The sequence below is a fragment of the Anomalospiza imberbis genome, chromosome 2 (genome assembly GCF_031753505.1).
Source record: "Anomalospiza imberbis isolate Cuckoo-Finch-1a 21T00152 chromosome 2, ASM3175350v1, whole genome shotgun sequence".
Taxonomy (NCBI): domain Eukaryota; kingdom Metazoa; phylum Chordata; class Aves; order Passeriformes; family Viduidae; genus Anomalospiza; species Anomalospiza imberbis.
The window spans coordinates 60,628,109-60,688,777 of NC_089682.1; the positions used below are offsets into that span (position 1 = coordinate 60,628,109).

A 60,669-nucleotide genomic window follows, 5' to 3' on the forward strand; every position below is an offset into this window, starting at 1 on the left:
TGTACTGTCTACCTTGATAGCTCTGTCTTTTCCTGAAAACAATATTTTTAACATATAATGCGCTCAACTAGTTTTTTATCTTCTCTGCCTTGTGCAAACTTAACTTGACACTGTGCTCCCTCACACAAACACTGAGGACATTTCCTCATTTTTGTGTAGATGGACAACAGAAATGAATTTTTCCGGCACCACTGAAGCAACAAAGGAAAAAAAATCTCAACTGTACTTAAATCATAAGAAATTATGTAAAGGAACAAGAAAGGGCAGATCTTCAAGGTATTAAACTTTATTTTCATGCAAAGCCTCAATTATTTTGACTGCCTTTGTGTAGAAGAAACTCCATATAGAAGATGATGAGCAATCAGCAGGGCAACCAGAGTAACTCTCCTCTTGATCTGTTAAGTGGGTACAAGGAACATATTTCAATTTAAAAGAAACAAGAAGTGAGCAAACCAGACATCTTTGCAAGAGGAATGCTCCATCACATCTAATTAAACTCAAAAGATGAACAGCTGGGCTACAGAGATGCATGCACCAGACAGATGTTCAACCTATTCCCAGAATTCAAGTTCGGGATGTAACAAAATTTTGAATTTTCAGGTGGAAAAGTTTGTACCCAAACAATGTAGGCTGCAAGCAGCATTTAATACCCAATATCAGATTTAATAATGTGTTATCTACAGTCTAATCTGAGCATTAGTTCAGGATATAGGAAAGAAAACTGTTCATTGTTTAACAAGGTAAATAGCTGGGATTGGTATTTCTTCAGCCTTCACAGGAGATCTCAGTTTTATAACTTTATTTTCAGCCCAGCTTTTGTCATCAAAGTAGGCTTCTCTACAATTTTACTTGATAACATTAAAACCTGCTAGCCAAATACAACCAAATGCAACAAAGGTAGGAGCCCTGGAAAAAATGAATATCCTAGAAATTTTATGTAAATATCCATCAGGAAAGAAGAAAAAGACAACTGAGGTGTTGCCAGCTGGGAAGGATTGACTGAGCAATCTAGTAACTTCTTGGCCCAGAGGGAATGCCACTTAAGAGGCAGAGTTCTCAAATTTGCCTCCACCACAGGACAGAATCACAGCTACTCCAAGTCAGTCAGTCACAGGGCTCTGTTTCCAAGCACGTACAACCTAAGTCAATGTAGTTTCATGCAGAAACTTCGCTATTTTGTAATTTCAACTTCAGCAGCATCTGCAGTATCAACTCTGCCCTTATGTACCATATTTCTGTTCACCAGGTAACAAACACCATTAGCAGAATTTAAATTCTTAAGGGGACTAATTTCCTGTTTCTGTTTATTCAGATGTCATGGTTTGGTACTTGTTATATTGTAGCCCACCTGGTTCTTCAACTGCCTTTGAGATATCCTTAAGGGTAGTCAAAGACTGCATCTTTTCGTATTTATTTTAGACCTTCTTCATAAGCAGTGAAATGAAAAAGAAGCAGCCTTTAAAAATATATTGGGAGACACAGCACACTGAAGATCTTAGCACCCTAGCATTATCTTAACTTTCTCCTTTTCCTGCCTTGTTTCTCTTTGATGAACTTCAGTGAAGGGTGATTTCATCTGATAAGTTTCAATTGCAACACAGCAGCTGCAAAAGCATGTGCCCTCTTAAGGCTAAATTACCTTCATGCCTCCAAATTACATCTTTGTAGGTGTGCTGATGATAAAGCTTTGTGGTATTCTGGTTCAGCAAACGAAGTGCCTTGATACATTCCTTACTTTTTATGCTTGTGGGGTGGAAAAAAATAATCTGTGGGGATATCTGCTTCAGCAATAGAGCTCTAGCTGGTTTTAATGACACATGCTTTTGCTAATATCAGCTCAGCCTTCTTGTTCCTAGATTCCCTCAGAAGTTTAGAATGTCTGTGGAATTAAAACCTTGTACTCAGTACTGGCAGATTAACTCTGAAATAAGCCAGCGATTTCAGTGGAGTCATGGAACATTTAAAATAAGAGAGGAATTGTATTCAGTCTCTTGTTACCTCTTTACATAATGTTAATGCTGAGACGTTTTTGGATTTTTTGCTATTTTTTAAAGCAGTTTCATGATTAAGGTGTAGCTGAAAACAACTTGGGAAAAATGCGTTGAGGAGACTGTTGTGGAACATCCCCATTAAAGTGGCAATGGGTTGTTTGCTCCAGGCATTTTTTCATCTTTTGTGATGCTACTGGAATGCCATCAAAAATGTCCCATATCTGGAAAACACAAACCTATTTCGATTTTCACTCTTCCCCCTCCCTCCCCCCTCAATATATATAAGTATTCAAAAAAATTTCCCATACTTAAAAGAGGCTGGATTTGTGAAAAAAATATATACTTCTATTTTGAGGTTTTGACATCTATATTTTTGTAAAGGTGGGAGATGACAAAATGTCGAGAATATATTTTGCCTGAAAAGTTGTAACACTCCTTCTATGGTTTTGCTTATTTCTACTTGTTAATAAAGTAAATGCAGTAAAATTAGAAGGGACTAGGACCTAAACATAGTCCAGTGATGGATTCCTAGTAAAAAGCTCTACTTTTTATTATGATTTTATTTATTCACAAAGTTTATGGCTGTCTCTCAGAACAGTGTACATCCATCTTAGAAGAAATAAACAAAAAACCCCACAAAATACAAACCCAACAATAACACAACCCTCAAAAGCATTTGCTTTGGCTCTAACAGGTGCATACATTTTTCAACTTTTCAAATACTTGCATCAAATTCCCTGGTAATCATATTATTTTTTTGTGGTTTTTTGCCTGCAGAAACAGATTCTTCAAAAAAATTGTCTGGATTGGTGCCTTTAACTGCTTAGTACCTTACATACTATTTTATTTTGTTATAACAATATTTTGCTGAAGTGAATATGGTTATCAATGACTTTGATTTCCAGTGCTGGACATGACACAGCTACTGCCACAATCTAACTAAATAAACACCACCACTAAAAAAACAGTGCTGCCACTGCAGAACAACTTGTACTTGTCATAAAAATTATAACTGTGAATGAGATAAAAATATTAAGTGGATGCAACCAGGAGCTGCAGCTAAGTGTCAGCTGTTAGATGACAACCTTATGTATCTACGACACAAGAGCAGTGACATACAAGAAATCAGACAGCTTGCCCCAACCTTAACTGCAAGCAGCTTTATTTGTTAACCTGCCTCTTGTGCAATTACAAAGTTGCAAAAACAAAAACAAAAAAAAAAACAAAAAAAAAAAACCAAAAAACATTATAAAGGTGATTGAAACAACAGATGGAATGTAAGTGCTGCATAACACACACTTTGTGTACAAAAGTTAAATGAGCAAATTATTACCAAGTGATATGAATACTGATTCACTTAGAATGAATTGCTGAGATCCCTATTTGGCACTTAAATAAACAGTCCTCTACAAGTGATTCTGCTACTCCCTGTCTTGAGTAGAAAATGTATTAAGATTTAACTCTGCGATAGGCAGACATCACTATGGTATCTTTGCTATAGTACCAGAGACTAAATACCAGGGAAAAGCCAAAAATCTGTCACTGGAAGAAGTCACCACATGTGACAGACCATCAGTGATAAAGCCTTCAGGCTTCTTACTCACCCTGGTCTTAGGCCTCTGGTGCACACAGTCAGCAAGAGAAACAACATTTTTAAATCTTACACTGGCGGGAATTGATTGGGCTGCAGGAAAAGCTTTTCAAACAACCCTTTGGATTTTCAATGAGAAAGGTGTGCTCTGGCCAGCCAGGCTTCACAGCCAATATTAGAGGCTAAGTCTCCTCAGCCGGGTGATCAAATCAATGGGTGAAAGAACAGCCTGACACGAAGCCAGTTGACAGCACGGCAACTCAGTGGCAATTACCCTGCCTGCTGTTGGCTTTCAGGTGCTGATTTATCCTTTCTTTTCACTGTGTGTCTCTGAAGAGGGAGGATCCCCCTTACACATAGCTTTTTGCACACTAGGTCTGTCCTCCCTCATTACAAGACTCGTGCATGGGATTATCCTGGACATGGACTCCTGGACTTCTTCACTGGAGCCGAGGATTCTGGAGGCGCTGCCCAAGAACAGGATCTTGGAGGACACCTAAATAAGCTTCACACACCCATGGTATTTCAGAGAGGGAAAACCCAAATTCCCCAGGATCATACCATATTTTGCCTTTTGAACTTGATCAAAGCTAAGACTGTACATATGCATGCAACAAAGGCGACTTGGAATTCTCAGTGTTGCTTCTGGAACCCTTTCATTTTACTGAAATCTGGTATATTAATACCATGCGTGAAAAATATTTTTTGGAATTAGATAAATTTAGTTTTAAATGACAGACAAATTTAACAAGAGATATAAAAACTATTACTTTAGACATTTATTGTAATTTCACTAAATATTTGAAGTATCTGTGAATTGCATTCATCTGATGATCACAGAATACTTTAAATTCCATTTGTTCCTAGCAAAGACTTTAAATAACTATCTAACATACTTTTTGGAAAAATAATTACCGTTAATGTCCATTAAGGCAATGTATCCTTTTATTGTTATTCAAAAACTAACAAAAGAAAAAGCAATTTGGTTTTAGACCATGCAATTAGTAAGAGTAAAATTACCCTGCAATAATTTTAGACAATGTCAGGTCTGCTTCTGTAAACATATTAATAGCTGAGTATGTGTGTTGAGTCATATGTATAATTATTCCCAGAATGGCTGCCTTCCAGGCGTGTAGGCTGAGTCCACGTATAACTCTTCACGTTAGGGGCATGATATGGGCAACACTACACTTCTATCCAGGCTGGTGGCATAAATCATAATTGAATTAGGTAAGGTCAAGGTGTTTTGCATACCATTTGAAAATAAAAAAAGAAAATCAGAAATTTCTCATGGGGTTTTTTTTTTCTTAGTTCTCCTTTCCAAAATGCCTCGTCTAGTAAATGCCCCTTGAACTGTACATTTGGCTTTAATAAAAGCAGATTCTAACACACAACTGGGTATTCACTGACTGATGCCTTGTGCTTTTGCAGGTGCACTGAAGAAGAGAAACCTTGGCCCAACAATCATCACGTTCTAAAAGGTTTCTAGGACAGATTTCTCAGATCAGGCAATAGAAGTTTAAAGTCTGTTTTTTAATGAAGACCTGGGTTTTGGCATTACTGCTGAAAGACAAACTTTTATGTCTTGCACTTATGGCATTCTTATCATTAGCTTTATCTTTATAACCTACCTCTTAAAGAACTGTGTAATTTAAGTTGATAGGGGTATCTGAAAGCTCTCTTTTATTGCCTGTAGTTCTTTCTGTAGTTTCAGTTTCATGGCTACAAAGAATATGATCTCTAACTACACTTCTGGTTTTACTGCCCTGTTTTATCAGACAAACTGCAATTTTACACCTTGTTAAGGAAGCAAGGTGAGAAGAAAACCACATTATACTGTTGACAAGGAAGATAAGACTATTATTTACCTTGACATTTCTGAGCAGTAATATTCTTCATGTAACAGGATAAGAGATAAAGCATATCCTGTAGTGATAATGCACAAACTGAAAGGAACTGGCTTCCACATGCTATCAACACCAGTAATGAAACCGAGCCCTACTGCAATAATCCTATATTTGAGCCGGTTCAGAATGGACTATTTGAAAAGAAAGCAAGCCTTTAATTCGGTCAACTAAAGTAAACACATTTTATCTGTGCACTGCAGTGAATCATAGCCAATTTATTTAAGTGGCTGAATGAAACAGGTTTTGTTTTTCTGCATTTTGTTTCATTTCCCTTGCTCTGACCAGCAGGCAAAGGCCAACTGAACAGGAAACAGTACAATCACAGTAACGGTGGCTGGTCTGTGAATCTGTGTATCTGCAGACACTGCAAGATGCCTTAGAAGTTTAACCTACTGCAAAATACTCTTTCACATGAGAGTGTTCTTCACAATGAAGAGACAAGAAGGAATTAGCCACCATCACTTCTTCCTTGGAGCAAAACGGCACAAACAAAGCTGGAAATTAAATTTTTGCCCATGTGAGGAAATTGAATATACCTTTAATAGACTGAGATGTTCAGATTCTGTGATGATTACTTAAGATAAATGCTGGTTTGAAATATACAACAAAATGTATAAAAATATCACAAATTAAACTAAACGTCTCCCCAAAAAGTCATTACATTCAAGCTTATATCAATAATTACATTTAATTTTATAATAGTTTGTATTATGTGGTTATTCACCTTATCAGAATGTTCTTTAAATTTTGTCAAAAAAATTTAAAAATATTTAGTCAGTGAGGCTCCTACAAATTCTCTGGGAGATTATTCCCTGTTTGTCAGGCTGCTTTCCTCCTCTTCCCCTTCTCTCCATCTCAAATTCATCATAGAATGTTCTTTTTTTTTTTTTTTTTGAAGCAGCTTTTAATTGAAAATTCCTCATAGTCCTTCCTCCAACCTCTCTTTATCAGACAGCCTGAGGGCGAGGTGTATTAATAGCAGCTGCATGACTCAGAGTTGGTAGCTGAGTGGATCCCTTTGCACTGAGCTTTGCTGTTTGGCCTCCCTGCTTGGGTTGCCACCGAGCTCAGGGAGCACCATCACTTCCTTGCAACCAAAAATAAACTGAGAAAGCATAGTGGGGGCTGGGACTGCCTCAAAATCTCTGTCCTTCAGAAGGATTCTCCTCACTGCTATTTTATTCTACGTTCCCACTGTGACTGTATTAAAAAAAAAAATTTAAAAATTCCATGATCCCATCCATCAGCGTGACTGTTTCACACGACTGAGTGATGAAAAAGGAGAGAAGGCCCATGATATGGGCGATGATATGGAGGAGAGGAAGAGGGCCAGTGTTATCCACTCAAACTGCATTCCATGCCCTTTCCCTGAAGGCATCGCTGTTCTCATGAGCCATCACAGCTCGACCCTTCCCAGCCCCGGCTCACCACTCACCCCGCTCCTGCCCGCCGCACGCCGGGGCTGGTGGCATCGCCAGCTCCAAGCCACCCTATCTGGCGAAACACCCGGCCTCCCACCGCGCCCCGGAGCACACGCCTGCCAAAAAGGCGGCAGTATGCCTGCCGGGGCTTTGGACGGAAGAAAAACCAAACCACGCCGCCAGCTCCCCCTCCCCGGCTCAAGCCTTTTTTGGCGTCTTCCTTTCCCGCCCGGCGCGCTAACGGGAGAGCTGCTTCTCGTCCTCTCCTCCTCACTCAAGCGAGCAGGGGGCTCCCGGAGGGCAGCTCTGCCGCTGGAGCAGCTGCCACAGGCTCCCATGACACGGGCAGGGCTGCGCTCGGCTGGGCTGCGCGGGGTCCCCGAGCACCGGTTCCGCACCAGAACGCGCGGAGGGGCGAGGAACTCCGTACGGAGGGCCGGCCGTCTCAGAAGGCGAGAGCTCGCCACCGTCCCCTCACGGGACCTCCATCTCCCTCCGCGCCAGGAGCCGCGCTCCAGGACGCGCGCGCCCCGAGCCGTCCCCGTCGCTCACGGGAGCGCCTCGCGGCCGCCGCCCCCGCGCCCCTCCGGGCAGAGGCTTCGCGCCGCGCGCTGCGCATGCCCGCCCGCCCGCGCCGCGCGTGCGCAGTACGTGCGCAGGAGCCACATCTGATAGGGGGGAAAATCCGAACGGCGGCGGCGGCCGCCATATTGCGGAGCTGTCACAGCGCCCGCCGCGCTCCGCGCCGCATCCCCGGCGAGCAGCGCGGGGCGGCCCCGCTGCGCCTCTTGCCCCGCTGCGAGGGGGCGGCGGGGGGAGGACACACCGCCCCGCCAGGAGCGGAGAGCGCCGCGCCCCGAGCACCCTGCCCCGGCGGCTCGTCGCCCCCCTCCGCTCGGCGCCGCGGAGGGAGCGGAGTCCCAGGTGAGGCGGGGGCGCTGAGGCGAGGGGTGCGCGGGCGGCTGCCGGTGGGGCCGCGGGGGGGCAGCGCGGGGGCAGCAGCCCGAGGCGTGAGCCCGCCCGCAGACCTTGGTGGGCGGGGGGCAGCCCGCGACTTGTTGCGGCGGCGGGAGCGCGGCACCGCGCCGCTCGTGTGCGGGACACCGCGTCCGCCCGGGACCGGGACCCGGCTCGCCCACCCCCGGCTCGCCCCGCTCTGTCGGGGCGCCCCGGGAGCGCGCAACCCGGCGTGCCCGCGCAGCCTCCGCTGCATTATTCATGTCCCCGAGCGGCGCGGCTCGGGAGGTTACACCGTAGTAGACATGTGGCAGTCGGGTCGGGCCAGCTGAGCGCGGCGGTGTGGGAGAATAATAAGGAATTACTTCATAAACAAGTGCTGTGGAGCATCTGTTGCTGTCTATTGTTTTCGACAAATGCGCGTTTTTAAGAGTCCTTAAGTACTGACCGACGTAATGGGCGCAGCGGCCCTGAATGAGCCTTTGTGCATTGTTTTTTTGAATGGATTAATGTTTTGTACAAGTCGTGGGCATTTGTAATTAACCTTGTCGCTTAAAGTTTAGCGCAGATAAAAGGTTTTAATTTGAACTTTGTGGAATTCACTTGTCTTTTGTCAGTTTCTTAATCTGAACGCGAAAAAACAAAACCTCTTTGGACTCCATGCCAACACAACGAATCACTTTGGTTGTAGGGTGCTGTTAAGCTGTCTTTTCCAGTCTGTGTAACACCCAGGACAAGTATTTCGTGTTCCTCTTTCTAGTACAGGCTTTTAAAAAGATTCCATTTTTCAAACTGAGTTCAGAGTTACGGGAGTGGCATTTTCTGAGTTTTAAGTAGTTCTGTCTCTGTGGCTGGTTCGTGTCAGCCTTCAGATGTATCGCTGTATGTCGCTCTGGTTTGTTTCCATCGGAGATGCCTGTCGCCCTGTCTGCTCCACGGGCGCATTTTTGGGGATGCATGTGCCTGCGCAGCACCTCGCACATGGAGAAGATTGTGGAGATGCGGTTGTTGCTGTCAGCTCTCGGTGCGTTGGCACAGCGCTGCTGGGCAACGTGTGCTCCCAGGGAAGATGTGGAGTTGTACAGTAACATTATGGCTACTGCGATGAAGTTGTTTTTTAATCGCTAAAAATTGGGACAAGTAGTAACTGTTTGTTGGATTATAAGACTTACCTCTATTGATCTATTGATTTAGCATAAGAGGGCCTGTGAGAAAAATAAACTGGGAGTCAGTGCAATGTTCCCAGATAAGCAGCCTCCCAGCAAATGCCAATTGCAAGGCAGTGGCGTATTTCCAAGCTTTGTACTGAAGTGACACAGTTGTTCTAGTAGGTTGGAGAGCAAAAGCGAAACATCTTGAGAAAATACATGAAAAAATGACATGGTGTGACATGTCTGGAGCTGTCCACAGAGTTTTTGTTGAGTGCTGATTCAGAGAAAAGGGGTGAAAGTGTGTGTAGAGGTGACAAAAAGAGTTCTGCTCTGACTGTTTCTGCCATTCCAGGGCTATGAAAAAGGTTGATTCACAGAATCAACCAGAAAAAGGTTGTTTCACAGAAAATTGGGTAAAGCCATAAAGAAAGTGAAGATTTAGATCCACTTATAAGCTGCAAAACCAGGAGGGTAAGACGTGTAGATGTTTTGATGTGCGAAGGCAGTTCCTGGCAGAGTTCCTTTAGCTTTTGCCAGGATAGGTGAACGGCCTTTCTTCTTCAGCAGCCTTGATCTGCTTTTTGAGAAGGGCTGCCTCTGTTGCTGGAGGTGAAGAGGAAAGTTGTTGTAGGCACTAAGTCTTTCTGTTGGATGTGTTAAATACATCAGAGCCATCCTATCGCTTTATATTGCATTTAGAAGTCTCTGGGAGTAGAGGAAAGGGAGGATTTTCAAGTTTGTAAATGTAAACAAAGATGTATACAAATTTCTAGAGAAAGAACTGATTGTGGAAAGATACTGATCCATTAAAGCAGCGCCCAGTGTATCCTGCATGCTCAGCAAGTTTATTCCAGAGCTGAAGGAGCCTAGGTAAACTCTTTCCTTTCAATACTGAATAACTGCATTTGTTGGCTAACTGTACCAATAGGCTAATACTTAGCTGTACTTTGGATATAAAAACCGGGTTTTTTTCCTTTCTGCTTTAGATATTTATTAATCACTCTGAAGTGAAACCTTCGAGTCATGTAGTAGAAAGAAAAAGAAATATGACATTGGCCCAAAAAGGCAGTTAATCTTTACACTGGAACATTGCAGTTTAAGAACTATAGCTAGTTTATATGAAGAATGATGAGTGGCCAGTTCATAGGTTTCCTTTATTTTATGGAGCTAGTTCATAGGTTTCCTTTATTTTATGGAGCTAGTTGTAAGAGACTTAATAGCATCATTCAGAAAATATAATACTTGACTTGGAGATGAGATATACTCAAAATTCTGGGTACATGGCCTATTTCTTTGCTAACTATATATTTAGAGAAAGGATTATTGCACTAGGAAGCAACAGTACTTCTATCAATTTATATTAATGATTTCCATTTTTGATGGTGCATCCAGTGTGCATGGTAAAATTCTATAATTGTAGGACTCTTCAGAATCTTTGAATTATTTCCCATAGTGGATTTATGGGTACTTGAAGTTAAGGTTACTAAACTCAATAAATATTAAGTGTATGTAAATAGTGTAGCACATCTAAAACATACCAGTTTATTAACTGGCAAAACTGCAAGTAGTGCACAAAATATTCTTTGACTGGTATGAAGTTGCTTTTAATTGAATACTGTGTTGGCAACTGCCAGGTTTTCATTTTACTTCTGAAGTTCACAGGTAGTCTAGTTTAGAAGAAATACTTAATTCTTCAAAATGTGTTTTCCTATAGATTTGTTCAATACACAAGTTGTACTAGTTCTATTGCAGTTATTTTTCATATATAGCAAGCCTGTTTTGGGTGTTTCAGAGAATGGAGGGTTGGGGGGAAATGGTGGTTTTAAGAAGGGAAAGATACAGTGTATATATAAAAAGTGGCAAGTAAAACTCTGCATGTGATGTCTGGCACTGGTCAAATCTCAATTTTTATGTATTAGGTGTACAATTCAGGGTTGGTTTTTTTTTCTGTTTTTTTTAGTTCCCACCCTGGTTTGCTTATATTGCAGACAACTGTGTAGGCGGTCGCTCTGTCCGTCTGAAAAAGATGTATGCAGAAGTAAAGTCTGTAGCAAGTGAACTTTATTGGATTGCAGCAAATGTGTCATTAGGGAGCTGTTAGTGTGAAAGCTGATTGCCCTGCAGACATTCACAGACTGCTTTGGAGTCGAGAGACATTTCTGTAGAAATCTGAGACCAGTTAGTCAGGTCCAATGGCCTGTGAGTTGCCTATTGCTTCCCCCGCAAAGATCTAAAACTTTTAGGTACCACAAAAAATGGAATGGGATAAGACTTTGAAAAGAAAAAGTATATTAATTTTAAATAAGTTTCTGTTAATAAATGAGTAAGTTATATTGCTGTGGGTAAAGCTCTGTGGTCTCTGACATCTATCTGTATTTAGGCAAACAGATGATAAACCTCTTGCTCAAGCTTAGGAGGGATGCTTCTGGGGAGACTGCTTCTGAGAGAAGGCCCTAAGCTATCAGATAGGGATCCTTCTTTTGAGTGTTACTTCTTTACCAGCCAGCATCCTGCTTGAGCTTTCTGCTTGCTATCCCATCCTCACCTGACCTCAGACCCATGGCTGTGTGTATGAATGTTTCTTTTGAAAACAGCTGCTGCATAAACTATTTGCCAGAATTTTGGCATCAGGCATTTAATGCACCATCATCTTCTGAAGAAAGCTTTCATTGTCATCTTTCAACAATTACTTTATTTGTTGCTTTCTGTGGCATAACTAGAAACTTGGATGATACTGATTTAAAAATCCCAACTGCCTTGTAGTGAAACTAATTGAAATCACAGCTTTTCATTTCAAGAGAGTTCTTGATGTTCTGGATGGCTTTTTTATCTGTTTGTGATGTGGAGCCTGCTGATACTTTTGTTGTTTTGGTCCAGAGTCCAGATTACTGCATGTGCTTCTGAAGGTCCTGACTGTTGTAGCCGTAGGAAATCGGTAAAGTCACAACCCTGTTAATCCTGACTTGGAAGAGGGACCTTTAGGATTTTAAATGCTGAAGTGATGAGCCTTTATACCTTGTAGGTCAGAAGCTGGTTTCAGAATGCAGGAATCAAAAGGAATATCATTCCCAATCCCAGCTGACTGGGGTCTTTTCTGATGTTGGTTTTTTTTTTTTTTTTTGCAATGCCATTTCCCATGAGTGTTAAGACTGTTAAGTGTAAGTAATTAGTTGCTTCAAAGTTAAAAATTTTACATCTGCTAAATATAAATTTATCTGCACTGGCATTAGTAGCAGAAGTGAACTGCCACTCCAGTAATAACAGTGGAGATACATGATATTTTGCCTGGCTGCAATTTTTGGTTTATTTTGGCCCAATGTTTCCCTCATGTTTGTTTTGTTTTTAATGTTAGCTGGTGCCAATAATTGGGAAAGATAAGGTGATTTTTGGCTTTTATTCAGTGCTTATTTGATGTCAATGTTTGCAGTTTTAAGATCTGTGAACTTCTTGATTTGTATATACATATAATAGTTACAATGCATTTGTGTGAATGTACTGTTTCAAAATTGCACAAGGTTTTGAATATGAAAGCATATTCAGGCTGACTCAGGCTGTTTTTTGTATTATATATAATAAGACTGACTCAGGCTGTTTTTTGTATTATATATAAAAATGAAAACAATGGAAATAAGTTCAGCATAATTGGCTATAAATTTATATTTGGCTAATTTTTTAAAAGAAATTATAGATTTTATTTTTCCATTCATTAAAGATACTGCAAGCAAACACTTCAACAAAAAAAAATATTGGATGCTGTTTGTTTTGCATAGATTTTTTTTTTTTCTATTGCTCATATACTGTGATAATTTCTCAGGCCCATGAGATCTGTGGAACTAACTGTGAGATTTCATTTTTATTGAGTTTTACTTAAGAGAATTCTTGCTTTTTCTGATAACTTTGTTCTCTTGCATGCAAAAACATGTCTCCCAGTTGTGGTTTGATGACACAGGATTAACCTGTAAAACTCTGTAGTCACACTTCTGATTTTAAAAGCTACCTTAAGGTTTTAAAGTAAGTTTTCAAATAAATAACTTATGGTTTGTTGGTAGTATTATAGCAAAATGTTTGAGTAAATACCAAAGCAAAAGTCTGGGACATGTTTATGAATGAATTTGTGGTGATAAAATGTATGAGGGCATGACAGTCATTGTAGAAATTGCTGGATGCGTTGTCTCTTAGAAAGACCTCAGAAAGGAATAATTTGATAACACAGTTCTTGGTCCTGTGCCATGTGTTGTCGTTGCTCTCCTGGAGACTGGACTCCCTTATCAGTCATCTTACCATACCCCTTCTTTTCAGTGCTGTGTAACTAAAGGCACAGGAAGGTGGCTGTGCTACTTTCTGTTCCTTTTGGTACTGTTGAGTTGGCACGCTTACAAAATGGTGGATGAGAATCTAATTTAGCTTTTGCATCCTAAATTAACTGAGTGTAACTCTAGGGCTTCAATCTTCCTTCAGTTTTTCAAGTATTGAGCCTCTGCTGTCAGAGGTGAGCACAGGGATTACTACAGCTTGGAATCCTGCTAACTGTTAGCAGATATTAGAGCCAAGCTTGTTTTGGTTTCTGCTATTCTCTTGAATTTTTCCAAGGCATACATTACGGAAAGAATGGAGAAGAGGAGGCAGTCTCTTCTCTGAAAGGGGAACATGTTGTCGATTTTTTTATCAAAAGCCACAGTTTATCAAAAGCCATTTTTTTTTTCTCCTCCCCAGGAAGCTTTTATGGTTAAAAGGCAGGGAGAGGAATAGAGGAAAAGTGTATTCATAAAGTTCAAGAATATATTTAACAGTATCTTAGAACTGTAGTCTTACTGCTGATATCCAGATGTTAGAAAGATAAATGACTTGTCAGTAGAATTGTTAGAAAGATAAATGACTTGTCAGTAGAATTGCTTTGTTAAGGTTTGGGGCTTGACACTCTTCAACCATCTCAGACCCAGGGAAAAGTTAGCAAAGTTTGGAAGAAGGATGTTTCATTGATAGTGGGCACAGGGAATGCAGAATTCATGAGGCACAAGGGCGTTTGGCAGAACTTCCAAGATAAGGGAGAAACCAACAAAGCCAACTCAGCAACTGTGCTGAATCAGCTCCAAGTGGAGAAAAGGTAATTCTGGCAGGGGGTGACTGTCACCACAACTCAGGGCCCACTGACTCCCTAAGTCTATGACTCCAGAAGGGAATGGCTGAGCATGTGGTGTGATTGGCAGGAGAAGTGAGAGAATCATTGAACCAGTAGAAGGTAGAATGTTGATCAAGAAGAGAGCTGTGTGACCTGTAGCCAATAAAACGTGATTTCTAAATGTAAGAATGGTATGTATGAAATGCTAAATGCTAAAATGTATGAAAGGTGTAAAGTTGGGGTGATTGGGGTGCCAGTGGGTTCTCGCCCAGCTCCCTGCTCTGAGCAGATCAGAATAAAGCTTGGCTTATTGCGTAAATTGGCACTGCACATCAGGCAGTGAGCCTGCATTTGGGATATGACTGATACTGTCCAGTTTTCTAGAGTATCTTCTGTAATTAAAAAAATCTACGGGAATGTAATTGTTTTTATACTAGGCAAACAGAGTATTATTATACTTTTAGGGTTGGGCTGGATTAGTTATATCGTAATGAATGTCACTTCAAGATAGTGTTTTAATGTTTTCAGGCTGATTTTTTTATTAAACACAGTTTTGTTCCATATCTGAATGATGCCATTAGATCTCTGTTTCTGTAATCTTCAGTCTTAACATTTGTTTTCTTTACCAGCCAACAACATTTATGCTTCTTAAATTCTGTTTTCATCCTTTATCTGTTCTTTTTAGTCTGTTTTCAAACATATCTCTAGAGATTAGAAGAAGAAATAAAAAATAAAGTGCTACTGCACCTTAAATTGTTGTGCAAATGTTTCTAATATTTACTGTATTTTTATTGCCAAGAAGCAAGGAAAATTTTCTTCTGTAATTTTTTTAGTAAAAATACTTTATTTTTTCATCTTTCTTTATGAATGAAAGATCAGTTATACAAAAGCTTTTTTTTGATAAATGGATTGCTCTCAAATATTTTATTTTTTTCTCTCTTTCTTTTAAGCATTTCTGAAGATTTTATTCATCTGTTGCAGCTATGGAGTTATAATACTGAAATCTCAGAATATTCTGACTAGCATGTCACAGTCGTTTTTTTTAGAATAAGTATAATTCCAATTAATATTATTTTTGAAGGCAGTGCAGTCTTTGATGCTCTTTGCAACCCAGCAGCAGTCTGATTTGGGGAAGTCATTTCTATAAATGTGTGCAGGAAGATGACTAGCTGCTTGCTCTGAGATAGGAGGAGTTGAAAAGGAGGTAGGATGATATCTACCAATAACTTTGCAAGCATATTTTTTCAAAGCATAAAAACTTTTTTTGGAACAGAAAACAGTAGTGAGTACTTTAATCACCACATAGGCATAACTTATAGCCTTCTGCTTAAAAAGAAAAAAATATGTTATTTTAAGCACAGCAGAATTTCTTTTTTTACTGTTGGTGTACTTGCATTTCTTTTCATTTGGGAAAAATTACTGTCATTCCTTTGCCGAGTGAAGCAAATTTTATAGCCAGGAAATAAAAGTTTTGGTGCTTTAAAGGTATTAAAGTGGGTTTTTTGTCTTCATGCTGTTTCTTGTAAATAGTGTTAGAGGTTTTTAATAGTAGATGATGTATGATAACAGAACCTTTAAAAGAATTTGTAACACTTGGGGAACTGTTGTCTCTTTATTGTAACATTACTGCATTAATGTTCTACAGAAACTAGGAAGGATGTTACTGCTTAGAGACCTGTAGATTCTGGCTCTGGCTAAATTAGTTGCTCTTTCTATATGTCACCTACAGAGAAGTGTATTTTGTACATATAGAGCACTTGTGTACTTGTACAGGAATTTGTACTATTTACTGTGATTAAGTCTTGATTAATTTAAAAACAACCCTTTTAATTTTTTTTTTTTTTTTTTTTTGGCAGAAGGGGGCAAAGAGTTTTTGGAAGATTTAAGTGGACAGGAGAATACAGAAAACAAGAAAAATGCCGAAACCAGTAAGTAGCAGATGTATATTAATCTAAAATCTAGGAAGGTTTTTTACATTTTAGAGAGATAATCTTTAACTGTTCTAGTTGTTTTGACTGTGTCCTTTTTAGATTTTGTAAGATTTGATCTTGTACAATTGGAGTTGAGACCATTTGGTACCAGTATGTGGGGAAAAATGATCAAGAAAGCTTGGTACTGCAAATTGCGTGGAGGACAGTTGGAAATGGGAGCAGTACTTGGAGCCCATTTGGCTGGCAGGAGAAATGACTTTTCAGGAATTGTTGACTTTTGAGATGAGCTGACTTAGAGTAGTTATTTGAGGCATAATTTGAGCCTGGCTCAGTATCTGTGAGAATCGGTGGAAGGGTTTGCTGCAGGATTTGGCAGGGGAAGACAGAGCATGTGTAAAGCGTCTGCACTAAGTTAATAGTTCTACCATGGTAGAGGGTATCATGGTAGAAAGTAAGTTTGAATGGAGGAAATAAGCAGTGTTTGTGCTCTCTTGTTCCACTCATTTCAGCTAAGATAGGGGTTCATCCACTTTCTACCCAGGGGGCAAAAAAGATCCCCATCTTCTGTTTTGATAATAATTCTAGAAGTGTTTAAGGAGATAATTATTCAGTAGGTTGATTCTTTTTCTGTTAATGTTATATTGCTAGCTTAGGATTTCATCTGCCGTGTGTTAAATGACTTTTGCTTGTCTCTTCCAGTTGTGTCCAGTGAGAAAAGCATTCAGGAAGGGAACTGAATTGTCAGGTTATTTCTACTCAACTTGGTTGGTTTACTTAATAGCCATAGGGCTTCTTTGTTTACTGATGTTTCATTTTGGTAGCAGACTGGGAGCAGGGCAGGTCCGTTGCTAAGAAAAAATGTGTCTGTATATGTGTACACACATACATTCTGATATGTAGATACATAAAAGGTTTTTGCTACTAATAAGACATTACCCCTATAAATAATCAGTGTTGTGTGCCAATATTTGGAACTGGTACAGCTTGATGAATAATGTAAGTGTGGACTAAGGGCTTTGATGTTCTGTTCTGAGCTTTGCAGTTGGTCTGATGACCACCTGGCCATACCTTGTTTCTGTAATTTCTTCTTTTCCTGACAGTAGATTAGGGGCAGTATCTTGGCACTTTCTCCAGCTGGAAGTAGCTGTATCCTGCTCATTGGTAAGAGAAAGCTGCACTATCAAGGGCAGGAAAATTAATTAGAAGCAAACTGTCTGACCTGTTTGAGTGCTGGCTATGAGAATTGAGTACTGCCTTTCACGGAGCTTCTCAACTGGAAAACTGTGTTTTAAGAAGGAGGCAGAAAGTCATTGTGAGCTCATGTGGTTTCTGAGGCTTTTGGCTCCATGCATCTGGAGACCAATGGAGCCACAGAGGTGGTGACTAGAAAAAAAAAACAAAAAAACCAAAACCTGGGTGAGGTAACTTCTTTTTAAATTCTGGGATTGGAACCATGAAATTTAGGTAGGCAGGGTTCTCTCTATGCTACTCTATTTTAAGGACCAGAGAAAATTGAAGGAAATAAGAATTTTAGGGTTGTTCATGAGGAAAGCAATATCCTTAGAACTGAGATTGCAGAGGTGTTGAAAGAGTGCACAATCCACCCTAATAATGGATATTAGCTACCAGATCTTGGCAAAGAAGCTGGTCTTCTGCCAAAGATTTTTTTTTTTTCTTTTATAAGGGACTTTTTATGAAGAGTTCACGTGTCTCTTGATGATGTAGGTGCATGTGAAATCCTAGAAGGAAGTCAAGTGAAAGGAGCCATTAAAAATGAAATAAAATTTATTACATTTCTCAATGTTTTCCTGTAAACTGCAAGTTGCTGCAATTATAGTTGGTAATCAGTAAATGAAGAAGTAGCACACTTGCCTAAGGTTAAGTAGTAATAACTATAAAAATCAAACCTCAGATTTTGTTCTGGTTGCTTCTTAAATGATAGATGGCTTTGGAGCTCTCTTCCTCCCCCCTTCTCTTTTTTTTCTCCTTCTTTCTTCTTTGGAGACTGTAAGAGCGTAGCCACGGTTATGTTTAATGAATCCGACGCTGTTCTTTGGAGCGTCTTGCTGTTCTGTTCAGACTTGATAGTACTGGACAGTAGGAGGTCTCTTGCTATGGATATTTACTGAAGCTCTTGGGAGCTGTCTTTATGGACAGTCCACAATAACCAAATGTACTTCTAGTCCAGAAACTATGCTTTAACTCCTTGTTGCTTATTTTTGACAGCTGTCGCAATAAGACAGTGTTGTGTAGGTTTATTGCTGGAAATCATTTAACCTGAAAACTAATGAAATAATCATGGGCAAGAGCTAAGAAAACCCGGTTAACATAAGATATTTACTGAAGCTCTTGGGAGCTGTCTTTATGGACAATCCACAATAACCAAATGTACTTCTAGTCCAGAAATTATGCTTTAACTCCTTGTTGCTTATTTTTGACAGCCGTCGCAATAAGACAGTGTTGTGTAGGTTTATTGCTGGAAATCATTTAACCTGAAAACTAATGAAATAATCATGGGCAAGAGCTAAGAAAACCCGGTTAACATAAGTGGTGAGATTTTTGACAGTGTTATTTTATCTCTCTTCTGTGCTACTGCGACCTATTTAGGTTTTCTTTTTTCAGATTCTGCTGTGATGATCCAATTGATAGTTTTCAGAAAAGTCTGGTAGTCTTGTAAATATGTAAACCTATGCAGTACAACTATAAATTCTTCATGGGTTTCTGGGATTAATTTTTTTTTTGTTGAGAAAATAACAAATAAATAAACCATAGATCAATCTAAATGAAATCAGTACCCACTGAACCACAGAAAAGGCAATTAAATAGATTTTGGTTTCACTTTTTTTGGTTTCACTTTGAAAAGTTATGTAGTATTCCAGACAAAATTAAATAAGTGAAGACCAGTAGAAAGTCTTGGTGTATTTTATAGCAAACATCTTTCATTTTTCCTGGAAGTCTCAGTCTGAAATAAGTTTCATGCCACTCTGAATGATTCTTATGCAAGGTAGTAAAAGGTCATGTGTTTCAGATTTTCTTTCTTAGAAGCTAGTAGGTTAAATAGTTTGGGTGAAAAGGCTGTTTTGAAAGTGTAAAAGCAGCTTTAGTATATTGTCCTGGGATACTAAGGTAATATGTGACTGAAAAGTATATATAATTGAAACATTTTCATTTTTGATTGCTTCAGTAGAAGGTCTGTTCCTTCACTTTGCCTGGGTTTATGACAAAGTGGTTTTCCTGTTTTTCAAGCTGTTACTCAGCATCTACTCTAATTTTACAACCAAATAGTTTGGTTGTAAAATTTTAAGAGAGACTTACTGTACTCCGTTCTACCTAGCAGTGTGGAATTTTAGTTTTATGTAGCATGTTGGGATCCATCTGAATAACACTGGTGACTTCTTTGTTTAATTACATCTTTGCTACTGTAATCAAAATTTGAGCTGTTGCAAGTGCTGTTCTCAGTATGCTTAGTTCTCAGCTTGCTGAAGAACAGAATATTTGTTGGCTCTTATTTTCAGTGCTTTCTCCCTGAAAGAAGAGATAAAAAATGTTTCTCAGCTGCATGGCATTCTCACAGATCTGCACCAAAAATAGAAACATAGAAGCTAAAATTAGACATCATGGGTTACATAACTGTTAATCATTTCATACACTAAGAAGATTAGATTTAATTGACTGAAATATTGTATTTATAGGGTGTAGAAGGAGTTAAATTATCATCTGGTTTTGGTGGTAATTTGCAGCACTTTTGTACAAGACTGCAAGGCATGAAACAAAGCAAGCATTACACTGAGGAATAACAGAGATAGATGTCAAAGTTACTAATACTAAAAAAGATTTTTTTTTTTAGGTTTATTCAATGTTTAATGATACTGTGTATTTAGAAAGAGTTAATAACAAACTCTGGAATAATATTGTGGTTTAAAGTTCTAATATTTGCAAGATCATACTAATTTCTATAAGGTAGTTGAACTGAAATAGTGTATAGATTTTTTTTACTACAGTGCTGCTGTTACACAGGAAAATCTTTGAGTCTCTGTAATGCAGTATTTGAATTATGGTTTGAATTTATGATTTATTTCTGTAATATAAATAACTGATGTCATCTTGGAGGACTGCTTTATTGATTCATGTATTAGTAAAATATCTTTGGCATTATTCTGTAGCCTTCTGTTCCTAATACTGTTTAATTCTTACCTTTTTGCCTTATCTTCTTCATAAAGTTTTTTCTTTCTTCCCTTCCATTATCTACTTTGACATTGGTATGGAGAGAGTGCTGTGCAGTCTGTAAAGCAGTGGGACTAATACACTGCTACTCTTAACGCAATTTAATATGCAAACTTGAGATTGTAAATGGCTGGACCAGTGTGAGGAAGCTCTTTGAACAAACTTTTTTGCCATATGCAATTTTCTTGTGAGTCAGACTGGGTTTTGTGGCTTTTACAAATGACTGATTTGTATTGCATTTATTAAACCAAAGCAAAACTTTTGGAAACCATTTCCATGTTATTTTAAATGCCTTTTTTTTCTCAGTATTGGTACCTACTCAGTTTTGGAGTTCATGATGAAAGCTGAAGTGCCATAACTAATATTTGCAAAGGATGGCTGAAGTACAGTAATAGAAAGTTTTAGATTATTAAGCTTACAGCCAGGTTTTGTGCATCTTTCATGGACTGTATCTGTTTGAGGAGAGGTTCAAAGGTTAAAGTGGTGACACTGTAATATTCCCCTAAATTGTGAAGGGTTGAAGTTAGGTACTACAAGAAAATGTAGACATACTTTTTCAAGTCCTTAAAGGTGAAAGAATGCAATAAAAATATAATTGCCTTATGAAGTACATGCTTTTATTAAATGCACATTGATGTTTGTTGTTCCATACCTTTTCAATGACTGTACTCTTTACTGGCTTTGATAAATTATTTAATAAATAAATTGCTGTAGAATATTTTTCTATAAATAGTATTTTGTGAGCTGTGGAAAATATCCTCATAACCCATTAGCAACATTTGTTATCAAAACATCAGTTGCTCCCTTGGCAAAGAATAATCAATGTGTAATTCTTTAGTGTGTGTTCCTCCTTTTCCTTTGGCCATGTTCAATCATTCTGAAGCAAGTCTGGTAAAATACAGATAAACTCAACCTGCTGCTGATGCCAAGGACCTGGATAAGCTCAAGAAGTGGGACAACGTGAACCTCCTAAGGTTCAACAATGCCAAGTATAAGGTGCTGCACCTGGCTTGGGCATCCCCCAGTGTCGACACAGGCTGGGGATGAACAGATGGAGAGAAGCCCTGCTGAGAAGGACTTGGGGGTGCTGGTGGGTGAGAGGCTGGACATGAGCTGTCAATGAGCTCTCACTCCCACAGAGAGCCAAACGTGTCCTGGGCTGCATCCACTGGTGGGCAGCAGGGCCAGGGAGGGGATTCTGCCCCTCTGCTCTGCTCAGCCCCCACCTGCAGGGCTGCATCAGCTCTGGGGTCCCAGCACAGGGAGGACATGGTGTTGTTGAAACAGGTCTAGAGGAGGATCACAAAAATGATTTGCACAATGGAGCATCCCTCCTTATAAGGAAAGGCTGAGAGTTGGGGTTGTTCTGCCTGGGGCAGAGAAAGGTGCAGGGAGATGTTATTGTGACCTTTGAGTACTTAAAGGGAGCTTATAAGAAAGGTAGGGACAAACATTTTATCAGGACCTGTTGTAATAGGACAAGGCTAATGGTCAGACTAAAAGGATATAGATTAGAACTACATATAAGTAAGGAAATTTTTATGATACAGGAGGTGGAACTCTTAACAATTGCCAAGAGAGATGGTAGATGTCCCATCTTTGGAAATGTTCAGGGTCAGGTTGGATGGGTTTCTGGGCAACCTGATGTAGGGGAAGGTGTCTGTGCTCATTGTGGGGGGGTTGAACTAGATGACCTTTAAAGGTCCCTTCCAAGCCAAACTATTCTGTGATTCTATTTAATATGCAGACTTGAGATAGTAATTGGCTGAACTATGTGAAGAAGTGAGCTGTCAGATTCTGTTACAAAGATGTGGGATCCTAGTGAGAGCAAGTTTGAAAAGCAGGCACTGAATGGATCTTGTGGTATGTGTAGTGGTAGCCTTGCAATACTTGCTACAGGAAGCCTTTATGTGTTTCTCTTGTCACCATTGCAAGAGCTCCTTCCTGTTTCTGTATTTCTGTGGTAAAGTTGGTTGAGATTAGTGCCTGTCCTCCTAATTTGTGGTTCAGATAATTTCCCCACCTAAAGAGCATTGCTTCAAAGTAGCCGGATACCCAGCAGAGGTTACATGAATGACAGACCATTGCTGAAGTTCCTGGACCTTCTTTCTCTGAACTTGCTGTGCTTTGTATAGATATGTGAGGCTTCTTGTTTTGGCAATGGTGCTGTTATATAACAGAGCACTTTGGCAATTAACAAAATTATTTTTTGGCCTTATTATTTGCTTACTTATGACTGCCCTAAAGAAGGCTTCATTTTTTAAGTAGAAAAACTGTTTTTAAAAGTTAATTTTTTGTAATTAAGGGGCAATCTTGCATGCTTAAACTAGTGCAACTGCCAGTGAGTTAGAACTGCCATTTAAAATTAGTTATTTTGTTAGATAAATTATGTTCTATGAGGGTTTTTTTTCTTCTCTTGAAATGGGCAGACTGAGAGAATCTACAGAAAACATTTTTCCCTCTTCCTGACACACACCGTCTATTGAAAAACAAATTTTTTGGAATAAAACTAAACTATCTTTTACTCCAAAGTCTTTAACTTTTGTTCTTTATCAGTGTTTGCACACTCAGTAAAGTTGGCTTAGCTCCTTCTATCATTCTTGTTTGCAAGTCTATAACCTAGAGGTCCTCAGGCTCCTGCTATTCTTGTCTTGTATATCCCCCTCATTTACCCTAATGCTGAAGGGAGCAGTGATCAAGCTTCATCTGTTGCATGAAGACAAAACTGCTCTGCAGTTTTCTTTTCCTCACCTTAGATCTCCCTTCCATGTTTTGTCTTTCCTTCTTTTCCAGACAATCACTTCTCAAAGTATTCCACCTGGTGGCAAAGTAGTTAATGCAAATGGTTTGCACATGCATAGATCAAGTAGTGTAAGAGCCTGTAATACAAGTCCTAATTTATTCCTGTGCCTTTTCTTACAGAAGAGAGAAATCAGAATAGACCTTTGTGAGTTTGGTTTTTCTGCATTTATAGGAAGGTATATTTGACCTTCAATACTTTATATTCCTATGCACAAAAAGTAATAAATTGTGATACTCTGGCAGTAGGCGTGGAAGACCGTTCTAACACTGAGAAGACAGTGCTGTGCGTTTAATACTTTGTTCTGCTTCATGGAAATTCTCACTTCTATATGTACCAGCTGAAGAGAAATTGGAAAAGACTGTTGTACTGCCAAGTAAGGCTTCCAGTTATCTCCTGCAGTATTTGACTTGTTTAATATCAAATAAACCCAGTCATTGTCAGGAGTCAACTGGAAAAAGGTCCTTGTTTTCAGGAGATGGAGGTTCATTGAATGATGGTGATTTTTTAGTCTTGTAGTAAGGGAGTTGAAGGAGGTTGGCACTAAGGACAGCTAACTTCCATAGTTTTTCTTTCCATTGGTGAAAACCTGCTTCTAGTCTGTCCTGAGATGTACAAGCTCTACTCCTAAACACTTTGACCATCAAACTGCCTGATTTTAGAAATGGCAACTAGGAGGCTGCTTGTCTTTTTATATTGCTAGACATAAGTACTTTAAAATGACATATATGTGGCCAAGAACTTTTTCTTTTGTATGCATTTGGGAAGCCCTCTGAAAGATAGTGCCCAGTAGCTGAATATCCCAATGTTCTTCAGGTGTTCAGTGGTGATGTCAACTTTCCCATTAAATTAATTTTGAGCTTTGTTTTCTAATTTACCCTTCCAACCTACTGCTAAGTACTGTGCTTATTATGCTTTTAGACTAAATAAAGATGAGAATTTTTTCAAATTTTCTGTTTTTCTTACTGCTATATTCTGTGTGTACATAAAACCATTAAAATTGTTAAACGTATTGTTTCTTACAGGCTAATCATAGGATATAGAAGTATTACACTGTTACAGTATGATTTAAATATTTCCTTATGTTCTGTAGATCAATGTCAGAGTAACCACAATGGATGCAGAGTTGGAATTTGCCATCCAGCCCAATACAACAGGCAAGCAGCTCTTTGATCAGGTAACTTACATGTCTCTATGTATATGAGTATTGTGGTTATTAAGGCATAGTCTGAAAAAGTGGTAGTGTTCGCATGTACTGATTGTTTTTCCTTATGTTATCTAAACTATGCTCTGAGTTAGTCTGAATTTCCACATTACTTCTCATGGAACATATTGAATTCAAAGACAACTCTCTAAATATGTTACCAGTGAGGCTTTAGATAAATTGTGTATGGAACTGCTTTGAAATGAATTGTGGGTTTTTTGTCTAATAATATTATAGTTGCTACTGCAATATAGTAGTTAGAATTGCAAGTTTTAGAAATATGTATGTAACAGTAAGTTCATTAATGAAAGCTAACACAATTGCTTTCCAACAATAGATGCTGTAAGATGGTTTTTACTTCCCAAATGTTAGAACTAAATACTGTTGTCCTATGAACCAGTTTGGAATTCATGTAAAAAGAAAAAAAAAAAAAAAAAAAGGAAAAAAGAATAGTTTAAAATTATGACCTTAATGTGCTTATGGATTGCAGACCAATTAGAGCTGCACACTGTCACTTGATGGTGTGTGTAGTGCATCAGTCAAATGGACCAAGTGAACGATTTCTTAAACAGAGGTGTTCTTGCACTCATGTGATGTTAGTCATCAGAATCTTGAAACAAGTTTTTGACCTGCGTTGTGGGTGTTAGAGCAAACCTTAAGAATAGTCACAACCTGTCATTGTGTTGTGTTGTTTTCTAGAAAGATACCAATAAATGTTTTATTTTCTAGATCCAAGATGTATGCCTTTATTTAGGAAATGTGGAAATGTCTGAAATTACTCTTCAAAAATAATTTAAGTAGATCAATAGTTATGTCTAGTAGTTGTTTCCGTCCATTTCACTATAGATGCTTGAAGTATGTAATGATGAGTACTAAGAGAAAGTAACACATCAAAAAAGTTCTTTAAACTTTTAGTTGACCTTTTAGAGTCAATTAAATGTCTTACTATATAAATTGAAAATAAGAGAATGTTTATTGTTTTAATACTGAACCTTTAGATGAATGAAATCACCTTTGCAGTTTTCGTTTGAAATGACTGACTCTTAACACTTACTGCCTGCCCTTTTCTCTAACATCAGTAGCAGTATATGGGTATACCTATGAAGTAAGTCTTCAGCCCCTACATAGGAATAAACTTCATGACTCTTAAAAAGGCTTCTTCAAAAAAGAGGCTGTCTTGCTCTTTGTCTAACCAGCATCATCATCAAATAGAAGTATGGTATTCTGTGGCATAGGAGGCTCAAGCTGTTATTTGTCTTTTGCCAGCCTTTGCTATCTTATGCCGTGCACTGTTGGGTGGGGTGGCATTCTGTTGTGTAATGTCTTGTGCCCAGGTAATCAGGCTCATCCAAATTGGAGCATTTGCAAACAGGGATCAAAGATACAGTTCTGAATTTGTTGTCATGCTCTCTTCTTTGTTCCTCAGTTTTCTGTGTGGTGTTTGACATCTCACCAACTCTTACCTCTGGAGTTTTAAATTGAAAAGAAATTAGGTCAAGAAAAATCAACCAGAATAGTTGTGTGTGAGAACCACTTTTTAGCCTGATCTTAAATTCATGTGTGAGTTCCGCTCTGTAACATCAAGAGCTGAACTGTATTGTGAAACCAGCATGAAATTTTCAGATAAAAAGTTATCCTATTTCTATATAGAAAGAGAATTGAATAGCACTGCTACTGAAAGGATTTGCCTTCAGTGTTTATGCAGAAGTGGTGAACATGACAAGCAGGTTGGTTATTGTTTGCAGAAAATAACCTCTCCATGGATTCAGCTGTTATCTAGTGCTCCCCTACATTTATAGTGAACAGCCTTTCAACCTTTTACCAGCCAGTGTTCTTTTAAGCTTTTAATTGGCATTTTCTGGAGTTGTTGATTTGTTTGCCATTCCATATGTGTGTTCTCACCATCTTCATCTGCTAGCAGGCAGGAATGCAGCTTTTGAAATCTGTTACTTTCTCTTTTCTCTTCCATTGTCAAACTCAGTAAACTTCTTATTTATTGCACAAGCTTTTTTTTTTGTTTAATTACTTGCATTTCAGGAGGTGTACTAACATTTATCACGGGTCCCTCTCTCTGTCCTGTTAGTGGTCAGAATAGGCAAGAGGGGATCTGGCCTCCTATAGTCAACCAGTTAAGCATCTGTAGCTTTCCTGAGAGAGGAAGAACCTTGTGAGGGATATTTCCACACACTGGTGTAATCATGGGGGAGTTTTTTTGTTTTGTTAGCACTGTGCATTAGTAGCTTTCAGTTCACTGTAGCTGCCATTCAGAAGGAATGTGAGGGTTGTCTCCTTTATTTCATGTTGTAATTTTCCTTTGTCGTTTTTCCATTGTCCTTTCCAGATGTCTCCAAAAGCTTCTTTACAATCTTGTGGAAGGTGACCATATGAAATCCTTGTTAGGTTGTCTTATGTGTATGTTGTGATTTGCCCAAACATACATTGTTCAGGTTGCTTTTCTTCTCCAACAAGTATTTATTGCCTGTTAATAGTCAAGTTGTAGGATGTGATGGTGGATAAATCTGTTTTACAGATGGGTTGAACACTTGCCTGAAGCTACTTAATAGAAGTTTTTGTGCTTCTAAGTTTTTCATTCTCCACTTACTTTTCATTAACATGCTACTGCAGTGCATAAGTGCATGTATTATCTTGGTACGAAGTTGGTACAAAGTAGGCAATGCTTTTTCCTTATTTGTGGACTCTGCTGGTTTTAGTGTTGATTTTGCAAACTTGTGTAATTCTGCCTTGCTGTACCTGGGTTGTCTATTTAAATCATGTGCTTCTCAGTGGCCATAGTTAGTGGGTTGAGAGCAAAATGTTTTGACGTGAGCATAAGCACTTGTCTCCTTATGCCTTCCGGGCAGAGCTGTTGAGCATCTGCAGTTCTTTGCAGCTCAGAGAGCTGATAAGGTACAAAGGCTCAGCTGGGACAGCTGCTAAGTAAAGAGCATTCTCAGTCATCTGATAAAGCCATAAGTAGTTTGATCAGCATTGTATAGGAGATCTGTGCCAAAAGAAACAGCAGGTCTGAAATTCCTGAGTTGGGGCACCAAATTCAGGGCCACTCGAGACCATACTATTAACATACACCTGCTCTAAGCATTGCTTATGGTCTAAAGTAAATGGTGTGGGAATTCCAGAGGAAATAATTGTGCTCACTCAAGGCATCAATCTGGTTGGATCCACAAACATTGTCCATTTTGTGCTTTGGAGTTTGAAGGTGAAATGATAAAGGAGGAAAAAAGGTGCACACTCGAATGGTTGTTAAGTGATTATTCAAATATGCAAGGCAGCAGAAGTAAGTTTGCATAGTTATCTTATGACATTTTCTAATTTTCAAAATCTTAATTTTGCAACCCGATAGTACTACTTTAAAATGGAGGAGGATCTATGTGTAAAATTCTATTTACTTCACATGCATCTGAATGCTTCCATAAAACAGCCTTCAGTAAAGCAGCTTGGCACCATGGTCCAACCTGAGGACATATGTAAGTACTACCATACGTGATCTTTGGAGCCAGAGCTTACAGTTATTTAATAATCTTTGCTGGACCTGTCTGATTAATTCTTATTAAATCCACATATGCTTTTGCTGTGCAAAAGACTTGTAAAACACTTCCACAGTTTCATTATACTCTGCAGTAAAAGTGCTTCTTTTTGTTTGCTTTGAGCCTGCTATGTTATGATTTCTGTTGATTCTCTTGATTCTTACACTATAAGAAATAATGAACAATCATTCCCTATTTTCCTTCTACATGCCATGCAAATTTTATAGACCTGTATCATAGCCTTCCTTATTTCTCTGTCAATAGCTGTAGTTCATCTTAGCTATGCAGAAAATGTTCCAAGTCACTGATCATTCTTTTCAACATTTCTGAAACATTTCCAGTGCTGCAGCATCCTTTTTTATAAGTTGATATGACCAGTCCTTATGTAGAATTAGAGATTTGTGAATACCATACATGTGTATAGTAATGTAATAGCTTTCTTGCCTTTTTGCTTTACAACTAGAACTTTGTTCACATAATTTAAATTGTTGTCTTTTATGTACAGTGTTTTGCTTTTATTAAATATGCTCTTTTATTGAGGTTCATCTTTTTTCACTATTATTCACAGATCTTCATTGAAGGTTTTTTTACAGCAGATTTTTATCACATCACTTTCATCCTTTTTTGAAGTCCTGGGGGACTTCCCTTAGTGGTTACACTACAATTCTATTATGAAAACAGCTTGTGTTTTTCATCCGTCTTTTTAAGGAGTATCCATAAAACAAACTTTCCAGTAGTCAAGGACAATTTTGCTTCTTTTGTAGCTTTTGGTGATAGAATTGGTCTGAAATCTTATAGGGTCATGTATGTTAAATTAGGTAGATCATCCTTATCCCTTTTACCAGTAACTCTTAGAAGATGACAGAACTATTTGAAGGAGGCAGTTCATCGTCATTACATCATACTTATCCATAAATATTACTCTTTATTATTATTTTACCAGTTGTCTTCTGTTGAAGTGTACTCACTTCTCCATAGGGGCTGCAGGTCACTTCCCAGATGTGCTTTATAACCTCAGGGTCCTGTTACTACCTTTCTGTTCCTCAGCTGTTGATCTACACAGTGAACTGCACACTCCAGTTCATAGCTTGGAGCATTTGAGTTTATTTAGAACTCTCGGGTTCTCTGAACGTGATGTTTTGCTACTATTTTATCTTCATTTGTTCTTGTAAGACTTTATTACATTTCAGTTTGAAATTGTTCACGTAGCTTTATTAAGCTACACAATGCCAGTTAAAAAAATGTATTGCAGTGATTACTGATGATTACGGCTCATTTGTCTTTAGGTGGTGAAAACTGTTGGTCTTCGTGAAGTCTGGTTTTTTGGGCTGCAGTATGTGGACAGCAAAGGCTACTCAACTTGGCTGAAGCTAAATAAAAAGGTAACAGTTCCCTCATATTTAGCCAAGTGTACAGTTTGAATATATTTTATAAGCTTTGCTGATTTGTATCTTAAGTGAGTTATAGCTGGCTTCAAATTTAGTTGAAAATTTGCTTTTCATGTGTTTTAAATGACAAAATAGTGTTAAGTTAGATAAGTTATAAAGAATATGCAAATCTGCATCAATATTTAATTTGAGGAGATAGTTTCCAGTACTGTGGAATGCATGCATGCATACATTAGGAAAACTTTAATTCACATGATCGTCACATTTTCATGTAGTAAAACATAATAGAATTATTGTTTTACAGTTTGGGCGTGTGTATGGGAAGTATTTGAGCTTCAGGAATTTGTATGCATGCAGCTATGAATCATTAAATAAGGCAAAATAATCGACTTCTAAACTTGAGGTATCTGATAGGTAGATTGTAGGATAATAGTTTTTCTTTTCCAAATGGCATTGAGTACCTTGAATCTCCCAGTTACTGGGAACTAGGTCATTTGACTTTAAATTCTATTTATGAATTTGAATGGTCACTTCTGATTTTGATATTGATTGTGAGATTATTTTTTAATGTCACTGTTTAGAATGGAGATACTTGTTTTTTAGTTCAACCTAATCAAGAATGCTTTTTTTTTCTTCAATATTAGGAGGCAGATTGGGAGGGTTTTAGGACCAAGTCCCACTGTTTGCACTTATGTAAACTTTGCTTCTCCTCCTCTATGGTAAATCCAGTGAGTTAAGCCTGCTAACCACAAAATCTGTCTTCTAGAATTTCATGTGTGTCTTGCAGTACTACAGATACTTTGTTAACTGTAATGGCTTGTCTCAAGACTATGGGATTTATTACATCTGTTATGAAAAATACAGAAGACATTCCTCTATGAAAACCTTTAGCAAGTTAAGTTTCTGATACAGTTCAGAAGCAGCTGAGGGTGTGCTCTTTTTAAACATTGACTAAGGCAGTTATTTATCTTTTCTTTAAAAACACTTGTAACATTCGATTCTGAAATGCATCAAATTAACTGTCTCCCACTTTTAAATTACTATTTACGTATTTTCAGTAAATACAGATAAAATCTGATAAAGAATAGATATGCAAGTAAGATTTTATTATGGTGAGCACAGCTGATTTTTCACTGGTGATGTGAAATGCTGTGTCTGTAAATAGTGCACGACAATAATGAAAAGTGAGCAGAACTTTTAAAACTGACATCTCAAACATTGAATATATATGTATTAGGCTATCTTTGGTGTTTAAAAGGTTATGTTTATTATAGTCACAATTTTTGAGACTTCCTAGAAGTCGAGCAAACATATGCATAATTTCATGTGTAACAAGAAAGTTTTAGTGGGACTAATAGTGCACACAAAACTAAATGTATAGTAACGTACTTGAACTGGGATGTATGAGAATTATTTTACTATCAATGTACATTTTAACAATTACTATTTTATGTTAAAATTAGTTTAGTTTTGATTGTTTTTACTTTGGCTGTAATTAGTGCTGCAAGCTGAGCACAAATGAAATCAAATTCTGAATAAAAATGAGTAATAGTTGAAATCTGAAGTAGAGGAAGTTTTCAGACCGTATCTGATTTCTTTGCAGAAATCAGAGTTTTAAAGCTTATCCATTCTAGAAAAACAATGTGATTAAAGGAATTAAGTTTTTTGCACAGGAACAAAGCACATATATTTATTTCAATAGTTGATAGACTTCTGAAAGAATCCAACTTCATACTCACATTGAAGAAATGTGCTGTAGTTCTTGATAAAGAACCATTGTTAGACCCTAATTTATTACTTCCTGCAAATCATTGTTGGATATAGTTTTGATCTTTTTAATGTCTTGCAGCTTCTTAGTTTCCAGGTCTTTATTGTGATAAATAAAAATTCACACAAGCCTACAAAAAATACCAAAACAACAACAACAAAAAAGAAAAAAAAAAAAAAAACCAGCCAAAAAACCCCCCAACTCTTAATCAGCCTTTAAATATTATTTCAGAATTGTCTGGTCTATTCAAATGGACAAATTTGTTTATGCTATGTGAAGCTTTCAGTGAGTTCCATAGTGGGCTTGTCTGGAAGCTCTGGGTTTCACAGTGTGGAGGAGCTAAAGAGTTAAGTAATCTTAAATCACATTCAATTTACCATTTAGTGCTCTTCTTATTTATCTCTTTATTCCTCTCCCTCAGGTAACACAGCAAGATGTACGGAAAGAAAATCCTTTGCAGTTTAAGTTCAGGGCCAAGTTTTTTCCAGAGGATGTATCTGAAGAATTAATTCAGGAAATAACTCAGAGACTTTTCTTCCTGCAAGTCAAAGAGTCGATCTTAAATGATGAAATATATTGCCCACCAGAAACTGCAGTTCTTCTGGCTTCTTATGCTGTCCAGTCCAAGTATGGAGATTACAGTAAGGAGATCCATAAACTGGGCTACCTAGCCAATGACAGGCTTCTCCCCCAGCGGTGAGTGTGATGGATTTTGCACCAAATGCTGCACATAAACTTAACTATAGCACATATTTTATAAATAAAATATTAAGCAATAATATGCATTTAATGGTGGCTTTCTTAGAGTTCCTCTTTTTGCCAGTAAAATTTAGAGATCCTAATTTAGACTTCCATGAAGAAGCATCGCAGCCACATGTTTCTTGAGATGTGTTTCCTGTCCTGTCCATAAACATCTGCACAGATGTAATTTTACACATTTCCAAAGTACTCCAAAATAATTTAATGTTAGCGGAAGCCTCATTCTGCTAAATTAAAATCAAAATACTCCAATACAGAAGTAACTAAAATTAATTTGATAACGCTCTCATTTTCTTCAGTTGTCATTTAAATGTGCAAAAACAGGAAAATAATTTCCTGAAAGTAAGTTTACTGCAAATAAAATATATTGTGGTGCAGAGTACACCACAAATTCATATACTTACGGTGTTCCTTTTCAGTAGACAAATGCTCATATGATCTTTTAATTGTCCTTTAAAACAGCTTCTCCAGAAACACCTGAAATGCTGGGTGTGTGGAATGAAAGCATAATAAAGTTATCACATGCATTTGATTTCTTACTGCAATACTACACAGTTCTAGTAGGCCAAAATGTAATTCCATCATTGCAGCCTCTAATAGATTAAACATGAAATAGCTTTCTGGAAGAGTAAAAGGAAAAAATAAAAAAAAAACCCAAAACCACAAAAAACCTCTCAACAAGGCTGTCTGCTAACTTGTTGTAATGTCTCACGTTTTCTTTCAAATGACAGCAGAATGAAAGCTTGAGTATATCTTTGCACACCTAGAGATTAATTTGCAGCATTGTTGCTAAAGGATTCTATAGGTGTGCATTTTCAGCTGTAGTAAACATTACATTTTATGACTTAGCTGAAGTATGCAATGGTGTGACTTATATATTACAAAGAATATAGAATACCAAGAAAAAAGAGGTGACTTTTTTCTATTTTTGTGTGAAAGTCACACTAAAATTTTAGTGTGGGAATTTGGAAATACAAATTAGAAGGGAATTTGTTGAAATACAATGCTTCTGTTTCTGTGCTGAAAATATGAGCAGTATATAGGAAGTCATCTTTTAAGTTTATTCAGTTAAAGCATATGTTGTGCTGTGCAACAAAAGAGGTTAAGTTTGTTGTCAGTGTCATTTAAGAGCAAAAATTTCTATTCACAGTGTGTTAGAACAGCACAAACTGACAAAAGAACAGTGGGAAGAAAGAATACAGAACTGGCATGAAGAGCACAGGGGAATGTTAAGGTAATTATGTAAAAAATGTTCATGACACCTTTCATTATTATTGGGATGTATTTTGGGAGGTATTTGTTTGGAAAGTGGCTTTCTTTTATTCTGACCAAGGTAGGTAGTTATGAAAGGCTTCCATGAGAGTTGAGTTTCCAGCTAGGTTGTTGGTTTACCTATGTGATTTCTGGTAAGGCTGTCAACTGCCTTTGTCCACAGCTGCCTGCCTCGAAAATAAATTTAGTATTTGCTTAGCTCATGGGGCAGAAAGACAAAGACAAGAGATTGGACTCTGCGTGGATATTGGAGTGTAGAGCTCTTAAAAATATCTGAGTCAAACTATTTTAGAGAGAGATTTAATTCATAACTAATTTTACCCTGGCTGTTTATTCTGCAGTTCCCTTATTCTTACAATGTACGTATGATTTGTTGTCTAAACTATACCAATTTTTCTTCTTCATCAGGGAAGATTCTATGATGGAATACCTTAAGATAGCACAAGACTTGGAAATGTATGGAGTCAACTATTTTGAAATAAAGAATAAAAAAGGAACTGAATTATGGCTAGGAGTTGATGCTTTGGGTCTGAATATTTATGAGCATGATGATAAGTAAGTGGGAAATACTCATTTTGTAGTTCTGTCCTAGGAGTTGCTATCTGAGATTGTACAACCCCCACCTTACTGTGTGTTCAGTAAGATCTGGCAAAGCAGGTTCTTCTAATCTGTAAGAGATAGAAAGAGAGAGAAGTTAATTGCCGGAATGGTTGAATTTTAAAGATTAGGGATGCAAAACAAGGGAAAGGGAGAGCAGTTCTATGGAAGTTTAAATTTACATTGCTTTATATGGATTACTACAGCTAGGCTATCTTTATATGGTTTCTTCCTGTACTTTTCAGTCAAAACATTCCCTTGGGTCAGGATTAAAAGGACATTTTAAAGCTGAGCAATTTATTTAATGAGAAACATTTGTAAGAGCCATGACAAGGATTATAGACATTGGAGCATGATAAATAGATATTTAAAAGTGAAACCTTTTAGACACCGAAGAAAATAGGTCATTCATGTGTCCTGATAAAGAGATCAAATCATCTCTTCTACTTGAAGAGGATAGAGCTGAAATGTAGGAAATACAAAGAATTTGGAAATAGAACAATAGACTTGCTCTTTTCTTTCTTTCCAAGCTCTTGTTAGTAGTATCTGATGTCAACAGACTGTTCCCAGTTGTTTGAAGTTACACATTATATGTCAGATTTCAGACGGGAGCAGTCAACTTCAGATGTATATACTCTGTAACAAAATTCTGTAAGCCTTAATTGCCATTAGATGGCAATATAACTCCTGAAAGCAGGAAATACTCAAAATGATCGGATCAGATTGAGCTATGACGCAAATTTTTTTGTATTTCCTCTCTCCTGATAGTTAGCAGTCAAATATTTAAATATTTTCTGCTATTTATAATTAAGATAATATGAACTGAAAAAACTTCTGTGCTGATGGGAAAATATTTACTGTTATGCAGTTGATGCATAACATTGCAACAATTTCTGAATTGAATGCATTTTGCTTAAGGTGCAAGGAAAATAAATTTAACTTGAATTCTGAAAACATAAGAACACAAATCTGAGCTAAACAGAAGTACAGTATGGCTGAAAGTTACTTTAATTTCAGTATTTGAAGTGTCCATTTCTCACATTTAAATAGTTACTCTTTGAAGTGAAAATACAGTTGCCAATGCCATGTAAGGAACGAGAGAACATTATCGTGATGTTTAACATCTAGGTAATAGTAGTCACAAATCAAAATTCTTATTGTTAGAATGCCGTATAATTTATTAAAATGCAATTAATTTGATGGAATATTTGTAAAAAGAAAAATCTACCAAAATATGCTTGAAATGTTGTTAATGTTTATGTTAAAACATAATGTTGTAAATGTAATATTCTAAATGTAGCTAAGTGTAATAGTGAGAATGATACAGACATAAGCCTTACTGAATTAATATATATACAAAGTGCACATCCTTGCTGCTTCTAATGAGAACTTTTTCTCTTTGAAGGCTGACACCCAAGATTGGTTTTCCTTGGAGTGAAATAAGAAACATCTCTTTTAATGACAAAAAATTTGTCATAAAGCCAATTGACAAAAAGGCCCCTGTAAGTAGTGTGTACAATAGTATCACTTGCTATATGAAGAGATTTAAGCCTGCAGGGACTTGCTCTGGCATTAAGGCATGAGTAAATATTGGTGATATTTATTACTTTTACTGATAGAAAATTCAGTAATCAAAAGAAAATGTTAATTTTAAAATATGGTATATTTATTTTCTCTCTTTTCATTCTCTTTGATACTCCTAAATTGTTGTGGGGTTTTATGTCAACCAGTACTTTGTGATGTGTTGGAAAGACAGCATAAGATGCTAAATTCTCTACCTCTTACCTCCTCTGTTTTTATTTTTGCTTTTTTTTTTAAATTACAACAGCACATTTCATGAGACTTCCTAGGTCAAATGACTTGAGAATAGAGAATGAGTCTCATTAAAAAAAAAGAAAAGTAAATATTTTATATAAACCAGCTAATTTCTGGAGTATTCCAGGTGCAATTCTACATTTATCTTACAAGTCTCTGACAGTAACTGGATTTATAGATTATGGTGTTCACTTGCTCAAAATATCAAAATACTTGTGAGTTTTCATTTAACGAATGCAAGCATGCAGTAATGCTTTGAATCCTATTATAAGTGTATTGTTTTAGTTTAATAGATATGCTGGAATTACTTTTTTTTCCTAGGATTTTGTTTTCTATGCACCCCGCCTGAGAATTAACAAGCGAATTTTGGCACTGTGTATGGGAAATCATGAATTGTACATGAGGCGGAGGAAACCTGATACAATTGAAGTGCAACAGATGAAGGCCCAAGCTAGAGAAGAGAAACATCAGAAACAATTGGAAAGGTAATTAACAAACTTCCATGAAAAAGAAAAAATTCTACCTTTTTAAGAAGTCATAGAATATCGTATATCTTAGAATTCTAGAAAAGAGAGTACTGCTTTTCTGTGTGCACTGTGTAAGCAGGTTTGTGAATTGGCATGGCTCCCGTCTTAATATAAAAACGTATCTTTTTTGAGCTTTCAGCACAGTAATAGTAGCTGTGCTGTTGTTCCCTGTTATGTATTTTGTGCAAGTCTTACCTCTCTATTGCTTGATTCTTAGGGAATTTTATACTCTACAGGTGAACCCTTAAAGCATGTTCTGTGAAGAATGTCCTGGTTTACCTTTAATGTATTTAAAAAATACTGTTGTCATTTCTAGCCCAGATGAAACATCATGCCTAAAATGCAGATAAAATTGTGGATTTACCTGACTTAGCCATAACCAAGGTTGATTATATCAGTTCTGTTCATAAGTTGTTCTTCTCTAAGTATTTTGAAGCAGAAACAGGATTAGAAACATTTAAAATTGTCCTTCCATGCTAGCTGAGTAAACTGAAAAAATTGCTACCTGCATCCAAAGATGTTTAATGTGTTGGAGATTAAAAAAAAACCTATTCACTATTTTTTTTCAGAGCACAATTAGAAAATGAGAAGAAAAAAAGGGAGATAGCAGAAAAGGAAAAGGAAAGAATAGAGCGTGAAAAGGAGGAATTAATGGAGCGCTTAAGACAAATTGAGGAGCAAACAATGAAAGCTCAGAAAGGTGAGGTCATAGATTTCTTAAATCTAGTGACAGTGTTTAGTTTAGCTGGGTAATTCAGTTCCACAGTTCTTTTTGTATGTCAGTGTGTTTTGTTACTTTGTGGGAGGCTAAGTTTGTTTTACTAATAGTGGCAAGAATTTAGTGGTGTTTTATTTGATATGAGAGATATTCTTCAGTGTTTAAATGATGGTGTGCATGCTTTTGTCTGTATCTTTTTAATATAAAAACAATTTCTAATGTAGCAAAAGTTTTGATTTAGTAAAAAGAAAATTAATGCATACACAGTTCAGCTCAGAATTATGAAATGCTTAAAGTGCTGAACAATTGGAGTTGAAGGGAGCAGGGAAATTAGATGGGAAGATTCAAAGTACTTTATCTAGGATTTTGTTGAATTTAGCTTTTAATTTGGAAATTCCTTGTTCTTTCCTCCTTTCCTGTTCCCTTTTAAGATTTCAGAAATTCTCAGATGTGAGTGACAAAACATGTAGTTTCACCAATCACAGTTCTTTGTGTTTAATCACCCTGTGGAGTCTCTGCCTCCATGACTTCTCAGCCCTTCCTCTGCATGTTCTTTTTTTTTTTTTTTCTCCCTACTTCAGGTTTGGTTCACATTCATAAAAGTTTTGTCACTCCTTTCTTTTCCTAACTCTTGGCTTCAAGAATCATAGAGAGAATCACTGATTAACTCTATGCAAATAAATTACATATGCCTGGCACTGCTCTCCAGCTCTACCCCTGCATTTTTCAGTCTTTCAATGCAGAACAGGTTGGACACATCCAGACAGGTAGCACACTAACTGTGCCATGGAATTGTTTAGGGAGAGCTATTTGGCCCAGGACAAAGCAGTGTCAGAGTAATTCTGGAGGTTTGACAATACTCATTTTCTCGTAACTTTGTGAGCAGTATAGCCTAATTTGTCGTATGATACAAAATGTTCATGTGTTGCTGGTCTTTTTAGCCTTCTATGCACACATGGAAAAGTCTTTATATAAATGGTCTGTGTTAATTTTGTGTTCTCCATCTTCATAGGAAGATCTGTTTGAGTAGTGTTTTTGAAATAGTTTTGTTTTATTTAGTGTCTCGGTACTGCATTTGTAGAACCCCACATACCTGTGATGCTGTTCATTTAATTTTATAACTGAGATAGTAGTAGGCCTGGGAAACCAACTGAAGAATAATGGTTGCATTACTACTTAAAACTAGAAGTACAAAGATGAAGCATGTGTCAGCATATCTGGGGAGGTGCTTTTATAGTATTAAAGCTTGTGGTGAAGACAAATGGATTGTTGGAAATAATTAGTAGTTGTTTAGGTTTTCTGTTGAAGGAGTCTATGAGAACAGTGCCTAGCCATGATCATAGCAGAAATTTTATCATTAGAACTAGCAAAGAGCTTTAGAAAGACTTTTTTCCTAGTCATCGAGTTTTTCTCATCAGGGGAGGAGTATAATTTTGTCTGTGTAAACCTAACCTTGCAGTACTCCTAGATTATTACTTCTTCCTATTTCACTAAGGGTTCTGCCCTTTAGATTTCATTATTTTGCTGTGCAGGCAGCTGAACAGCTATTATCTCTCCCTTGATTTAAAATTTTCTTCCTCTGATATACAAAGAATTTTTCTGACCCTTCCAGTGGGTATTAAGTCATTTTGCTGGAGGCTTGTGCCTGAATTTTCAGCTGTGATTAAGGAATCTGTCAGGAATTTCAATAAGAAGAGCCTTTTTGCTTTCTTTAAGAGAGTGATTTAATGTACATGAAATATCCTTATGGTAGGAGCATGTGCATGTATATATACATGTATTTGGGTGTGTAGTTTTATCAGTGAGGTGACACTTTTCTGAAACACTAGGCTGTTAGAAATGTCAGGTGAGATGAAGTATATCCAAAGAATATCTTAAAGTGGGAGGGAAACCAGACATGGAACGGAGCCCTGGGTAACGTGCTCAACAGCTTTTCTTAGCTTGAGGTGGTCTTGTTATTCTTGGTTAGTGTTCTCGGTTACTTTATTTTGGGCATATTACAGCTGGTATCTGTGATACATATGAGGAAGAGCTAGGTAATGATACCTTGTCTGTAAACTTTCCTCTTGGTAGAGCTAGAGGAGCAGACTCGAAGAGCTCTAGAGCTGGATCAAGAACGGAAGCGTGCAAAAGAGGAAGCAGAACGCCTGGAAAAAGAGCGTCGAGCAGCGGAAGTAGCCAAAGCTGCTCTAGCCAAGCAGGCAGCTGATCAAATGAAGAACCAGGAGCAGCTAGTAAGAAACTTTATTTTTTACCTCAAAATAGGGTTAAAATTGGAAAGTACAGTTGAAAATTTAGCCTTCTCCCTTGTTTATGTCAAATGAAGAAGTACACTGAAAAATACTTGAGATACTGTTACAGAGTGTTGTGGGAACTGTTTTAGAAAACTGCACTAGACTTGCCACTACTTTGCAAGGCATAAATAAAGCTCTGGATCTGTAGGAGATTAAAAGACGACCACCACCTTTCAGACTGACAGCACTCATTACATTCTCTTTCTAATAGTCTCAGGCTTATCCAGCTGAGAACAAGAGTAGCTTCCTTCTGCAGCCCACTGGGAAGCCTGTTCTCTGAGGCAGGTTTGTTCTGAAGCTTGATGGTGGTGGGGAGTTGTTGACACTGGGGTTTGTTGGGGTATTTTTGTTGCTTTACCTCTCCTGTTGCCACTACTTGCAGTGTATTTTTACATTGTGTTAGACGACTACTAATTCAAGATTTGTGCATAATAATTGAGAAAGGCATGAAAATAGAAGAGATTATTTCTCAACTGTAAATGAGTTTTGGATCTTCTGTAAACTTGGCACATAATTCTGATGGCAAGATTCGGCTTAATAGTACTGAGATTATGATGCAGAATCATAACCTTAATGGTGGGACCATCAAAGTTGTATTAGACTGAAACAGCCTGAAATGTAACGTAATGAGTAGTTTGTAATGACAGCTTGCTGTTTCCCAGGAAGCTTTGGAAGTGCAGAAGATTTTTTTTTTCTGGACTTATTTCTGTTAGGCAAGAGTACTCTGATTCATTCCCTCTGTCATGTATACTTAAAATTTCTATTACAGAGAAGTGGTGGATGGTAACTAACTCTTCAAGCTGGATCATAGCAAAGGCTCTGCTTTCTTCCACTGCAAAGCCAGACTGACACCAAATTAAAACTTCTTCTTTGTTCTTTTGTTTGTTTCAGGCAGCAGAAATTGCTGAATTCACAGCCAAGATCGCACTTCTAGAGGAGGCCAAGAAAAAGAAAGAAGAGGAAGCTTCAGAATGGCAGCACAAAGTAATGAGCCCATGCTGTGTGAAGTCAGAACTTCAAAGAGGCTGAGGGAAATGAGTGCAGAAATCTCACTAGAAGTCCATGGGGTCAAATCTCTCTTTTTCCATTAGGCTTCAGAAAAGCCTTTCTTAAAGGTTTTTGTCCTCCAGTCTACTGAAGCCAGCCTATGCTTCTGTTTAACTCATTTCTTGATATTACATAGTCATGAAGGGGGGTACATTCTCATCACAAAGGTATGGTCAAAGATTAGAAATTGCTTCCTTTTGTGTGATGGTGAAATAGATTGGAGCTTTGTGTTAAGAGAGGAAAACACCTCAGGAGGGAGGTGTATAAAATCATGTGATTTGATGGAAAGCTGAACCAAAGCAGTTAACAAAGGCATGTGAAATGCAGCTGGGCAAAAATTTAAAGCAAAATAGTATCTCTTCATAAAATCTGTAATTAGCTATGGAATGTGAATAGTTACTGTGCATGGGTTCCAAAAGGGTTTGAACAAATTTTCCTAAGTTCTGGTTAAGTATGAAATTTGAAGTCATCGCTTTTGATCTAGGAAATCTGTGAGCCTTAAATTAGCCTGCCTAAAAGGAGGCTAGCAAAGTTGGAAAACAATTGATATGATTGCCATATTCCTGCACTCTTTTGTGTACTGCTGGAAATAGCTGGACACTAGTACAGCTTATTTTGAGCCATATCTGGTTTTTACTGTATGTCTCTATTTGACAATTTTCAGTGTGTAAGCTGGTCATGTCTGTTATAAAGAACAGTTTCATGTGTCTGAAATCATCTCCAATTTTTATTTTTCTGACTCTTGATAAATCATTTAAAAAGATGCTAAGTACTGTTTACTGTATTTAGGCTTTTGCAGCCCAAGAGGACTTGGAAAAGACCAAAGAAGAACTGAAATCTGTGATGTCTGCTCCTCCTCCACCTCCACCCCCACCAGTTATTCCTCCAACAGAGAATGAACACGATGAACATGATGAGAACAATGCTGAAGCCAGTGCAGAACTGTCTTCTGATGGTGTCATGAATCACAGAAGTGAGGAAGAACGGGTAACAGAAACACAGAAAAATGAACGTGTTAAGAAACAGCTCCAGGTAATGAAGATTCATAGTTGTATCAGCTTTGAGAACACAATTCAGGCTTTGGGTTTTCATCCTTCTTTTGTAAGAAACTTCACTGATATTATGGTCTGCCAAGGAAACAGCTTCTTTATAATTTATTAGGTTTATTACCAGTTTACCAACCATTATCATTCATAGTGTTCTAGAAATGGAATATATAGCAAGATTAGATGTAAGATTGTGCTTTATAACTTTAAAGTGTAAGTATGCTGCTGCATTGGCCAGTAAATGTTTCTAATAACTACATGATTTCCAGAACTCTGCATGTTAAAACATTGTTTTCCTTTTTCAATACCAAAACTAATTAAGTGGTATGAACAGATGCTTGCTTGGTAGTATTTATGTTTGTTTGTAGTCACTCATAGGTGTTGTAAATGCAAAAACTCAAATTAAACCCATTTTGGATTATTCTTATTTCCCTAAAACTGAGAAATTCCTCCAAGGCAAAGTCTTATCCCTCAAAGCACAATAATCTATAGTAGTGGTAGCCCTTTTCCTCGTTACAAAATGTTTATTTGGGAAGAAAATAGAAGAAAAGGAAAGCTGTTACTTTGTCTGACAGCACTGTCTTACTAGCCTGTATGTGTAGTATTCTTGCTTGGTCAGTCACTGACAAGTCTTCAGTTACAGAAAAATTGAAAAATAAGGTGGTTTTCCTGCTTTATCCTGCTGGTCCCTTTCTGCTTGGATTTTATGGTGTATGAGGCTTTTTTTTTAATATAATTTGATGTTTACACTCATGTAAGGAAAGAATCCTATGTTCTCCTTATCTTTCCTTCTGCATTCCTTCTAATAGACCTCACAACTTGTTGAGTTACTGAGAGCACAACAAGCATCCCATAGGCTGGCATTCAAGAAATTCTTACCCAGATTGCAGAATAGTTGTTATCAGAAACTCCAGAACTGTTAAAGGATTAGTCAAAGCACTTAAATTCAAATATTTTATTCAACAGGCTTTAAGTTCAGAGTTGGCTCAAGCCAGAGATGAAACCAAGAAAACACAAAATGATGTCCTTCATGCTGAGAATGTTAAAGCAGGCCGCGATAAGTACAAGACTCTCCGGCAAATCCGACAAGGCAATACAAAGCAGCGTATTGATGAGTTTGAAGCAATGTGAGAGCTGGTATTTTGCATATATGTTCCTCGTAAAGCTGAACCACCAACAGAGAAAAAAAGCAGGCTTTTGCAGATTTGATGGATTGCACCCCACTTTGCCAAAGCACTTAATACCAGGTTGACTACAGTGACTAGAAGACAAATTTAGGGGAAGCTATTCAACAGTAAGGCAGTCTGTTAACCCTAGGTTTTGGGTGGGGGGAGGGTGTAGAGGTTAATAGCAGGTTTTTTCCCCATTGTGTTTTCAGTTTCATTGTTTGTTTGGGTTTTTCCCCCCCTTTGGAAACAGATGTGAAGTATATAATGACTGACAAGTGTATATATCGCTTAAATATTAAAAAACAGAAAGAAGAATGGAGCTGTACCTAAACCGGATAGGTGCTATTTCAGTATGAAGTTTGAAATTAGTCTTCAATGTAGCTACTCCATTAAGAGTTTAATACTGCTCACTTTCAGTTTTGGTTGGTGTTTTTTTTCTTGTTTTGTTTTGGGGAGTTTTCTGTTTGTGTTTTTTTTTTTTTTTTTTTATTCTGTGGTGTTTCATGTCCTGTCATCATTGATGGTTTTCTTTGCCTGCCTGTTCACAAAGGTCTGGATGGCAGGTGGTAGTTCCAGGAAATGTTTTTAAATGGAACACTACCTGTGGGCAGCACATGGCTGCTGATAGGCTTGAGTAAGTATTGCTTTTCCTAGCCGATTCTTTTAGATGTGCAAAATGTTCCAATGCAGCAAAGAGGGGAAAAAATAAACAAAGCTTAATGTGCTATTTCCTTGTAATTATTTTATTTGCAGTAGGGAAACCTGGACCTTTCTGGCAAGGGAGCATATGAAAACATCAGTCCCAGGGAGGGGACAGTATCCTACCTCACTACTATGTACATGATGACTGGTCCTTCAAACACCATGAATAAAACTGTTTAAATTGACTGTCACTACACAGTTACATTAAATATTGCTAGGAGCCCTTACTCCTAGGATTTTATTTTGCTTTATTATGGATTTATAGTGCTAAGTACTGTCTAACTGCCTTCTGTTGAGTTTAAATTGTAAAAGCATCTGGTGTGTTTTAAAGCTGTAACCTGTCACTGGTATACTATATTCTGGGATGGGTGTAGAATGTGTTTATCAGTCAGTTTGGGTTTCAATTACAAAATGAAACTTCCCAGAATTGGAGTAAAAGTGTTTGTAGCTTCAGTTTTCAGTGAAGCTAGTAATGTAATTGTCATATGTGATGTCAGATTATTAAGTTCTTTCCCTCTTGAAAAGGAAACCTGCTCTTTTGAGAAATTTGCTTAGAAATTGAACTTTACTAATAATTTTACAGTTAATGTGGACTTCAGTTACTCCTTATGTTAGAGTACCCTAATAAATATCAACAGTGGAAGAACCTAGGTTTCTCTGAGGATGGTTCAGCTTTTTTTCTGTTTGATATTATGCACTCATAAATTTACACTTATCTATTAAAATTTGCCATTTTATTAAACATTTTTTCATGCACAATAGGTCTAAATTTCTCATGAGCAGTTCAACTAAGTTTGTTTTTTTATTTTGCGGAGTAAAAGTTTGGCTATGTGGGGTGACATCATGATAATTAAATAGATACATTAATATATTTTTGGTTTGTGGGGCTAAACATATCTGCTTGACCTTGAAGATTGATGTGCAGATGCTGTGCACATGCTTCAAAATGCTGCTTGGTGGAAGTTGGTGTTTCAACTTGCAGTGCATTGCAAGAGCAGTTTTTGTTTCACAGGCTTCATACACCGAAGCTTAAGCAAATTTCTGAAGTATTTGAAGAGTTTGCCATGGCAGGTGAAATACTGTGCTTCCAGTGAGTTTTCATTTTTCCTTGAAAATTGTGCACTAACACTGATCTGTCAGTTTCAGTGTTGGGAAAAAACACCAGTAAAGATTGTTGTTCATAAATCTACAACATGTAGAGTAGGGCTGAATGGATTAGATCCATTTATAAAGCTGTGTTTTTTGGGTTTTTTTTGTTTTTTTTTTTTTTTTTTTTAATTCAAACAACCAGGAACAACCATTTTATAATACAGGTTTTCACAGTGAACAAAGTGGTAATAGCTGCTGTCACCAGCAGTTGGGAACACTTACTGGTGCAGAAATACTAAAAATACATCTAATGATTACTCGGTGAAGTAATTTTCCACATGCTTTTTCCTTTAGCATCATGTTTTGTGTTGTACAATTAAGCTACAATTACATCTACTATTTTGGATAACATTCATTGGTTAACAATAAAGAGATACAGTTAATTTCTCTGAGGTCCATTGTTGTTATTTAATGGCCTTTTTTTTTCTGACAGCTTTACTGAGCACAGTCCAATAGCCTCTCTTTCCAGAGCAGTGTAGAAATTTTGATCATCTTTTTGTATCACACTCTGATCAGAATGAAATTAAAAAAAAATCAAATTGTATCCCTAGAGAATGGTATTTTACTTAAGAAATTACCACATACAGTTAGGAGGAAGCACTGGTGTTTGTTGATTCAAAACAGGATGCGAATCATCATGGCAAATTTGCTCTCTTGAGAACAGAGGGTAACTTGGCCATATAAGAGCTCTGTGGGTAATGTAAGAACTTTCAATCACTGCCTGCATATTGCTTAGTCCCAGGTTAAGTGAAATTTAGTTGAATGGGTCTATATCTTAATTCTTGCAAAATCTTGATCTGTTTGGTTGGGTTTTTTTTTTATACTGTGCCTTATAGTAGACAGTGCTGTGAAACACATGCATGACCATGTGTTTTAAAGAATGGCAAGCTAATGGACTTTTTCATTTCTCTAATACACTTGAAAAAGACAGGAACAGTCCCATGTAAATAGGTGTACAAATAACCTGCTAAAATGTTCTCACATAAATTAGCCTGCCTTTCAGGTGCCATTCTGTTCTCTCTTGAATATGTTTGGCCTTGGACTCAGTACAAGCACGTGACCCTATCTATTGCTCCATAGGGCAGAATTGCCATGAGGAATTAAAACTTGGTACTTGTAAATGTGCATATTTCTAGTTTGATACTTCCCTCTTGTTGGAGCCCCTCCTGCTGAAGCCTTAGCTCTGAGGTTTCTCACTTGTTAGAGAGCTTCTGCATAGGTATGTAGCTTCCCAGTAGTGTGGTTGAAAGGGGAGGCAAGTGCTTTGAAAGACTGGTTTTTCAAAAATATGGTCTTGTGTTGGAGAGAAAAACATGCAAAATAGAGCCACTATTTACAGACTACTACAATCAAACAGAATGCCTTGTTGTGCAAGAAGATATTCTGTCTTCTTGAAATAGTCCATTCTACACATCCAAATCTACATTTTCTGTCACTTGTACCAGTTTGGAAAGCATTATAGTGCTTTTGCATTTTTCTTAAAATGTATTCTCTAGGGTTTTTCAAATTACCTGCTTTGAGCACCTTTGAGGAAAAAGGAGGTTTGTTCTACATGAAGTATTTCAAATTTCTGAATAAAAAGTAGCACAAATATTTTCTCTAGTTTTTTTAAAGAAAATATAGAGATTAAAATAATTAATTAAAACCTTTTGCTTTTGAAGAGGAACTTTTATGCAAGCATTTTCTGTGTCTACATATGGATAATCTAAAAAGTTGTTCTGCCCAAGACATCAGGGTTTTTAACAATCATGATGTATCCAAGTGGGCTGACGTAGTTGATCCTGGTGTTTGTAAATATACTTAGCATAAAAATGGCAACATAAAGTTGAAAGCTTCCTTACAAAAGAGTAAAGTTCATTTATTAATAGAAGTTGTCTCATACATGTAATTTAATTTATCTTGGCTGGGAGATAACATTTTCCTGGAAAATGTAATACGTGTCAATGCATCAGCATATAAGCTGTGGTTATTTCTTTGACCCCCTTGGGGCACATTCTGCTGTTTGTGCCTGTAGGTGGAGGGTACCTGCTTCCCAGTAGGAATGCTCTGCTGCCTGGGTGGCTGAGGAAGGTGCTTCTGGCTGGCGGCCGTGGGCACCTGCCAAGCACCGTGTCCCACTGCTCTGTTCCCAAGCAGCACAGTCCAGTGCCTTTCCTCCCCACAGAATTGGTCTGCAGGCAGGAGAGTTCTGCCTGGCTGCTCCTTTTCCCAGTCTGGGGACCCAGTCAGCAGCAAGGGGCACCTTGAAGCTGAAGGGTAGAGGGCTCAGAGAGCGGAGAAAACCCCAAATGCAAATGTGCACTAGATTCCCTTACTGGCACATTTATTTACTTGTGTGGAGGATTCCTTTTCAGTATAGCCCTGTGGCAGGTGTGTGACCAATAAGCTGTTTAGCAAATTTAGCAGCCAATTTTCTGGAGCAAGTTGCACTTTTCATTTCACTGAGCTCAGTCTTGATCCCTAGGCATAGGCCAGGTGCCTGATTTTGTTTTGATTCATGGAGTTTGTGTTCGCTTTATTGTCTGAGTTGATAAACTGCCATTTTGGAGTGCTGTTAAAGAAGCTTTGCTTTGCTTTGCCTTTTTTTCCTTCCTTCCATCCAAGGGATTGCTGCCATATCAAATGTATATGTTTTGTTCAGTGTGAATGAAGTGGATTCACCAAGCCCAAAAGACTTTCTCACCACGCTATCAAATTTCTTTAGAAGGGACCACAATACTTGCAGCAGTGCCTCAGGAAGAGACAGATTATGCCCACATAGCTCATAGTTTAGGGAACGACAAAGTTAGCAGGAGGAAACAGAAGCATTTTGAATTGCTGGTATTCCATGAGGTGTTAATATTGGCTTTTGTAAATAATATGTCAAGAGTGTTTCTGTTCACAGCAGTAGGCTTTAGGCAGCAGAAGAAACGAGGGGAGATGGAAATGCACATCAAAGGAGGCGGCCTGGTTGGTGCAAATGTTCCTAATGCACGTGTGCATAAGAGTTAATGCTTCCTGTGCTCTGGATAAGTGGATCAGGTGAAAAGAGATCAAGCTCAGAGGTAGGACAATTGCACTGCTTTTTCTGCTTTTTTGTTTTTGGCTTTTAAAATTTGTTTCTTTGTTTGCTTCTAAGCTACCTTATTTGCAGAGGAGGAGTTGCCATTATTTCAAGGCTTTTAGAAAACCTGCTGCCCAGCACTTAAAGGTCTTGGAGTTCTTATGGCCACGTGCTCCCAGCCTGGCTGCTGTGTTATAGTTCTAACTTCCTCTGCAGTGTGGTAATTTTGCCCCAGTACGTTTCTGCAGGGCCAGGAGCTGTGCACATGCAGGGTTCTGCTGCCCCACTGCTTGTTCTGGCAATGGGAAACCCATGTGTGCCCTTGTGAAACAGTAATCGCTCCACAGCCCTGCAGCTACCTGCACTCCACTCAGTGGGATCTTGTATCCACGGCTCCCTACAGCCTCAGCTTTCACACCTCTTACTCACCCTGGATTTCTTCTTTAAACTTGATACAGTATTTAACTTCTTAATCTGTGGCTTCAGTAACATTCTGCAAAACTAAGCTTAGGGTGAATGGTTGACTGCTGTGTCAAATGCTTTCTTAAAATATATCAACAAGCCACACTTTTATTCAAATAGCACTTCTGATTAATTAATAATCTCTGTGAATATGGTAATTGCAGTTGTGTTGCCAGAAAGAGATTCATTTGCATTGAGACCGAGACTCAAAACTTTTCTGCCAAGTCCATTTCAGTCTTCAGTGAAGTTGAGAAATAACATCCAGAATAGACAGATGAGTCGATCCTGACTCTGCCCTTATTGCTGGGAACAAATTCATTTACATCCAAGTGAGCAGATTCAGTGTTTGAGATTCAGGCAACCTTGTTCACACACCTGAAAAAACTAAAAAAATTGTTAAGAAGTCTTCACACCATTAATCAGCACTCCACTGTTTCATGTCCTTGGTAGTGTTTCTTCAGTTTAATTCACCTTTTGAATTCTTGGATCTCTTCTCTTGTGAACAATGTTTTTGGGCATCTGTCTCACTGCTCAGTGCCGGTTGTACTTTCCATACCATTTGGAAATGCAGCTCTTTCTTCTTTTCCATTTGGGATCTTAGTGTTGTTTTCAGCAAAGCCAGTGAACTCATCTTCAAATTTAGAACTATTACTGCTGCTTCTTAAAATAGTCTTTGGAATAATTTTGTGTGCATGTTCTCTTACCAGACATGCATGGCATATGCCACCTTATAGCTTAAATAATTGTATTGACTAGTTAGTAATTGCTGGTAGCTTTCTGGAGAAAGTGTCAGAAAACAAATATGTTAATGTAGAATCTGAATCATGGTGTTTATACCCATGAGATTCAGCTTTGAGCCTAGCTCTGCTCACATGCACAAGGGAGCATGTGGGAGAGAAAGAAATTCTGTGCTTTCATTGTGTAGCTTGTCTGGCTGTCTGGACAAGGCAGGAGAAAGCACTGGAGCAGGATGGTTATTCCTGCTCAAACAGCAGAGCTGTCAGGCACAGCTGCGTGGTGCTGCAGCTTTGCTTTTCTGCACAACAGGTGTCCTGGATGTAAAAATAAAAATTAAAGAAAAAAAAAAAAGCAGCCATGAAATAGTTGGCTTTTCCTGTGGAGTCCTAAATAAGGCTTATTTATTGTTATATTCCTGTCTGGCTTGAACCTTCTCTGCAGGTCACTCCTTCAGCCTGCCCTGTTGTCCTGATTTAGGGCAAATTTGGGAGAAAACCTCCAAAGGGGTTCCTCTAGAAAGCAAATTCAAGTGGCCCCTCCCCCAGCTGGTTCAGGAAAAGATTTCCTTGGAGCAAAGTGGAAAAAACTGTTTATTTAACAGGCAAAGCATTCACCAGCACACACACAAAAAAGAACAATATTAAACAATAAAACCTCTCGCTGCTCCAAAGAGATGACAGACTCAGAAAGGTCCCCTTCATGAGCTGTAGCTCAGCTCACTCGGTCTCTTCCCAAGTCCCTCTGGTGCTGGAAATGCTGCAGCCCAAGCCCAGCCTGGTGGGCCACAGGTGCGAGCTGCTGGTGCTCCTCTGGGTGTTCAGTCCAGAGCAGGTTTAAACAGGTCCAGGAAAAAGAAAACCCACAGTCCAGGGAACTTCTCTACCTCAGCTAGCTACAACTAACTAAAAGCAAAGGAGAGCTCTGTCCCGCTGTCTGTCCATCCGTCTGCAGACAACACAGTGCAGGAGCAGGAATGTGGAGGAGTGAGTGCAGTTCTGGAAACAAACTGCACGCTTCTTGTCTCCCCCTCTTTGCTCTAGGAACCAGTCTTAAAGGTGTAAAACTTATTTCTGGGCTAAACAGATGAATGGGGATACAAGCATCATAAAGTCACCCCAGGACACTTGTCTGTAAAAAGCAGTGGCAGGTGTGGGGGAAAAAATACCTGTCTCTGTTCATTTTAATAGAAGGCCATGAAAATAAATTCTGGAATTCTGCTTCTTTCTAGCAGTGGCTGCTGTATGCTTTGGGATGGTCCTTTCATATGTGCTTCTCCCAGTCTTTGAGCTGATTCTTATATGTCACTTCTCTTTGCTGCTTTACTGCTTGGTTTGGGCTTGTCTTTGTTTTGTTGTTTTTTTTTTCTTCTTGCTAACGTGTCATGCCTTTTCTTTCATCTGAAGAACAGATTTGAGTTTACACCCCTGACAGTTTCAATGCAATTAAATAACTTTGTTTCAATATGAGAATTCAAATTAGGACAGGGAAGGAAGATGTTGCATAATTATTAGTTTAAAAACACCGTGAGGGTGAGTTTAAGCCTGAAGTCCTAGCAAAAAAATATGGTGCACTTAGCTAACTAATGAGACCTTAGACTCAAGGTGAAAAATGGAGGCAGACAGCTAGGTATGGCAAGGTGGACTTCTCAAACTGAATTCATGATAGAAAAGTACTTTGGTAAAACTCATGTGGCTTTTTATTTATTTGCACTTGCTGGATTATTTTGAGAGCACTGGAGAAGAAAATACTGAATCATTCTTCAGTCATATTTCCCTTAATTACTTCCTTTGTGGCTTATTCCACCTATTTAAGAGTAAATTTATTTTTTTTCCCTCTCCAGCAATTTTGTAAAATTATGTTTTGTCTATGACACTGAAATTATCTTTGCAATCTGGAGCTTAATGGAAGAAACTATTTTCTGAGGGAAAGGTATTTGTTTTGTGTTTAACTGAGCTCGATAATTTATATGTATGTATATATATGCACATATATATTAAATATCTATAGATAGGATGGTTAAACTGGAGATTTCTAATACAGCATGTGGCATCAGGCCTTGTAATGGCTGTATTAAAGTGAATGTACAAGTTGCTACTTATAGGAACTTAGATTTTGAATAGTTTTAAAAATGAGACCTTTTAAAACTGTGTTTAAAATACAATTTAAAAAATATCACAGCAGGCAGAGTGAATATGGTTCAGTTTTCTTCTTGATTGCAAAATCAAATCTATTTGTCTGCATGTTTGATTTTACCCACCTGTGAAAGCCAGCTGCTCCTGGGGATCTCTTAGTACCAGGAAACATTTCACTGGTTTCAGTAGTGCCTTCCCCAGCCTACAGTTTCACTCACTGACAGAAACCTGTTTCTTCTCCCCACCCATGTCCAGGAATTGCTGTCAGACTTTTGAAACACCACTCTTAACCACATGCCTGATTTGCTTATGGTCAAGCCCTGGAAGTTCTTTCTGACTTTCTGTGCCAGAAAATGATCTGTGAGGGAAACAGGCTGTGGTATAGAATTTTGAAGTTCCTACATATTACATGCTGTACCTGCAATCGTAAATGAAAAAAAAAATGCTATTGAAGGCTTCTTTGTTTTGAATAGCTGCTTATTCCCCATGCTTACTAATATCAAAGAGAATTTGATTGTTTACTGTTTTTCCTGATATAATTTTGAAGAGTATTATGATATATTGCTACTTACAGCTGAAGTGTTTCTTTCTTTAAACAATCAGAATGAGATGTTCACAACAAAGGAAGGTTCACATAGGGAGGTTGAGTATTAAATACTGGTAATCCTTTGCCTAGTCAGAATATATTTAAGGGGGTCATTCTCCAAAAGGAAAGCAACTTTCAAGCCACTTCAACAATGCTTTTTTGTAAAACTCTACATGGAAGATATAAATTTTTGAAATGTGTCTCCACTCAAGTAAGTTTTGACTCATTGTAACGATTTCCACCAGAGAACTTTAAACTTCAGGAGAGAAATAAAATTGAGGAAGATTCTTTATGCTGTCCTCACCTTTTTCTCCAAAAGGCTCATGCAGAGGAGCAAATGGAATAAACTAAACGCCAGATCTTACACAGCAAACAGCACGTGTGCTGTGCTAAAAGGAAAATATGTCTGAAATCATACTGGCTGTGATTGAATGTTCTACGAATATGTCCTATATTTGGTGTATTTGTGCACAAGGCATTTTATTTCAGCCATCTCTGGGAGCAGTTTTAACACAATCTGTGTTGCACTCACATGTGGTTTGTGTTACCTGCAAGAGCAGATTGGTCCTTTAAAACCACCCCGTGTGTGGATTTTCAGTTAGGTTCTTTGTAATGCTAGAATTTTATACCAAAACTGAACTGCTATGTGCAAAAATTTGGCATAGAAAAGTACGTAGAGAGTTGGACCTGCTCTTCAAGCTGAAAGCCTGTGAAGATGGGTTCTGGGTATCCCTGGGTGCCTTGGCCACAAGAATCGTGTATTTCTGAAATCACTGTGTTTCTGATGCTCCCTCGTTCTGCTGACACCTTAGGAAAAAAGTTCAGTCAGAAATTAAATATGGAATAGCTACAGGAAGTGAAGTATGGCTCATATGATGTTGCTGCATATTTCTGTCTATTGTTTAGTATCCTTTTGCTAAATCTTTTTGATCTCTCTGTGTCTTTCTGTGCAGGTTACAAAAGTACGATCTCTTGCAACCCTTAGGATAGGAGCAAGGTAAAGATCTGCAGAAGACCTGGGGTCTGCCAAGGCCTGCTATTGCACTTCTGTAAATCTGGACAGTGTACAGTGCTTTAAATTAGGTGCCTGGTCTGTGAAGAGTTTTTGGAAGGACCAGGAAGTGCTGTTACAACATTTCATTAGTGTTTGATTCTCTCATGGTCTCTAAATCTTTCCTTTGTTGTCTTTTCCCAGGAGAAAATTAGCTAATTGAAGTATTTAAGCTGTTGTTCTTTCCAGGAAAACAGGAAATAATACTAATGTGTTAATCTTTAACTTGTAATGGGATGTGCTAGAGTAATGTGACCCTTCAAAATGCTTGGGGCATCCTGTAGGCTTTGTCCACAAGTGATGTAGTGTGGGAAGCCTGACTTATATCCAGCCTGGGTAAAGTAAAATGACAGTAGATACTTTCCAAGTTTTATTGGTTTTCTACACAATTTCTAATAGCCTTGATGATACCTGAACAGTGTCAGATAATTTTCTAATGTAAAAATCCCAGTTTAATATGTCTGTATATACATTCCCAGTGTTAAGCACCCGTTGCTCCTTGCCTTTTTGTATGCTGTCAGGATGTGCATACTGTGTATACGTAATTGCTGGACTGTGCACCCTGCACAAAAGCCTGAATAAATGGGTTTTAACATTCATCCAAAGAATCACTATTCATTTGATGATCAGTGATGCTAGGGGATTTTCTTTCACTTCTCTGAGAAGTTTTACTTCATTTTGTAGCACCAATCCAAAGTGGAGTTTCCAGGTAAATATCTGGTGCCATGACCAGGTAAGGCAATGAGAGGCCTTAGTTACAAATAATGGATTACTCTTGAAGGAAAAGAGAGCTGGTAATTAAGGAAGCTGCTAACTGAGTAGATACCCAAATTGTTCTCAAATCCAGCTAGCAGCCCCAGGAATATACCAAACCTTAGTATATTCCTCAGAGTGAGCTTTGTGTTCCTTGCAGTGCCGTCTTGCACAATGGCCTCCTGCACTGGGAGCTGTGCCAGTAGATCCGTCAGAGGACTTGGATCTGAAGCAGCAGCTGCCAAATCCTCCGGCATGTGCCCAAAATCAGTGGCTGATAACTGCCCAAGGAAGAAGCTGCCCCGGGGCTCTGCGGCATCCCACGGACCTGGGACCTGCCTTGGAGCTGCTGCTGTGCCTCCAGCAGCCCTCCAGCTTGGCTGAGGAAGGAGGGGCTGTGTGCCCTGGACTCTTCATCCTGGCAGGGTTGGGAGCCACATCTCCCACACCTCAGGGCTGCAGGTGGGTAGGGTGGGCAGTGGGTTGTGGTCAGGCTCCTGCTGAAACCCTTGCAGAGACAGGGGCTGTTGAGAAGGAAGCCTCCCCTGCCTCTGACTGGCACACCAGCACACCACCAGCTGAAACAAGACCCTGGCTCAGCCCTTGGAATACAAGGTTTTGATTTAGGATGCCAAGAGGAACACCAAATCCAAAGCTGTGGAGTTTCAGGGTCTGATTTTCACACATAGGGCAGCACTGGGGTCTTGAGACTGGCTTGCTGAGCACTTGAGTTATTATTTAAAATTGTTTCTGCAGCCTCCCTCTCCCTGCATGACCCATGTGGGGGCTTAGAGATGTTCCTGCTGCTCAGGGCACCAAGGCACAGTGACCTCCCTGAGTTTATGTCTAGCAAGTGTTTCTGCAGTAGCTGCTGCTTGGAGCAGCCTTCGTTAGGACCGTGCTTGCTTCAGGTACCAACAGTTACAGGTAGTAAAACCCTTTTGTGTAAATATTTCTTTAGTACCACCACAAAATGTTCCTGAGGATTTTGTCTAGTGCTGCCCTGGCTGCCTAGGATGCTCTTTAGCTTCTCTAGTCAGTGTTGAAGTTCTCTGGTGGATGTCTTGCAGAGGGGGAATTGGGCAGGATGAAATGTACCTTAGCACCAGGTTTAAAAACAGAAACATGAAAATAGAGTTTCTGCTACAAGGAAAGCTCTGGGCTCTCTCTCACTGTTGATTTTAGTGTTGCTCAGTCTGGCCTGGTCTGGCTCTGACAGGTTGGAGTGGCAGCTCATTAGCTGGAACATGCAGGCTCGCACCTGCTGCCAGTAGCCAGCAGGAGCTGGTCTGGAAAGGGGTGGCAGCTCTCCCCAGCAGCTGCAGGAGGACCCAGCCTGGGAACAGCGCTTGCCCTGCTGCAGCAGCCGCTTTGGATGAGCCTGAATGGCCGGACATGGTCGCAGTCTGCCCTGCGAGGGATGGGGCGCGGTCCTGTCTCTGGTCAGACACAGGAGCTTTGTCAGTCACCTCCGCTGCAGTCAGGATTTTGCCCTGGTGAGGTTGTTGCTGGAACTGCAGATTGGTATTTACCTGTAGGTAAAGGTCTGTCTGAAATGTTGTAGGAGAATTGTATGATGAAAAATGCTATCCTGCAGGGCAGGAGAGAGTCAATTAAATTGTTCCTGTGAATGGCTGGCATCAAAGAGCAGTGCCTGGTCTGTAAGGCAGGAAGCAACTTGATTGCCTCTTGAAATGGTGGTGTCCTTCCTTGTCCCTCTTTCCTCCATGCTATTTCCGCACTTGATGGCTGGCCAGCAGCTTTGCTTCTCCTTGTAGTTCATGCTGGGTCTTTCCTCTAAATTCACCAGTGGTCTTTGCATCTGTGCCTGCAGCAGAGTGTAGATTTGGAAACAGCCAGGCTGCAGCTGGCCCTGGCCAGGTGGGCAAACAATCGATGGAGTGCAGACACCCTGAGTCTCACAGCTGAGCCACCTCACTGCCTGACTGCAGAGGGCAATGTCCTAAACCTGCAGCCATTTGGGGCTTTCTTCCCAGTTTTTGTCGTGGTCTGACTGAAGTTCTGCTGCCTCTTGGCTTTCCATAGTTGATGTGCACTGAGGAGTTAGTGAGTGGAAGCCTGCCTGCCTCCTACGGCAGCACTTGCTGGCCCTCAGATGGGGGTGGGTAGTCCATTAAATTAGTTTTGAATGGTAAAAGGTGGGGTGAACAAGTTAACTTTCATTAAAAATCTGATCCAGGTTTAGAATAGGGTAGCAGCCCCATTTCCTGGCAGCACATGGCACACTAACACTTTCCATTTTTATCATGCTGACGTTTTCCTTTTTCCGAAATAATTCTATAGCTGTAGCCCATGCCAACCATGAACAGCTTTGCCGCATCCCGTGTGCGCAGTTTCAGCATTAATTAAATCACTTTGTCGCAGAGGAGCCAAGGGAAGCTCATTTAATCAGGTATTAAATAAACGAACAAACAAACAACTCATCCCTCTCTGCAGTTCCTGGAGCATCTGCTGCTCCTTGCCATTGTGACCATGATGAGAGCGGGGCAGAACACTGGGGGCAGCTCAGTACTGAGCATCACCACCATGGTCTGCACCACCCAAAATGCCCAAAATATTTAACTGGGTTTGAGCCCCAAAAGCTCTGTGCTTATAGGCACTCTGCAAACATGTGACTCGTGTCAGAGTCCTGCTGTGGGAGAGCAGGTAGCAAAACACTGCCTGAGACAGGCAGTTCTGTCACTGAATTCAGTTCACTTTTTTTTTCCCTCACCAGGGAAAATAGACTTTCTATTCCTGAAATTGGTAAAACATAAGTTAAAATCCAGGTTTGTGCATGCCTGAAAGTTTTGTAGAGCTGGATGAAACCCAAAAATTCCTTCCCCCAGGCACCCTGGCCAGACCCCAATGCAATTTTCCCCCTTTCAGGCCACTTCCTGAGGGTTGGAATGTTGGGTTACCCAAACCACTGCTGCAGCTCTGGTTCCAGGATGCAGTTGGGGATCTCTGTAAGGTGAGCCTGGCTGGTGTAAGGAACCTGCCTGGAGAACATTGCCAGCTCCTTATCCCCCACAGTCCTCTTGCTTACGCCTCACCCAGCTCATGTAAATTAATAGCAGCGTTGAATTTCTGTCATATCTACCTGCTGCTCCTGGCAGTTCAGCTGGGAAAGAAAAAGCCTGAGTGTTGCTATAGAGACCATCAGATGGAGTGGCACCAGAACATCTTCTGCACCACTGCCACCGAGTGCTCACCTGTGTCCCAGCACCCGACTGGTGGCCGTGCTAGGAGTGGGACACCTCTGATCCTTGAGCCACCCCTGTCATGCCCTGCAGAACCCCAGGAAGGACTGATCTCCTGGGTCTCCTATAAACTGGATTTATGCAGGTCTTTCTCAGTGTGAAGCTTCTCCCAGCCTCTCCTTGAAAAGACTTGTGGGTTGGACATGTCCTCAGGGATGGGCAGGGAAATGCAGGGCAGCAGCTCCTTCCTGGTGCTGGTTGCAGGACTGTGGGAGCCTGCTGGGAAGGCTGGGTGGAGGCAGCTTCAACCATTTCCAATACTTGGGCTGCTGGCTCTGCCACGCCAGGTGTCCCAGGAGTGGGTGCTGAGGTTACTGAACACATGTCCTCTGCTGTGACACTGAGGAGCAGGATGATGGTGGTGTTTAATGCACGTGCTCATAATGGGCCCGCTCCTGTGCCAGCTTTTTCTTTAAAATTACAGCAAAGGGGGCACTTTATGCACCGGGACACAAATCTCTAAATGTCCCTAACATTTCTTCAGCACAAAATGAGCTCAAAGATCCTGTGAGGGTGGAGGATGCTGCCCAGAGCAGCCCAAGTGACACTTTGTCCTGCTTGGAAATGGTCTCCCAAGGAGCATCCCTGTGTGTTTGTACAGCAGCCTCTCCTTAGCTTCTCCAGACAAGGTCATGCAGGTTGTCAAGTTCAGGTTTCAGCTCCACGGTGAGTGACAGAGCCCTTTCATCTCCAGTGTCACAACTTCAACCTGCATCAGGGGCTGCTGTGATGCCTGCCAGGCTCACAGGCATTTTGTTACAGCTTTTGCAAGAGAAATTTGTCAACTGGTGACAGGGCCTCTATGTGGCAGGAATGAGTGTAAGCGTGGTAGTGGCTGTGAGGCCTCACTGAAGACAAGAGTTACAGCTGGAATACAGATGTTTAAAGCAGTTCATCGGTCAAGATCAGCTACAGCACTTCTACTGCCCTTCCCTCAGTGTTTAACACTGCTGCTGCTGCTGAACACCCTGTGTGGAACAGAGTGAGGGGATCTTTACAACCACTTGTGGCTGGAAGCTGGGCTCTGGGGTGCTTGGCACCCTTGCAGGAGAGAGGAGCATGATGGTCAGCCAGCATCTCACAGCTCAAGAGCTGGGCTATCCTACAGCTGAGAGTCAGGGAAGTGAGCAATGCCAGCAGGGAAGTGGCAGCTATTTTTTAGAAAATAACTTCAGAGTGCCAAACAACTTAGTAACAGAGAAAGGTTATAATCTGTTCATTCCTTCTTGTACTGGTCTTACAGTCCAAACTCTGGACATGCCCTGTTAGCTCTCACTCTTTGCAGGGACAATGAACTGATGGCTGTGGTTGGTCATCCACCCAACCCCACCATCTGCTCCTCAGCTGTCAGGAGTTACAGCTCTGAGCTTTGGAACAGCACAGTGTCAGCAGCACTGTCAGTTTTATCTGCAACTGAAATCGATGATGTGGTTTTTTCCTTTTCTTTTGCTCTAAGCAATGTCTTTGAGAGAATAGGGACTTGCAGGGGAAGCAATACAACTTGCTGGAGTGGAGGCTGCAGAGCAAGTGGAGCAGGACAGAGCATCATGAGACATGTGTAGGGCCTTGGGACAGCTCTGCTCAGCCTGGAAATGCAGCAGAAGTGATTCGCAGCCCTGAGCCCATAAAAGGAACCCTTTCTTTACTTGTGCTTTAAGGGATTTTTGCCCTCAAAATTGCATTTTCTTGCCAGGTGAATAATAGGACTTTTAAAAATAATAAAGGGAAGTACATAGCAAATGTTATTTGATTTTCTCATCTACTGAAAATAGAAGGTTTCTGGATCCATCATGTGGAGACACAACAAAAATACTTGAGAGACTTTAAGCACCTGGCCAAAGAAACCAGCAGCTCTGGGCTGTGCAGATCAGCAGCCAAGGAAACCTCACCTTGGACCATCAAGCATCAGAGATGTGATCATTCACTCAGATTCCTTTCTGCAGAAGCTCCAAGCACTGATTTAATGAAAAGTAGCAATGACAATTCAAACAGTGTAATTCAGAAAAAATGAAGTATTTCCATGTGGAGAATATAAGGGCTCAGCTGACCTGGAGGCAATGGGAGCATCTGGGCCAGCACTGCCCCAGCCTGAATTCTGACAAGGAAACAGAGGTGCTCAGAGTCCAGCAGCAGGTCAGAAAAGTACAAAGCAAACACAGACTGATATGTCAGAGGCCAAGCAGCCTCACACCAGAGCTTGCAGAGGAGACACCACCTCAAGCTAAGCACATATCAGTGTTAACTCCTGGGCTGGGGCCACCTCACCCAGGGAGCCAGGAAAGCGCTTCCCACCCCTCGCATTACACATACAGCTTCCCATTGCTCCTCTGCTCTGCTGCCGTTGTGATCAGTCTGGTTTGTGCTCACCATGATGAGTCTGGAGATCAGCATTCCCAGAGGTGCATTGCTGCAGCTTTTCCATCAACCTGCTGGGGAGGGACCTTTATGTCTCGCTCCAGTGGCTGTTTGCCCTGAGAGGAGGCACAGCCGGATGATGCACTCAGGCTGGATGCATGGGAACAGCACCTTCACAGCTCTGCACAACATTTGCATTACAGAAACTGACAGTGGTCACAACTGATGAAGAGCAACACTTTGTTGTTCCTTCTTTTCTTAGGAGGACCACTCATTTTATCTGCATTCATGTCACCCCACTTCATTCCTCATTGCAGGGCTGTCAAGATGCTCCTGTGCCCACAACTGGAGAGGGAAGTAAGAGGGTCCCAGAAAGTTTGGACTGCCAGGCCTAGCCAGGAAAATGCAATTTGGAAAAATTACAACTCAACAGCTCCATGTATTTTGAGGACTCACTTTATCACAGTTTTTAGCACCTTCTGTTGAACCTTTGCACTCATTAGAATAGTTCACAACTATTCTATTCTGTTCTATTTACCCCTGCAGTATCCAGAGCTAGGCCATACTAACAATTACGCAATGGAAGACAAATAAATGTGCAGGAGTACTTAAGAGGAAACTAGGTCCACTGGCACAATGCCCAAGTCCAAAATTTGCTACTATAAATGACTGATGTGTCTTCTTAACCCCAGAGGCTTTTTTTTCTTGGTAAGCAAAATGAAGGGAAAGAGCCTAGTAAGTACAAATTACTACATTAAAAATGAACTGATAATCATAGATGTTTATGTATGGTCCCTCATGACACCCTCCTCTCTCAATTAGAGAGATGTGTGTTTGATGGCTGGACTGTTCAGGGGATAAGGAATTGTCTGGATTGGTGCAGTGAGAGGTTTGCGGTCAATGCCTTAGCGTCCAGGTGGAGGCCGGTGATGGGTGGTGTCCCTCATGGCTCTGTCCTGGGACTCTTTAATATCTTGACAGCGCCCTCAGCAAGTCTGCATGTGGCACCACGCTGGGTGGTGCAGCTGATATACCTAGGAGGATAGGATGCCATCCAGAGGGAAGTTCAACAAGTCCAGGTGCAAGGTGCTACACCTGGGTCAAGGCAACCCTAGACATGAGAACAGACCAGGAGAACTTACTGAAAGAAGCCCCGTGGAGATCAGGGGTTTCTTGTGGATGAAAAGCTGGACATGAGTCAACAACATGGGCTCATAGCCCAGAAAGCCACTTGTATCCTGCCTGTGGCCAGGAGGGTGAGGAAGTGGATCTTGCCCTTGTGAGACCCCACCTGCAATGCTGCTGCATCCAGCTTTGGGGTCCTCAGCTCAATAAAGATGTTGAGCTGTATGAGCAGGTCCAGAGGGTCACAGAGATGATCAGAGGACTGGAGCACCTCCCCTGTGAAGACAGCCTGAGAGAGTTGGGTTTGTTCAGCCTGAAGAAGAGAGGGTGCCAGGAAGCATTACAGCACCTTCCAGGATTTTAAGAAGGATTACAGAAAGGAGGGAATTGGAACTCTTTGTATGGGCAGACGGGACAAAGGGCAATGGTTTTGAACTAAAAGAAAATAGGTTTAGATTAGATGTTCGGAAGAAATTCTTCACAGTGACAGTGGTGAGGCATTAGAACAGGTTGCCCAGGGAAGCTATAGATAGCCTATCCCTGGTGATGTCCAAGGCCAGGTTGACCAGGTCCCATGAAAGGTGTCTTTGCCCATGGCAAGGGGGTTGGGACTGCATGATCTCTGAGGTCCCTTCTAAACCAAACATTTCTATGATTCTATTTTTGAAACTGTTCCAGTTTACTTAAAGTGAGCAGTTTTGTTGCAGTTTTTGTGCAGGTAGGAACACAAAGCTGTCTATAACTCACTGCTACCTGCTCTAGAGTTTGTTTTTATTTTATGAAACAAAACCAGCCCATCAATGAGGAAAATGAATCTTTATTTTTTTTTCTCTAAAAGCAGTATCCATGTACATGGTTTTTTATATGGTTTAGTGGTGGTTTTAAGATGTGAATAGTCACATCACAGAAACAACACAGAACAACCAATGAAGGAATGAAGAGCCAGTTTGACAATTGCTTTATCAAGTAGCCCAAACATTATTTTTAGCCAATGGTTTTGCCACAGTGGACTTCAGGACAATATAAAAATCTCACCTACTCAACACAAATACAGAGATAACAACTGGGA

At 39.4% G+C, this 60,669-nt stretch overlaps 1 protein-coding gene across 1 annotated transcript; it reads left to right on the top strand.

The window, feature by feature from the left end:
* The first annotated feature begins 7,719 nt into the window (after nucleotides 1–7,719).
* RDX (radixin) lies at nucleotides 7,720–52,703 on the top strand. The gene is made up of 15 exons (XM_068181359.1): nucleotides 7,720–7,834; nucleotides 15,994–16,065; nucleotides 24,186–24,269; nucleotides 29,128–29,223; nucleotides 31,419–31,693; nucleotides 32,907–32,990; nucleotides 33,437–33,583; nucleotides 35,031–35,127; nucleotides 35,762–35,925; nucleotides 36,537–36,667; nucleotides 38,759–38,919; nucleotides 39,871–39,963; nucleotides 40,816–41,058; nucleotides 42,039–42,199; nucleotides 52,007–52,703. The coding sequence occupies exons 2-15, from the start codon at nucleotides 16,054–16,056 to the stop codon at nucleotides 52,041–52,043; spliced, it is 1,785 nt and encodes a 594-aa protein (XP_068037460.1). The 5' UTR covers nucleotides 7,720–7,834; nucleotides 15,994–16,053; the 3' UTR covers nucleotides 52,044–52,703.
* Nucleotides 52,704–60,669: the final 7,966 nt, after the last annotated feature.

Coding starts and splice junctions, on each gene's coding strand:
- RDX (XM_068181359.1), top strand. Junction 35,128..35,761: donor CAATTGACAAAAAGGCCCCT/GTAAGTAGTGTG, acceptor TTTTTTTCCTAG/GATTTTGTTTTCTATGCACC. Junction 35,926..36,536: donor CATCAGAAACAATTGGAAAG/GTAATTAACAAA, acceptor ATTTTTTTTCAG/AGCACAATTAGAAAATGAGA.